At 39.6% G+C, this 71,570-nt stretch overlaps 5 protein-coding genes across 7 annotated transcripts in view; 1 reads left to right on the top strand and 4 right to left on the bottom strand.

Annotated features, from left to right (window-relative positions):
• Positions 1 to 3,308, bottom strand: part of LOC120287310 (G-type lectin S-receptor-like serine/threonine-protein kinase At4g03230) — a 4,079-nt gene extending 771 nt beyond the window's left edge. The window contains exons 1-3 of the mRNA XM_039300074.1: positions 3,135 to 3,308; positions 171 to 376; positions 1 to 6 (exon numbers count right to left, since the gene is read on the bottom strand). The exon at positions 1 to 6 is cut by the window's left edge and continues 145 nt beyond it. Coding sequence (XP_039156008.1) covers positions 1 to 6; positions 171 to 376; positions 3,135 to 3,308 — 386 coding nt within the window. The remainder of the gene's footprint in view (positions 7 to 170; positions 377 to 3,134) is intronic.
• Positions 3,309 to 20,267: 16,959 nt separating this feature from the next.
• On the bottom strand, positions 20,268 to 22,264 carry LOC120287784 (G-type lectin S-receptor-like serine/threonine-protein kinase At4g03230). The gene is made up of 2 exons (XM_039301156.1): positions 20,899 to 22,264; positions 20,268 to 20,566 (listed from the first exon to the last, which is right to left on the bottom strand). The coding sequence occupies exon 1, from the start codon at positions 22,099 to 22,101 to the stop codon at positions 21,007 to 21,009; it is 1,095 nt and encodes a 364-aa protein (XP_039157090.1). The 5' UTR covers positions 22,102 to 22,264; the 3' UTR covers positions 20,268 to 20,566; positions 20,899 to 21,006.
• Positions 22,265 to 30,433: 8,169 nt separating this feature from the next.
• LOC104440044 (G-type lectin S-receptor-like serine/threonine-protein kinase At4g03230) lies at positions 30,434 to 35,515 on the bottom strand. Of its 3 annotated transcripts, none has more exons than XM_039301154.1 (8): positions 34,104 to 35,514; positions 33,280 to 33,780; positions 32,565 to 32,693; positions 32,257 to 32,468; positions 31,959 to 32,169; positions 31,552 to 31,789; positions 31,199 to 31,349; positions 30,434 to 31,107 (listed from the first exon to the last, which is right to left on the bottom strand). In XM_039301154.1, exons 1-8 carry the CDS (start codon positions 35,332 to 35,334, stop codon positions 30,805 to 30,807), a joined length of 2,976 nt encoding a protein of 991 aa, XP_039157088.1. In that variant the 5' UTR covers positions 35,335 to 35,514; the 3' UTR covers positions 30,434 to 30,804. The 3 variants fall into 3 exon arrangements, with proteins under 3 accessions (XP_039157088.1, XP_018730893.2, XP_039157089.1); XM_018875348.2 differs by having other exon boundaries at positions 32,565 to 32,696; positions 34,104 to 35,513; XM_039301155.1 differs by having other exon boundaries at positions 30,924 to 31,079; positions 32,565 to 32,696; positions 34,104 to 35,515.
• A 9,683-nt stretch (positions 35,516 to 45,198) lies between these two features.
• Positions 45,199 to 47,137, bottom strand: LOC104440073 (G-type lectin S-receptor-like serine/threonine-protein kinase At4g03230). Its single transcript, XM_010053061.3, has 4 exons — positions 46,892 to 47,137; positions 46,271 to 46,795; positions 45,963 to 46,113; positions 45,199 to 45,879 (listed from the first exon to the last, which is right to left on the bottom strand). Exons 2-4 carry the CDS (start codon positions 46,438 to 46,440, stop codon positions 45,577 to 45,579), a joined length of 624 nt encoding a protein of 207 aa, XP_010051363.2. The 5' UTR covers positions 46,441 to 46,795; positions 46,892 to 47,137; the 3' UTR covers positions 45,199 to 45,576.
• A 5,296-nt stretch (positions 47,138 to 52,433) lies between these two features.
• Positions 52,434 to 55,225, top strand: LOC104440090 (G-type lectin S-receptor-like serine/threonine-protein kinase At2g19130). The gene has a single exon (XM_039299397.1). It carries the CDS (start codon positions 52,450 to 52,452, stop codon positions 54,937 to 54,939), a length of 2,490 nt encoding a protein of 829 aa, XP_039155331.1. The 5' UTR covers positions 52,434 to 52,449; the 3' UTR covers positions 54,940 to 55,225.
• Positions 55,226 to 71,570: the final 16,345 nt, after the last annotated feature.

Here is a 71,570-nt window from a genome sequence, read left to right as displayed (position 1 = left end):
TATCCACTGCATTGGAGCATGAGAACAATAAGTTAAGTAAGCTGCAGTCGGAATAACGAAGTTTCACTACAGGTATTAAAACGTGATAATGTGGTGAGTGCCTTGTGTAGTGTCCAACAAATTCTTTATCTAGACGAAAATAAATGGCATGTGCATCTACAAAAACTTACTAAGTTCCAATCACCCTTTGCGTGCTTGCTTTAGTTTGTTTTGCCTCAAATATACGAGCTAGACAAAAGTCGGAAATTTTAGGAGTCATCTCCTCATCAAGCAAAACATTGCTAGTCATGAGATCCCTGTGAATGATTCGTAGCCTAGAATCTTGGTGAAGATAGAGCATTCCTCGTGCAATTCCCAAGATGATCTCAAAGTGTATCTGTCACACCCCAAATCCTACATGGATGGGGTAACATGGCCGTCCTTCCACTCGAAGGATGCAGCCTCAAACCATACCCAAAGTCTACTTCCAAAGGTCCCTATCGATAGCACTCTAACCTATTAACTGCTAACCAAAGGACCTGAAAAAGTTTGGAAATAGAGGGGTGAGCAACCACAAGCTCAATGAGTAGTACATATCTTCTAAGCAGATCGAGCAACCACTATGCATATATATATATATAAGTATAGAACACTATCAAAAATCATAATCCAACTCATTAATTGTACATATCAAATCAAGAATGAATCGTTCATTTCAACAAAACTTTATAAAAGTTGGAAATACACATTTAAATCCACCATCATGATTCAAATATCAATGGTCAAGTCCATTGATTAATCTCTATCAAAAACTATATCAATGGTCTATCCATTGGTTCATCTCATATCAAAACACGTCGATGGTCCATCTATCGACCAATCTTTTGCTCAACACCTAACCATGGTCACGACACAACGTCTTGTGACAAGCCGGCCAAGATTCCCCCCTTGGCAAGGTCTCCACCTACAAAGCCGATGGCTTGGCCCAGAAGGATATCTTAAACCCAGTATGCATACCCACTAGCCCCACCATGGGCTCACAGCGATATTGAGCACCAAATCCACATCTTCTAATATCCAGAAATTTAATCCATAAATAATCTCATAATCCACAATGCATTTCATAAACCAACCATATAACCTTTCATAACTCAATTCATCCAATAGAAATTTCTCATATCATTTCATAAATCAAATTCACAAATCGATATATAATATATATATATATATATATATATATATATATATATTTTTTTTAACATCCTTCATAAAACGTTTCTCAAATCATCATATAACTCATTCCATAAACCAATTCGTAAAGTGATGTATCGTTTCACAATACCTTTCGTAAAACCATTCTCAAATATTAACAAGTAATAATTGTCTGATCCCAACTTGACTATCCCAAAATCAAGCCGAAAAATGACAAAATACGAGCCCAAAGCTGCTGGATACGTACTGTTCACTGCGCACGGGAAACTTTGGAATTTTGTTTCGGACAAACCATAAGCTCAAATCACGATCCGTAAAAATCCCCCGGCTCCACAACACCCTAAACTACCAATCCTACAAAAATGCGTGGCTCAACGACTCCAAATTGGACTTCGCCACTCGATTTTCCAAAAATTCCGAATTTGAGCCCTAAACCCATAAATTACTTCAATTGGACGAACGAGGTGCCTAAACTCTTACCGGGTACTGCGTTATGGAGTTCGAGTTGGCTTGGCGAGGCATCCGTGGCGTGCACGTGCCAAAATCCCTTTCCTTTCTTCTTCTTCTTCTTCTTCTTTATGGTCGAGGGACCTCTCAGCTTCTATTTAGCCGAGCCCTCTCCCCTCTCCTTTTTGCTTTATTGACTTTTCAACTTCTTTTATTTTTCTTCTTTTGGGGCCCACTAGCCTAATATTACATTCTACCCTCCTTAAAAAAAAATTTCATCCTTGAATTTAGTAATACGTCAATCAACAAACTTATGAGATTATCCGTGTCTTTCCTTTTTAAACTCCCAAATAGCTTCCCTATTTGGTTTTGCTATTAGATCTTCACATATATTCTCGTTATCTTTTCATTGAGGATGTGTCTCATCACCAACCAGAAATTCCTGAATTACTCCATGCTTCGATCCTGCTACAACTTGGGCCTTTTCTTTTTTCTTTTTCACTTCATGCTACTCCATAATTCCTCTAATCTCAAGCATATTATCTGAATTTCCTTTGGAAGCATACAGGGTTGATAATAACACGTGGAAACCATCATGATCTAGCTGATGCTCACATTTCTTCCTATCCTCTCCCCATTTTCCATGTCATCGTGCTTTCTACAAAAATCGAGAAGGGTTCACGAAGTAGTAATATCGGGTGCCATAGGTATGCTCTCAAAGGTGCCATCCAAAGGTAGGGACCACCCAATAGAGAACTTGGTTAGCTCTGGGATCATGATAAAGTCTAGAATCCGTGAGAAGTGAAGAAAACTATACATAGTGTACTTCATGAGCCATTCTATCCTCACACTTTTCGCTCCATGAATGTATGGTCCCTTGGTATAAAATAGTTTGTTGTCCACTAAAAACTCAGATGCCGAGTTAGAAAAAGAAAATCAACGATGTAGAAATATAGTTTCTTTAACCATGCTAGATTGATACCCGAACTGCATAAGCTCTTTCATCCCCTTGTAATTCCCCCCCTTTTTCTAGCTTCTGAACCCAGCCCACTTAACAAGGCTATGCAAGGTAGAGTGTTTGGTTTGCAGCCATACCTTTCCATCTACATAATCAGCTTTCTAGCGTGATCTACTCTACTTACTCGACAAAACCCGACAATAACAATGGTATATGTCACACATTTGGGATACAACCCTTCAAGGACATCTCGTCCACTATTTCCTTTGCCTTACTAGATTCCCCTCCTTACAAAATGAATGAACTATGGCACTATGTTCCACTTTGCCAATTGGAAACCTCTATGTTTTGCTTCCCTCAAAATTCAAGAGCCTTATCTCCATGACCATGCTTGGCAAGCACACTGACAAGATTTTCATAAGTAATCTTGGTCTGGTATTAAATTACTGCCTCTACCATTTTTTTTTTTGGCAACATCTCCCTCACTTCTTCATCCCTTCTCCTTACATAGAAAATCCATGATAGGGTAGCAACTGACCTTATCTATAGGCATGCCATTAAGCAACTCAATGGCATCCTTGACACGATGCAAATCACAGTAACCCTTGATCAAACTATTATAAGTAGTCACATTTGGCATAATTCCAACGAGTTGCGTTCTCTCCAGGAACGTATATGTTTGTTCAAGCCTATTAGCCATGAGGACATTCATCACCACGTTGCATATTGATAAATTAGGTTCAACACTTGCCTTTAGCATCAAGCTCAAAACCCGCAAGGCACACCTTACTTACCTACTCTACTGTAGGACAACATGAATATCCAAAAGCTTTAGGCTCACACCCAATCCACCTTTGGCGCATGAGCTAGATAATTCTCCTAGTGCCTCGATACAATTTGGTCTTGCTCAAGATCACTAACAAAATATAATACACGATAGGATTAGATCAGTACCGCCATTGGTGATTGGCCCAATAGAAATTTAAGGTTTAGGTTCCAAACTGACTGAAATTGATCCAGAAGGCAAACTTCCCTCACTAAAGGGTGTCTCATTTCTATCTTCACATTCTTCTTCAAATTGAGCGATTTCACCATTGGAAAACAATCATCCTTGTCTAAACCAGCACTTCTGTAGCTTCGACACTGCTTGACTCTTTGCCTACCTGAAAATTCATATCTACAGTTGCCTAGCATGCGCACAAATGTTCTTACTATGACTTCTTTGCTTCTACCCACTAGACAATTGAGTCCCATGTTCCTCAACCATAGCATTCAAGCCGTGTGGCAACTTATCTATGAACTTGGCAGCTATTTGCAAGTTCTACAGTAGCTTTGATCTCAAGTATGGTGCCTCCCTTTCCATAATATCCTTGATGCTGCACACGAATAACATAGCTTATTATTAACAAGCCTGAGTTTGCTCTTGATCCTTGTAAGTTGAAACTTTTTAAAGTTAATACGATTGATAAGTACTTCAGGCTTGTGGGTCGTAGAATCTCTCTTAACAAACTGATCACTATGGACTTCCTACTTCCGCTTTGTCTCACTAGAGTGGCAGTTGTACCACTTGGGATGCTAAGAGAGAACCCATTGAATGTTTGCTCATTGGGCTTGGTTGCGTAACCGAAACAAACATCCGCCAACTCAATATCTCATTGAATTCATCTAGTTTCTTTCCCCTAATGTCAAAAGAATCGATCTCCAGCTTCCCACAAATGGTCTCGGACATCTTCTATGCAGCAGCTCAACCAATAGCAAATGCACTAATGCATGAAAAAGCCTGCCTAAGAGACATGGAACCAATCAATATTGCCATGATCACATTAGTCACTACATCCCTGTTATATCTCTATCCTAACATCAACTTCACGTTGTACCATATTGCTAAAGCAAAAGCACTACAAATGATGAGCATGACTCCTCCAAGATTTAGTAGGCTTCGGTGGACACTTCGTTTGTATGCATTCACAAGGAATTTGTTGTAATCTGCAATTGCTCGTTTCTCTCTAGTAAATGATGTAATCATCTTAGTTGAACCACTTGTTTGTTCAACAACATTTGCTGCCTTTACATAAGCCTTTGCTCGCGGGATGCCATCTTGAGATGACGAGGGACATGACTCCAGTCACAGTCACTAGCAGAGGAATCATGAAAAGCATAACCTAGGTCAATAGCCACCCCTTGATAAATGCCATCACAAAGCCTCTAACAAATGTCGACCTGAGCTATATGAACTTTCCCATCTTTTCACCCGAGGCGTCCTGGATGAGAACTGTGTTGCCAACATTCTCTTGGCTAATTCTCTAGTGTTAGTCTCTTTGTCAAAGAATGTGACATCTTGTCTCAATATAATTAGAACTCTTATTCTCGCAACTGGTTGCTTCTTGGTGACCATCTAGCAAGACACCTAAAGAAATGCTGCTGCACCACACCTAAGCACAAGATAAACTTCAGAGGTATTTGAAGATTTCACAAACAATCTCAACACAAGCACTCCAAAAGAAATTTCCCTTTCGAGAAACAAGTTTCTCTGTAACAATCCATAAAGTTCATATTTGCAAAGCTTTAACCTTAGACACAAGAGCAACAATATCACTGTTAGCCTAGCTCTAGCCGAACGTATTGATCAGTTGTCCGAACAAGATGATCATAAGGGATAGAGAAAGGCCATTTCCCATAGCACCTATCAACCCAGACAACTATCAATAGCATATCAGTAGAATCTGCAAATGAGAATAGCTTGCGGAATGGAATAGAGTTCCCTTTCTCATCTCTTTTGCTCTTGTTGGAGTCTTGTTCATTCTCATTCACAGCAGAGCTCTTTGCCAATGCCACCGCCATCCTTGATATGGCAGTTTCATTGGTTCCCGAATCTTAGGTTTCTTCATTTTCGATAGCCATGCCATTGTACATAGGACACATATCTATTATGCAACTTCATTATTTTGTATATATATAGAATTGCCTGGGGCGTTTCAAAAGAAGTTAGCTCACAAGTGCTATCTTCAGGGATCCCGATTATATGTAATCCTAATATGAAGTTTCCACCAACAACTCTTCTATTATATGCACACTCAAAAATTGGTTGTCCAACAAACAAAGCATGGTACCACGAGTCGCTCTCCCTCAGTTGAAGACTCGTAGCCCAATATTTCTTATCCTCAAACTCATCCTCCTTTATCACACTTGGCACATCAAGGGTTTACTCAATCTCTACAATATGACCCTTCAAGTCACAGTGATCTTTATAGTACCCGCAAGGTGTTCCACAACTTTAAGCATTGTTGCACAAGCTTCGACCCCAAAAAGAAAAGACCTACATCCTAATACATAACAAAAACTAACACGCTAAAAACTAACACACTCTCACAACGTCCCATAAAATCTACACCCAACAGATTATAACCTAAGCTCTTATACCATTAGATGTCACACCCCAAATCCTACAAAAATGGGGGTAACATGGCCGTCCTTCCACCCGAAGGACGCAGCCTCAAACCATAACCAAAGTCTACTTCCAAAGGTCCCCATCGATAGCACTCTTTGACCTATTAGCTGCTAACCAAAGGACCTAAAAAGGTTTGGAAATAGAGGGGTGAGCAAGCACAAGCTCAGTGAGCAGTACACATCTTCTAAGCATATCGAGTAACCACTATGCATATATATAAGTATAGAGCACTATCAAAAATCATAATCCAACTCATTAATTGTACATATCAAATCAAGAACGAATCATTCATTTCAACAAAACTTTATACAAGTCGGAAATACACATTTAAATCCACCATCACGATTCAAATATCAATAGTTAAGTCCATTGATTAATCTCTATAAAAAACTACATCAATGGTATATCCATTGGTTCATCTCATATCAAAACATGTCGATGGTCCATCCATCGACCAATCTTTTGCTCAATACCTAACCATGGTCACGACACAATGTCTTGTGACAAGCCGACCAAGATTCCCCCCTTGGCAAGGTTTCCACCTACAAAGCCGGTGGCTTGGCCCAGAATGATATCTTAAACCTGGTATGCAAACCCACTAGCCCCACCACAGGCTCACAACGATATTGAGCACCAAATCCACATCTTCCAATATCTAGAAATTCAATCCATAAATAATCTCATAATCCACAATGCATTTTATAAACCAACCATATAACCTTTCGTAACTCAATTCATCCAATAGAAATATTTTTTTGTAAAGCATTTCTCATATCATTTCATAAATCAAATTCACAAATCGATATATATATATATATTCTTTTGTAACATCCTTCATAAAACGTTTCTCAAATCATCATATAATTCATTCCATAAACCAATTCGTAAAGTGATGTATCATTTCACAATACCTTTCGTTAAACCATTCTCAAATATTAACAGGTAGTAATTGTCCGATCCAGACTTTTACACGATAAAAATGCTATTCTCAATTCAATATTTATACATATATACTCCAAGACATGATTTTTACAAAACCAAAGAAGATATAGTACCACTCACCTCGTCGTCTACGATCAAACAACAAACGATACTCATATCGTCGAAGTCAGAGCCCTATCAAATAACCGAGGAATAGTGTTAAAATCAAAATAAAACTCTATTTCAACTACGAAAAGACTAAACTATGCCTTAACTCTAACAAAAGGACTCCTTGTGGCATCCTGAAATTCCTTACCGGTCATTAGGGGTGCTCAAATTAATGTCTTGTATTAAGGACTATGGCCAAATTTAATGGATAAATTTTGGAAAAGGATGATCTATCTTTGGCCATATGTATTGTGGGTTAGAATCTATGGATTTGTGATTTCAAGTGTATAATTATTTAATTTATACACTATAGTACTTTGGTTCAATAAGGGTTTAATTAGTGTTTAAAAGGGGTTGAAATTTGATTTAATTAGGCTTGGGCCTTAGGCCCAAGAGTGTGGACCTTTGATGGGCCAAAAGGCCGGCCCATGAAGCCCATGGATAGAGCTGCCGTCGACCAAGGAGAGGGGGAGTGGCCGGCCCACTTCCAAGCCCATTATGCATGGGTCTTGCCAAGTGGCAAAAAGGAGACTTCATTCATTGGCCATTGTGGGTGGCTTCTCATGATGGCTAATGATTGTGATTAAGGGGGAATAAAAGGGAGAGAGTGGCCGGTTTAAGGGGCTGTCACCCAAGCCAAGTGAGAGAGAGAGAGGGTTGCGAGAGAGTGAGGAACCGAGAGAGAGAGAGAGAGAGAGAGAGAGAGAGAGAGAGGGAGAAGCCGCGGGAAGGGGAGGTCCGCTCGTCCGTCGCCCATCCGTCCGCTCGTCCGTCGCCGTCCGTGTGCCGTTGTTTGCTCGATTTGAAAGCAAGTTGGGATCTATATTCTGCTCTTGCATGTTGTGTCTTGCTTGTGTGTTTGAGTGATGGTGAATCTCGGACGTTTAGGGTGTGAGAAACCGAAGCTTGAGTGTGTTGTTCTTGAAAATGTGTTCTGTTTTCGAGTGTGCCGCCAGACCCAGAATTTTGTAGAGGCTTGAATGTGGGTTTTGAGTCGGATTTTGGCTTCGACTTCTTCACAAAAGTTGTATACAACATCTCAAAGTATAACATACTAAAATTTGAGACAAAATGGCTGAGTTTTAAGGGGTGAAACCCTTCCTCTACGAAAACGCCAGATCTGAAACTGTTTTGTTGACCTCTTGGTGGTTTTGTGTGCTGCATGTCACTTTTTACCGAGAATCTCACTTCGACTTCTTCACTAAAGTTGTAGAGAAAATTCTGAATATTAACATACTCAAATTTGAAGTAAAACGAGCACGTTTAGCCTAGTGAAACGATTTTCTTTTGAAGACGGTAGATCTGGAAGTATGGTACTGGACTCCCGAGACTTCGTGGACTATATGGTGACTATCCTTTGAGAATATCACCTAGATCCCTTAATGAAAGTTGTAGGGGACCTCTTGAGACAAAACATATCAAAATTTCAGAGGAAATGAAGGAAGATAAGTAGGCAAAACCTCGATTTTTCGGAGACAGCTAAACTGGACTGTTCGGTACTAGGAACAGAAGCTTCGGCCGTCTATAGTTAATTATCTAGAGCGAATCTGACCTAGATGTCTCTATGAAAAATCTACCATAGGGTCTCGAATATAACCTGGTAAAATTTCATAATTTTTGGAGGTCATTCGGGTATTTTAATCGAAATATTTCAAGAACTGCGCAATCTGATTTTATCCGAATTTTGCATACTGTATTGTGTGAGCTATATCTTCTTGTGTGAAGCTCTTTTGGGCATATGTTCTTCATGGAATTGCTACCTTTATGTCTTGCCTATTACATGCTCTGATTGTATGATTTTTGAAGATCATATGGATATTTAATTTATATGTTTTCCAAAATTGTGCAAGCTGGAATTTGGTAAATTTCAAAAAGACATGATGTATGGATTATTCTAAGTTGTATGGACCCCATGGATTGTATTTTCGTAAGTGATTGTATCTTGCTGCATGTATAATGATGATTAGAAATGCATATAAGAATCAAATGATGAAAATGATCTTGTTTGCCATCACATCATATGCCATGTTGAAATTGAGCTATAATTGAAAATGTGAACTAAGATAAGTGAGAAGGCCGTCGGAGGTGTGAGCCGACGATGCCCCAGGAGTGTCGGGATGCCTGGTGGCCTTAAATGGCTGAATGCCAGAGGGTCCTCGGGAGTTTCGAGATGCTCGGAGCATGGGGAGCCGGAAGCCCGGAGGTTTGTGCCGGGGGATACCTCGTGATGCCAGTTGGGGTACGAGATGCCCGGCGGGTGTGTGCCCGATGCCCGGAGGTTTGTGCTGGAGGTTCCTCGCGATGCCAGGTGGGGTGCGAGCAATAAATGTGGGATGCAAATACTGGTCCCAGGAAAAAGAGAAATGTGGCGGTTCAAAATGAAAAGATAAAATTTGGAAATTGAAATTGAATCATGCATGGTATGGCAATATGTATGCATGGATGCATGATGATGAGTGCATGGATGTATGTGCACCTATGGCATGATGGTACATGTGACATGATGATGATGAGTGCATGGATGTATGTGCACCTATGGCATGATGGTACATGTGACATGAGGATGGTAAGTGCATGGATGTATGTGCACCTATGGCATGATGGTACATGTATGTTATGATGGTGATGATTACATGAGGATGTGTGTATATGTGGTATGATGACATATGCATGGCTCCAAGGTAAATTATGCATGGATGTTTGAATGACATGTCTTATGCTATGATTGTTATGATTGTATTGTGTGATGCATTGAGTGGTTTATTGGGTCCTTTACCTGCTGAGTGGCTGTACTCATCCCTTCGGGGACCAACATTTCAGATTAGAAAGATGCCGCTCCCTGCCTTCACGCGGGGCGTCTTTTATGGCCTTCATTCGGATGTGGAGGTCGAGTGTGTGGAGATCGACTGTCCCACCATCCCTGGTCTGACGTTCATTCGAGTTCGCACATTAGTGATGTATGACATGGGCCTGGCTGAGGGCCCTGTCATTCAGGAGTTTATATCTGTTCACGTTCGTCGAGATGGAGTGATGCGGGGGATGTTGCCGCCGCCACCGCTTGACGCACCGGGGTGGGTGTGACTGCACACACTCGTGAAGAGTAGGAGCTGCAACTTTTTGGACAATAGCCGACACTAGTGGATGGAGGATTTTGCATGATCGACATAGAGGGTCGAGTTGTCTCTTTTTGAGGTTGTGGCCGAGTGTAGTCAAAAGTCTTGGCCCTTCTTTTGTTATACCGACCCAAGAAAATCCATCATGAAAATATGTAAATAAAAGTGGCTCGGCTTTATCTTTTCCTATGGAGTTTAGTGGTGTGCAATTGTATCATGATAGATGGAGGGAGAGATGATGATATTTCAATTATGCTTCCGCTAATAAGTTACGCTGGAACCGAATATATATGCCTATGAGCTGCTCATTAGGTATAGTACCAAATACCTGTGGCGACCTTAGGTGTTTCGGGGTGCCACACTCCTACGCGCTAATAAATCGCATAACCAAAGCGATTGTTCAAGCCGTTCGCAACACGGAGTTTAAGCGCAAAACTTGATCGTGCCTTAACTTTCTCCTCTGAACCCTGATCCGAACATACTTATAGTCAATACAAATCCCTTCAAACATATTACAGGAATCCTAACTTGACCATCCCAAAATCAAGCCAAAAAAAGACAAAATACGAGCCCAAAGCTGCTGGATGCGTACTATTAACTGCGCGCGGGAAACTTTGAAATTTTGTTTCGGACAAACCATAAGCTCAAATCACGATCTGTAAAATCCCACGGCTCCACAACACCCTAAACTACCATTCCTACAAAAATACGCAGCTCAACGACTCCAAAATCAGACTTTGCCGCTCGATTTTCCAGAAATTCCGAATTTGAGCCATAAACTCATAAATTACTTCAATTGGACGAACGAGGGGCCTAAACTCTTACCGGGTGCTGCATTATGGAATCTAGTAGGCTTGGTGAGGCATCCGTGGCATGCACGTGCCAAAACCCCTTTCCTTTCTTCCCTTTCCTCTTCTTCTTCTTCTTCTTCTTCTTTCTTTTCTTTCTGGTCGAGGGACCTCTCAGCTTCTATTTAGCCGAGCCCTCTCCCATCTCCTTTTTGCTTTATTGGCTTTTCAACTTCTTTTTCTTTTTCTTCTTTTGGGGCCCACTAGCCTAATATTACAGTATCTCCTAGGTTAGCAAGGAACACCTTGTTCGATCTAGCAAGGTTTTCATTTTAATCAATGAAGGTAGCAAGTCTTTTAATCTTACTTCGTCAAACTGACTTAAAATCTTTATGAATAGAAAGAAACTTGGAGTGCTACTACTTATTACAGCTATGTCTTGAAGCATACAAGGGAACAAGAACATGAAATGAGGTGCTTACCAAATATGAAAGAATCTAAGCTTCTGTTGGGCCTGTATTCATATAGCAACATTTTTTCATCTCCTTTGATGCAATATCCTACTAATCTTACAAGATTTCGATGCTACAATTTGGCAATCAAGATGACTTCATTCTTAAATTCCTCCAAACCCTGTCCTGATCCACTCCATAGCCCCTTTATTGCAATTTCTTGTCCTCCTGGAAAAGTAGCCTAAAACAAAGTTAAGGAACATATTACTTAATCACAGTGACCTTGTCAACAGCCCCAAATGGTAAAAGAAGCAACCATTTTATTTACCTTATAAATAGGGCCAAAGTCGCCTCTTCCAAGTTTGTTCTCGTCCAAGAAGTTATTGGTCACTTGTAAAATAATTTCCATATCAAAAAATGGCACTTCTATGCCTTTCTTATCTTCCTCTCCGAACTGGCATGAGTCCATCCACATTTTGATCCATCTCTCAATGTCGTGTAGACGAAAGTTGAGATTTTCCTAAGTGCTTTCCCTACTTCTTGAAGTGCAACTCTAGTCACTAAGGCTCTATTTGGCAACTTGCCAAACAATAACAATTTCTATTCTTTTATTCTCGAGAGTAAATTTGGAATATAAATTTGTTTGGTAAAATTTTTATTCCTAGAAACAAATTTCTATTTGTTCCTTGAAGTAGATTTGGAATAGACTCGAGAAGTAAAAAAAAGTTGATTCTTTGTTCCCTGGAACAATTTCATAATCAAGCCAATCCATTTTTTTCTCTTTTCTCTTCTTTCTTCTTCCCTCTCTTCTCTTCTTCAACTACTGCCGCCGCCGCCGTCGGCGACTAGTCTGATGATGTCTAGCGAGCTCGCCAGAGGCTCGCTAGTGGCCAAGTCAACCTCGCCTAGGCCTCCCCCGGCCACAGACTCGCCTGACCAGGTAAGGCTCACCAGTGGCCGAGTGAGGCCGAGCTCGCCCAACCGCCAACAAGGCTTGACCTCGCCAGGCCACCGCGTGGTTAGCATCGCTCAGCCAAGGTGAGGCCGACCTCACAGTGGCCCGGCGCAGTTGAGCCCCGCCGGTGACTGGGCGAGCTCAGCCTCACCAAACTGGGCTCGGCCACTCGCCCAACCAAGGCTCGGTCGATGACGCTCCAGCGAGGTTGCTGGCCCTCGTGTATATGATAGCCGAAGCGGCAGTGCGTAAGGAGGAGAGATGGCGGTGCGTCCACACCTCAATCCCCGGACGCATGCAGGGAAGGGGTCCTCTCTTGTCCCACATTGCTTAGGGGAGGAGTCCTGGGCTAGCTTATAAGGCTTGGGTGTCTCTAACTATACATATGCGTTATGAGGGAAAAGACCATTGCTAGGATGGAGGTGCGCCCTCGCCAGTGCAAGTGACCCATAGGGAACAAAACCTTGAGGAAAGTTGCGCAACTCTGATGAGGAGGCGTATGTACCCATAGAGAACAATATATTGGCTTAGGACAATATATTGGCTTAGGAGAGGGATGGCGATGCATTCGCACCTCTGCCCCTGCAATACGCGTTTTCTTGGGGTAGTATAGGCTGCCCCGAGAAGAACAAAACCGTGGGGACTTAGTGTCCAAAGTGGACAATATTACACAGTGGAGCCCAGGTCCTTACAAGTGATATTAGAGCTGACTCCTGACCGTGTGTGGGGCCACAGTGAGGACGCTGTACTCCTAAGAGGTAGAGAGTGTGACAGCCCAAGCGGTGGTGCGCAGGGAGGAGGGATGGCGGTGCGTCCACACCTCGGTCCCTGGACATGCGCAGGGAAGGGGTCCCTCTCTTATCCCACATTGCTTTGGGGGGGGGGGGGAGTCTTAGGCTAGCTTATAAGGCTTCGGTGTCTCTAATTGTACATACGCGTTTTAAGGGAAAAAACTGTTGTTGAGATGGAGGTGCACCCTCGCTGGTGTAGCTGACCCATAGGGAACAAAACCTTGAGGAAAGCTACGCGACTCTGATGAGGAGGCGTATGTACCCATAGAGGACAATATATTGGCTTGGGAGAAGGGATGGCGATGCGTTCGTGCCTCTGCCCTTGCAATACGCGTTTTCTTAGGGTAGTATGGGCTGCCCTGAGAAGAACAAAATCGTGAGAACTTAGTGTCCAAAACAGACAATATTACACAATGGAGCCTAGGTCCTTACAGTCTGGCCGGTACCTTAAATGGCTTAAAATGCTTAAAAGTTATTCCCGGAAACAGAAACGTTACCAAAACGCACCCTGATTGTTTGCTATCTTATTATCGTAAATCTGATAATGATAGATAAACAGTAGTATGTGTTTGATTTGCGATTACCTTGCGTACTACCAAGCTGCCTTCTCATGTAAAACAAGGGCGTGAATGATAACCATTTTGGCCAAAAATTGATTTCTGGAAAATAAATATATTTTTCTATTTCTATTTCTAGATGAGTTTCTAAACAAAAATACCCGTTTAATAACGACACAAAATTTCTACTATAAAAATAGAAATTCTTTTGATAACGACACAAAATTTCTTCCTTTCGGACAGTGGCGGCCGACGACCCGTGGCGGCTGGCGACCAGCGACCCATGGTGGCCGGCGACTGGCGAATAGTGGTCAGCGGCAACAGATGGAGGACCGGTTGACAAACAATGAGAAGAATTTTTATTTCTCATTTATGTTCTAAAAATAGAGAAGTAGAAAATTTTTACTTCGATTTCTATTTCAAACCAATTCTGAAATAAAAATCTATTTCATAAATAGAAAAATTGAATAATTTTATCAAATGGATTTTTATTCCAGAATCAAGTCTGAATAGAAAAAATGTTTCGGAACAGAAATTGTTGGTTGTCATGCACCTCCTAAGCCATCGAATACAAGGATGAAAATTGCAACAACAAAGGAGCAACTATATACACAAGGTTTCACTTTCTGACTTCTCTACGATTGTTAAAGCTCATAAAACAACAATCAAAATAGAAAACATCTCTGTTGTTTGAGGGAGAGAAATGATAAATAAAAAAAAAAAAAAAAAAAAAAAAACAGAGCATAGCATTTCATATGTCTTGTACAAAAGAAAAAACTGTCAAGTATCACAACTAAATACAAAGCAAAAACTGCTCACATACGTGCAACACATAACTGCACACAAATGTGCTATTAACTTCCTAGAAAATAATAAAAACACAAAATGCATAACTAAATGAACTTGGCTGTTTTTTAATAATAAAAAAAACAGAGGAAAACATGACCGAAAACAGCAGCACTGAGATAATTCCAACAAACTCCTCCTTGGATCAGTTGCTGCTGCAAATTCCTATTTTCTCTCTTAACAGCTCAAATCTTCCAACCTGAAGTGGTTTTGTGAACATATCTACAGGCTGATCTTTAGATCTGCAATAGACCAACTTAACTTCGCCACTTTGTTGCACCTCATGCAGAAAGAAAAATTTGACTTTGAAATGCTTGGTTTTGTCATGGAAAACTGGATTCTGTGATATTGCTAGAGCAGCTTGATTGTCCACATTGACTTCGATACAATCACTGGAATTCAACCACAAATCCTTCATTATCTTCTTCAGCCACAAAGCTTGATTTGCAACTGCAGTAGCTGTTATAAACTCAGCCTCTGCAGTAGATTGAGCTACAATCTCTTACTTTTTAGAACACCAGGAGAAACAAGCAGAACCAAAATTGAAACAATATCCATACGTACTTTTCATGTCATCTACTGAACCAGCTCAGTCACTATCAGAAAATCATTGCAAATTAAACTTCTGACATTTCTTAAACTTCACACCAACGAACAATGTTCCTTTAAGATATCTCAAGACCCTTTTTGCTGCAACCAAATGTAACTGACTAGGACTACTCATAAACCTGGATAAAATACTCACAGCAAATAGAATATCTGGTCTGGTTGTTGTAAGATACATGAGACACCCAATCAGACTTCTATACATAGAAGCATCTACTGCATTTGTTCTATCATTCTTCTGCAGCTTCTTTTTAGCAGCCATAGGAGTGTTTACACTTCGACAATCTTCCATCTGAAACTTCTTTAGAATTTTCTCCATGTATTTTTTTTGGACAGATGAAGATCTCATATGAAGCCTGTTTGACTTCCAGACCCAAAAAATAAGCCATATTTCCCAAGTCTGACATCTCAAAACCTGCAAATAGATCTTGCTTCACCTTCTCTATCAATTCCATATCATTCCCTGTCACTAATAGATCATCTACATAAAGTGACAGAATTACAACATTGCGATTCACCTTCTTGACATAAAGAGTGAACTCACTTAAGCTTTTTACAAAGCCAAAATCCTGCAAATATCGATCTATCTTCCCATACCAAGCTCTTGGAGCCTGCTTCAGTCCATATAGAGCTTTCCTCAACCTGTATACACTCTCTTCTTGCCCTTTTGATACTGAAGCCTTCAAGTTGTTCAACAAAAATCTCCTCCTCAACCTCTCTATTCAGAAATGCAAACTTGACATCTAACTGAAATATAGGCCGCCCCTTCTCTGTTGCAATAGCTAACAGTAACCTTATTGTATCAAGTCGTGCAACAGGAGCAAATGTTTCATAATAGTCTACTCCCCATATTTGTGCATAGCCTTTCACCACTAGTCTAGCTTTGTGTTTATTGACAGAACCATCAAGATTAAGTTTTTTTCTAAACACCCACTTAACCCCAATCACATTCTTATCAGATGGTCTGTCAACAAGCTCCCATGTGTGGTTTTCTAGATCATTGCAATCTCCTCCTGCATTGCTGCAATCCACTTCTGATCCTCCTTAGCTTCCATAAAGTTAGATGGTTCGAGCATTGCCACATTGCTTCTTTCATAGATTTCAGCAAGTGACCTTGTGCCTCTCACTGGTAAATCATCCATACTGTCTTCCAATCCATCTATAACTTCATCAACCTCTACATCTATTGCAGGTTGTTTTTCGAACTACTGTTATTCTGCACTCTCTCCTTCCATCCAATTCCACTCATCTTCCTCTAGAAAAATAACATCTCTGCTCACAGTCACCTTCCCTGTCATAGGGTGAAAAATCCTGTAAGCCTTTGATTGGAGATTGTACCCAATGAAGATTCCAAGCTCAGCTCTTTTATCCAACTTGTCCCTCTTGACCTGAGGAACATGAGTATAACACAAACACCTAAAAACCTTCAAATTCTTCATAGAAGGTTTAACACCATACCCGACTTCAAAAGGTGTTGACCTCTCTAAGGCCTTTGTGGGCAATATGTTCAATAGGAACACTGCAGTATTAGCTGCCTCAGCCCAGAACTTCTTAAGTAACATCTTCTCCTGCATCATACATTTGGCCATCTCCATAATGCTTCTGTTTTTCCTCTCACTGACCCCATTCTGTTGAGGTGAATAGGGAGTAGTGAACTGCTACACAATTCCTGCTTGCTCACAATTCAACTTAAACTTGTGAGCAAGATACTCAACCATTATCGACCCGAGTATATTAATTTTCTTCCCACTCGATTCTCAACTAAGGCTTTAAACTTCACAAACACATCAGCAACTTCAGACTTGGCTTGCAGAAAATAAATCCAACTCATTCTAGTCATATCATTAGTGAAAGTAATAAAATACCTGCTACCATTGAGAGATGACTCAGACATAGTCCACATAGATCTGTGTGGACTAATTGCAGCTTCTCACATGCTCTCCAGCCTCCTCATTTGAAAGGAAATCTGGCTTGCTTGCCAAGAAGACAAGTTTTGCACTGTGGAAATTCCTCCTCCAAACTTGGCAAGTCATCTGCCAAGCTATTTCTCTGCATAAATGACATGCTCTTCCTTTGAACATGCCCAAGTCTTTTATGCCATAGCTCTGCATTTTCTTCTTTGCACTTTAAAGCCATTTGTTGCATCTCTTGTGGCTTGAACGTGAAACTCTTGTCCTTCATTGGGATTCTTAGCACTTCTTTGCTATATGCATTATTAATAAGACATTCATTCCCTTCGAACTTCACTTTATAGCCCTTCTCAACTAATTGACCAACACTTAACAGATTATGGTCAATATTTGGCACAAAAAGAACATCAATGATCAGCTTCACCTCCCGATTTCCTTCAATAGCCACTGTACCCTTCCCTTGCACTTCGATATACTGTCCGTTGCCAATTCGACTCGGACTGACCGACTGTCTAGACTCCTAAACAGCTTCGAATTGCCAGTCATATGATTGGTACAACCACTATCCACCAGCCATGCATCATTCCCAACAGAAGATTCAGAAAAAGAAGCTACAAACAAGTGCTCTTTCTCAGTTTCATTCACTGCTACTTGTGCTTCTCCTGCTTGCTAGTAATTTTTCTCTTTGCAGATGGCTTCCATGTGACCCAACTTGTGACATCTTCTGCACCTAGCATCAGGCTTTCTCCAACATCTAAAAAACTGATGATTAGTTCCACCGCAGTATTGACAAGGCTTTTTGTTCTTCTTCCATTTGCTAGACCCACAAGAATTTCCTTCTTTTGCTACAAACTTGAAATCACCAGCATTTTCTCTAGACTGAATCCATTTCTTCCCTTTGCCTCCATCATTTGATTTCACTCTAGCTTGCAGTGCACCCTTTACAAACTCTTCTCTTCTCATCAGTCTTCTGTGCTCCTGTGCCTGTAGAGCATTTAACAATTCTGCAAGCTTTATATCAGGTAAGTCTCTTGTATTTTCCAGAGACGCTATGGTGGCTTCGAACTACTCTGGAAGAGACACCAGGATCTTCTGAACAAGTCTTTCATCCTTCAAGTCAATCCCTAAAACTCTGGTTTTTTCAGCTATCCCTACCAGCCTATCAGAGTACTCCTTCACTGACTCTGAATCCTTCATCTGTTGTCTCTCAAACTCCCTCAAGAGATTCAGCACCTTCATGCCTCTTATCTTCTCATCTCCCTCGTATTCATCCTTCAAGAAATCTCATATTGCCTTTGCAGAATCACATATCATGATCCTTGTGAAGATAGTGGGTGAAACAGCAGCATACAGGCAAGACTTTGCCTTGGCCTTCCTTGTGATTCTCTCTTTATGGTACTTTATCTGATTCAAGGTCGGATTGTCTGGAAGTGGAGCAACCTCATAATCATTCTCCACAGCCTCCCATAAATCATGACCCTCCAAGAATGCCGTCATCTTGGCAGCCCAAGCATGATAATTTTCCCCAGTAAAGACTGGAGCATCCATTGTAGAGAATCCACTCGACCCTGCCTCCATTAGCTTTTTCTTTGCAGATTGGAAGCAATCTTCACTCACTTACCCTCACTTCACAGTCCCTTAAGATCCTGCAAATGCTCTGATACCATTGTTAAAGCTCATAAAACAACAATCAAAACAGAAAACATCTCTGTTGTTTGAGGGAGAGAAAGGATAAAAAAACATAGCATAGCACTTCATATGTCTTGTACAAAAGAAAAAACTGTCAAGTATCACAACTAAATACAAAGCTAAAACTGCTCACATACGTGCAACACATAACTACACATAAACGTGCTATTAACTTCCTAGAAAATAGCAAAAACACTAAATGCATAACTAAATAAACTTGGCTGTTTTTTAATATAAAAAAAAAAAAACAGAGGAAAATAGAGGAAAACATGACCGAAAACAGCAGCACTAAGATAATTCCAACAGTGATGATCCTCCTCCTTCAGAGTTACTATTTACTACTGCTAGGGAAGAAAACAAAGTGTTCTTTACCAAAAAAAAAAAAGAAAGAAAGTGTAAGTACTGTATTTTGGACACAAGTGAACGAAAAATTGTAGACACGGGGAGTCGCTAAGGGCAGATGTGACGAATTCATAGTGCATGGTCACACTCCCTCTTATAGTCGATGAAAAAGAGCAAGTCTAGTTGGTGCAAGTCCGGGACTCTGTCATTACATTGCGTGCATAGACCATACAAGTAACCGTAAAAGCAGATGCTATATGACTCCTTGACAGAGTCGACATATCTCGGGAATCTTGGGCAAGAGACAAACTATAGCTGTGTCTGTGCTGGTTTCAAGCTCTTCTGGCGTACCTATTATAAATTCCAGAACGCTGAAAATATAGACATTCACTGTATGGAATTTGTCAGTTTGCTTCTAGGAGGAGCAAATCATCGAAGGAGCACTCTAAATCATAGACCATGGAGATAGAAAATATTGATTTGGGGGCACAACAGAATCTACTACTACGGGGACCTTTAAAACCTAATGGCTACATTTCCTTCTAATCCGTTATTCATGAATACAGTAGCTAAAGTTGCGGGTCCATTTTCAAGATCAACATTCTTACCCAGAGAACAATTGACGCTGAAATAATTCCAAGTGAATCCTGAGTCGCAGGGGCACCTTGTTGTCATTACACCTAATGCATCCCTGCAAGTCGCAGTTGGCCAAGTGCAGTCTTTGATCGTATTGCAGAGTGGCTCTTTGTTGGAGATGTGTCTTAGTGCTGCTGTTGATGTTCTGTCGTTTTTTTTATTCAGTCAAGTTTATTTGTTATGTGGTTGGTTTATTAGCTATTTTCTAGGAAGTGGAACAAGACGTTTGTGTGCGGTTATGTTTTGCACGTTTGTGTGCGGTTTCAAAACAGGTTCTTATTTAGCTTGTACTTGACAGTTTTTTTATTAACGCTGTATGAAGTTCAATGTTCTGCTTCATTCTTTCTCTCTCAGTGTAACAGAGAAGTTTTTGCTTTTAGTTGATTATATCAGCTATAACACTCTTTTGGAGCGATCCACTCAATTTTCACTTCACTCAACAACCCAGTGCTGAAGTCTTAACACCTGCTACTCACACTAAATGGCAAGGACTGGTTAGGCTGCTGATTGATTTCCATCAGACCGCCACTTGTGCAATTGGTTGAATTGACTTGGATGGTAAATGTTCAATCTTCTGGACTGATGTTAGTGACTCTGTAGTCACTTTTGTGCCATTCAAAGTAAAGCTGGTCAGTTGCGCTGTTGCAGTGAAATGCAGAGTATAACGGATCGCCACAGTTTTGTCTAGTGCTTAAAGGGTAGGGGACTAAATTAGTGCCACAAGTACCACAGCTCCTGCTACTACATCCTATAGAAGTCAACATTGAACAAATATCAGCGTCAACGCTATACACATTCACTTGCAACTGAACTTTAATCGTACATATTATTCATGGCTGAAATTGGGATAGCATCATTCGCTTGCCATATGCAGGGGACTAGAATACTTGGTTAGAAGACGCTTGCAATAAAATGACATTCAAGAGCACAAAATATGAGCAAAGTTCCTAAGTTCATCAAAGAAGGCATACAAGAAACCACCAAAGATTGTTAAAATAAACAAGTAACAGCACAAGTCAGAAGGTCACAAGCACAAATGATCTTGGAAAGGAAAAAATGTCAGGTCAAAAGGAAATTAACCTATGTTTGAAAGCGGGACTCGAACATAGAGGCTGTGACCATCTTGCGCAAGCTCCTGCATATTGTCTAGATCTTTTGACCAAGCATAGCATGTCAACTTGCCGCCCTCTACGCTGATGCTCCTCGAACGAGTAAGAGTAAGCCTGGCATTTTCCATCGTCGATGCACTTTTGCCTGCATCGCTCCTTGCGGTCTGCCGACTGTCTGGATTCCTGGATTCCCAGTCTTCATCATCTTCAGACTCAAGAAATCACTGGTCCGCTCAAACATCTGTGATTTCCCAAGGCACCCCCCAGAACGCAGCTTGAACCCCGGCAAGCACTTGCACATGGTCTTATTGCCATTCTTATCGTTGCAGCTCTGGAACTTGGGGCACGCATTGAACACGCTACACCGGCTCGCCGGCTGGAACCAAAACGGCTTCGATTCGTTTACCTGCTTGAAGTACTGAATCTGGCCGTCATTGTTCATGACCAACCAGTAGTTTTCGGCCAAACTCTGATTATCCGTTGTGCTTTTAGAGAGCAAGGAAGAGATGACTTGAAACATCCGATCGGGTGGTATGAAGTTCCCATAGACCCCACTTTTCCAGTAAGGAGTCACGCCCCGAATCACGTCGTAGTCTCTGGTGTCGCCTTCTTGATCCCGCCGGAAGGTGAAGTTGCCCTCTTTCGGGTCATCCTGGCTTGCCCAAGAAGTCAACTTGAAGTCGTCGGTCATCCGCATCCCAGGAAGGAACGTATTGGTCGGCAGATCAAAGCTCTGCCACAGAGGGCTATTGCTTCCGTCATCTTCCGTCAGCACTAGATTCCCTGTATCAAGAAGCTTTGCAAACCGGGTCGAAGAGTTTGAACTCGTGGCATTGGTCGACCAGATCAGTTGTCCGTCGTTCCACAGCTGCAGGTCGCCGTTCAGGAGGCCAAATGATGCTGTGCCGCCAACAACCGGGGCACTACGGTTGGCCACCCAGGCGACGATCAGAGTGTCCGACCTGTAACACCATATTCCGACGTAACTCCTCGAGTTGGAGATCCTGTTCGGAGAGAAGAAGCCGAGCTCGAACCACTTGCCGGCGGACACGAGTGTGTTTGTTCCTGGGTACGTGATCCTGCTTACTGTGCTTCCTAGGGTGTCGCTGCTGGAGCAAAACGGAAGGACTATCATAAACAAGAGCAAGCGCTTGAAGTTATTGGAGCATCGCATGGTAAATTAATGGAGTTCTGGGAATGGCGATGAGGTTTAATGTCTCTTTGATGCCGGGTCACCATTGTCAGACCATTCACAGCAACACCTCCTCCTCCTCGTCCTCATTCACTGGAAGGATGTCTGCAAGCGCGTGAAGTTAACGAAATCGTTCAATTGGGGGAAAAAATTCCCCCCCCCCCCTCATCTTCTAGGTTGCTAGAAATAGGCGTTGGCATCCAACTGGCCGCCACTTTTACTGCTGCTGCTCCACTCTCTTTAGTTCAATATTAGGAAACCATCATTTGAAGGCCAGTTGGATGCCACTTTTGCTGCTGCTTCTCGTCCACCACCATCATTTTGGAGTGGACCGGACGCGGTAGCTGAAGGTATGCAGACCCATAAATAGAAAAAATTATTCAAAATACCCTAAAATTATTACATTTATTTCAATCTAATTCTAAATCTTTTGATTTTAATCGGAAATCATCAATGCAGACGTCAACTGTCTTACATGGCATGATCGATAGTAACATTAACAACTTTTAATAATATATTTTTCTTCAATTTTTTTATTTTCTTTTCCTTCTCTACTATTTTCTTTTTTTCTTTCTTTTTTTTTTTTTTTTTTTTTCTTTTCCCCCTTTTTCTCTTTGGCATACAAGGCTTGCCCTCTTCGGCCTTGAGCGAGGGACACCCAACCGTAGGCTAATGAGGGCAACCCTCTCTGAAAACCCTTGCCCATTGCTGCAAGGCGTGGCTATGGTTGGTGGAGAGAAAAATGAAGGAAAAGAGAATAAAAGATAAAAGGAAAATAAAAATAAATTCAAAAATATTAAAATATAATTGAAAATTGTTCATATTAGCACTATAATTTCACATAAGACAACCAACATCTATGTCGGCAATTTCAGGCTAAAATTAACCGGATGAAATGAATTGGCAAAACTTGAAAGAGTTTAGGACTTCAATGGTAAAATAGAAAGTTTAGAACTGAATTGACGAAAGTGGAATAAATTAGAGTCTCGTTTGTTTTACTTAAAAATATAATGTTTCCAAAAATATTTTTAGAAAGCCATTTTCTATTAATATGACTATATCTTTTGGTGTTCTCGTAAACTTGGAAATAAAGTGAAAAATATTTTTCATTATTCATTATTTGATTTGATTTTTGGGAAAAATTACCAACAAATTGAATTTTAATTTTTTAATTGACCAAAATTTTTTAATTTAAATTATATATATATTAAACATTGAAATTTAACGATATTTATTTTTAAAAAATCGAATTTTTATTATTTTTAATTTCTCTTTTTCCTTTTTCTTTTCCTTCCTCCTTCCTTTGCCACCACATGCCTCAACGATGGCCAACTTCCCGATGATCAACCAAGACGTAGATCACTGATGAGTTTGAGCCTCGCCCTCGCTAAATCTAGCCTCGGCTGAGGTTGGAGTTGGCCTATGGCCGGTTGCTAATCACGCAATGGCTGGCAACACTAGCGACCACTCAAGGAAAAAAAGGAAAAAGGGAAGAAAAAGAAAAAGAATTAAAAACTCAATTTAAAAAAAAAAGAAAAGGAAAGGAAAACATAAAATAAAAGGAAAATGTGTTTGGTGAAAGAATGTGAGGTGTAAGAAATTATGAAAAATATTTTCCATTTTTCGGAAATGGAAAACATTTTCTCCGTCTTTAAAAGGTGTTTTTTTCAATAGCGAAAAACATTTTTCTTAATTAGTTCATTTTGCCAAAAAATTTGGAAATTATTTTTTCGAAAATTATTTTTCGTAAATCGAATGGAGCCTGAGAATTTTTTTAATAATTTTTTCCTGTAGATCAAATCGACGACTCGGAGTGAGTACTCTTGCAAAAACGTTCTTTGCTCGTACATTTATTTATTGACTTATTTTCATGATACGCGTACATTCTCCACCGAGATTGGATACCACGGAACAACGAACGTGAAGACGATAGTGTGAAGCCTCTAGATGTTTTGGACATGAATGGAGTGAACGACTGAAACATTTCCACGGGAAAAAAAAAATGCCGCCCACAATCACCATTCATCATGCTCCCCTCGAATCGAGTGCGTCAAAGGTTCCAATAACAGAGGAGTTGTGTGCCCCTCGCCTTGTCCTTCATAATCCACTTAAACCCCAATTTATTCCAGAACGAAAGGCGGCTGGCTTCAAAGGTACTTGATATGGGGATGTTATTCATACTCCTCATCGACAGGATGATAGGGTGTCTAGCGACTGCCCAATGAGATCATAGAGAGTAGTGTCAGAGGACTATTACAATTTGAGTCCATATTTTATTGATACTTTAAGCTATTGTGTGTTTTTATATATATTATTTCTCTTGTAAATTGTGGAAAGTAAAAGAGAGGTGCAATAGCCTTAGTTTAATGGTGAATCGAGATAGAATGTTCTGTCTCAAATTCTCTTTCTTGCTTGTATACTCTATTTATTTTGTGATTGTGTAGTGAATCCTAACACTTGAAAACTTATGCCTGATCCCGATGTGTTTAATTTCAATTTTTTTCGAAAAGGAAAATTTCCAAGACGCCTGTGAGGGGTGTCAACAATTCGGTTCGATTTGGTTTTCTTGAAAAGCTGAACCAAACATAACCAAACTAAACCGCGTACAAATCGAATTGAAAACCAGGTTCACCTCGGTTCTTCAATTATCCTATTTTTGCCTTGCTTATTGGAACCAAAGTGAATAAATGGTGAGAAAGAAAAGAGATTTTAAGTTTGACGATTAAGTTTTGTTGAGAATTTTAGTTTGAATTGGTTAACCAAACCAAACCCGAAAACTAAACCATCGAGAAAAGAACAGTTATGTTTTGGTTATTCGAAGCAAAAACTAAACCAAACTAAAAATGGATGAAATTTTGATGTGGTTCGGTTTTAGTTCGGTTCGGTTTTGGTTCGGTTCGGACACACTTACCTGTATGAGGGCACTCATTAATAGCAATACAATGTTTTATTTTTTTGACAGTAAAGGGGGCAAAGAGATTAAAAAAATATTTAAAACGAATTTTCACAAAATCAAGACACACAGTCGATCACAAAAAGTAACTGCTCAGTCAGGCCCAACCTGACTCCAAAGTGGGCTTCACATTGAAACAAAAAAGCCCGCGATGATTTCACGAAGCCTGGAAGCACCATCCTTTCAATTCAATTCCCCCCGCCAAAACGAAAATATAATCTCTCTCTCTCTCTCTCTCTCTCTCTCTGCGGCCTCGATGCTTGGGCGTTGATGCCATGGAGAGAGGTCTGATCTCGGTGGATCGGTAGGCGGAAGGGAGCCAAGCGTACTTCCTGGCCCACCTGCGTGCCGACCACACGAAGGGCCTCACCTCCGCCTGGTCCGGGAGCCCTCTCGTCTTGACAATTTACTTTAGAATACTATATTTTCAAGTGACAGGAAACATATGAATCAACGAAGCATAGCGATGAAGAAAATTGCAGTTGTCTATGCACTCTTTTTCGGCAATTAAAACCAAATGCCATCGGGTCTATAGCTCATCTTGCAACGGAAAGTCATAGCCACACTTTCCTGTTAAAGCTTCATAATCTTCTTATGGAAAGTTATGGCGAGGTCCCAGTGCTAGTCTTTTGCCTGAATTGAGTCTGATTCGTAGTCTTATCAGGCAGCAGCCCTTTGCCTACCGCTTCATTTAGAACCACCAGGTGCTCCATGTTAGTGCATAAAAAGATTAATCTGACCCGGGAAAAAGGAAAGAAAATCATTCACAAGATTTTGCATTCATGCAGAATTGTCTCCATACTTGGGTCCCTGCCGGCAGCTTTCAACGAGAACAGCGATAGGAGCTTTCGATCTACTTCTAATTCCTAAGCGTGCGAGAGAGAGAGAGAGAGAGAGAGAGCTTACCTTGATAGCTATCGACGTATCTGATCATTGTCTTCATTTCGAAGTGTCATCTGCTTTGCTTGCTCTGTAATCAGAGCACAGCTGAAGCACTCTAATTCAATAACTACAACGAACATTCAATATTTCCAATTAATTTGTGTGTTGAAACAAATATGTCATTGATATTTTTATTGTTAATACCATTTTACTACATAAGGATCATGAACCCAATTTTTAATGAAGTTGATTTATACATTGTTGAACCTTACGGAAACGTGGTACAAATATAGCTCACTAAATAGGAATTTATCTATTACAATATTTCCTTACATCACATACAACACTCTTACAACTCTACACAATTCATCTCACACTTACAAGCATACATAGCACACTCTACTCAACACCCCTGCACACACACCCACACACCTCACACACACACTCCACACCACTACACACACATACACATGAGGAGCAAGTTGCTCCTATTTATAGGATGGAAAGTCGGTGACTTTGCTGGCTTTCTACACTATTCTACAAGCATTATTTTATTATAGCCCGACAACTAGATTTCTTTGGAGAAGTCTAGAAGTGGCGCAGCTTTTCTTGATGGATTTTTTGCTAGAGAATTCTGGAGAGAAGGAGAGAGAGTGGCGGTGCTCTCTTCATACATTGCCTAAATGAACTACTTTTCTCCTAGTTAATTTGTTATTTGGATGACTCAACTTGGCTACCACTTACATTTAACGAGGATAATGTTTAATAGCAAATGAATTGTAATTTATCTTCAAGTAAGTCATTATTATTCGAATCTTTTGCTGTGCTATTATGAAATAGTTCAAATAATAAGAAATAACACCATACCGTTAAATAAAACACAATGTAACATTTTAGTGTTTGCTAATTTTATTTTGCTATGTTGATTAACTGAGTGCAAGGTATTACACAATTATCTATTGTCGTGAGGAGGACATTCACAAACATGTGTCATGCAGTAGATTCTTAAGGCAGCCGTATATACACTACCATGAAATATGCAGTTCTTTAACACATAATAGTAACATCTCAGTGATAACTAAGGGGGAAATCTCAATCAATTCATAATCAGAAATTTTGCGGAGTATGCTAGTGTCACAGTCCATGAATCCTCCCATACTCGTGACATTTGTGAGTGGTGCTTGGGGTTATCGAGTGAAGAGTGAGGAGGCAGAAGGGACGAACATAACTGATCTGTGGGAGTGGCATCAAAACGGTTGGTACTAGGAGTTCTAACATAGAAAGATTATATCACTTAGGAGCTCTGAATTGGGGGGGGGTTGGCCTCCCGTGCACAAACTGGTTTTTTGGGGAGCTAATGCCGCTCTCCTGACGAGGCCATGGCAAGCCGAAACCAATTGTTGAGCCTAAAGAGATCTGTTGTATTACTCGATGGACTAGACGCCCGAGTAAAGCTGGGCGTGGTAGGATCTCGCACGAAGAAGCATTCACCATATTGTTCGTGGAACAGCTACAGAAAAAAAGCTGGTCTGGCGAATTCCGCTCGTTAGGCGCCACACAGGCTCTTCCGTGGCCAAGGAAACTGTCAGCCCGTGACAAGTGGTATTAGAGCAAGAATCCCTACAGTAAGTGAGTGAGTCGGAGAATTGAACTTCTCGCTTTAGTGCAGCTTAAACTGATAAGTACTAGTGGTACCGGTCCTAGTGGGCGAAAAGTGGATTTTTGACTTTATATTGCGCAAAATCGGAATGTATTTTTGTATTTATAACATTCGGAATGTGATTCTATCAGGATTAAATCATCAAGCATTGGTATATAAATTGATTTTATGGAGTCATGGTGAATCACGTACCACAATAGTGATTATTATTAGGGATTGTTATATTTTGAGTACGCATATTGGAGGATTTTCATGTTAACAGTTTATTTAGTTGAGATTCTCCTAAAGTCTATTCCCTTTCACCAAATATTTTCTAGATTTATTCGTTTTTAGAATGTACGCTAATTTTCTTGGTCATTTATTGAAATAAAAAATATATTGGTAACTTATAAAATATCTTCATTAAGCAACCCAAATGTGGCCATGTGTAGTGTTTTTACTTGACCACATCTCCTTCATTATATATATATATATATATATAGAGAGAGAGAGAGAGAGAGAGAGAGAGAGAGAGAGAGAGAGAGAGAGAGAGAGAGAGAGAGAGAGAGAGAGAGAGAGAGAGAGAGAGAGAGAGAGAGAGAGAGAGAGAGAGAGAGAGGACATTATTGGCCAAGCACAATGCATGAATGAGGATGCGTTATTTGAGTTACAATCATTTTAAGTATTAATAGGAGATAGAAAATACTTGACTTGTGTTTCTCATGAGTTAAAAACAATACATTTTAGTTAACTTTGTTTAAAAATCATGATGACATTTGGGTTTAAAAACTCTTGGTGGAGAATGAGAGAGAAGTATACAAATTAAATGGGAAAATGACACTAGAAGTGTCATAAGTTGCGTACGACACTTACTTTAGTATCATTCTCTTCAAATTAAAAGGTTACAAGTGGCATAAAATTTGAGTAGCTAAATGAATATAATGAGTAGAGAGAGCATATGATTTCCTAAGTAGATGCATAAATAAGAATCAATATTTGATTTATAATCGTTGAAGCAAAAGGGTGGTCATGCATGATGTAAATATATGTGATCAAGTAAAAATACTAAATATGGCCACATTTTGGTTGCTTGATGAAGATATTTCATAAGTTATCAATTTATTTTGTATTTCAGTAAATGACCAAGGAATGTCCATTCTAAATACCAGTAAATCCAAAAAATATTTTGAACTCACTAAAATTATCAATGTAAGATAATTGATGTTTGAAGAATCTCAACTCAGTAAATTTCTAACGTGAAAATCCTTTGATATGCATATTTGGAGTATAACAGTCCCTGATAACAATCATTATTATTATAGTGATTCACCATCACTCCATTAAATGAACCTATGTGCAAATGCTCGATAATTACATCCTAATAGAATCACATTCCAAAAGTCAAAGATACGGAAATACATTATGGATCTTTCACACAATATAAAGTAAATAATCCACTTGGAATATTTACTTTTGACATTTATCGTCTCAATTTCCTACATATTAATAACTGATGTAGGAATTTTTGAATCACACATTGCAAGCCCCTTATTGAGAAGATGACTAATAAAACCATTGCTGGCAGAGTTGAGTTGATCGAGTCTGTTCTATTCTTCCGAAAAGGTTTTTCAAACGGGGGAGTAGAAATAATGTTGGTTTTTATAGAAAGAGAGATGCGAAGAATTGTGGAACTAAGGGTGAGTTGGCCCGCGATCGGCTTACTGAATAATAGAGGAGGTTTAGGCAATCGAAGACTTGATGAATGGAATAAGGCTACTGTTTTGCATTCTTTGTGGAACTTATCTTTGAAGGATTGTAGAGCGTGGGTTGCAATAATGGTGGAGTTGAGGGATTGGATTGGTAATGTTTACAGAGCTTTATTATGGCCGGATCACCGGTGTCCTTTTGAAATCCTTAAATGGAGAATTTCCCAAGAAGGGTGAATTATGATTCCTCTCCTCGTCCAAAGTTGCCAATATCACAGGATTCTTAGTGGATTTGGCCTTCGGCCGGGTTAGTCTTGTTTCCATTCGAGCCTCTTTATGGACTCTTGTTTTCTAACACGAATTGACAAGATTTATTATTGTATTAGAATACTGCGCAGGAATTATGAGCATTCCTATTTATTTTTGTGAAGGTCTCCTTTTACGTTGATGTGATGGTAGACCTTTGCCACCGAAAACCTTTAATTTTTATTTTTTGTTAATTTTGTGTGTAAAAGGATCTTAACATTTTAGAATAAACAGGTAAAGTGGGAAGGATTCAAGATTTCGACTTTTCAGAAGTTTCAAATTATCATAAAAATCTCAATGGAAATGCGGAAAATGATTACATTTGTTGATCTTCCTACCATTAGCTAACAAATTTTCATGAGATATACTCAGTGAGTCGATTTTCTTCTAAAGAAAAGTAAAACTTTTTAGCATGAACAAAAAAAGACATTGTTTTACATGGCATCGATCATATAAAGATGGTAGTACTAGTTCGGGTCTAGTTTTAAATTTTTAATTTTTCGGTCTTGATCAAGTTTCTTTTGAAGTAAGAAAAAGCCAACTTTCTCATGTCAAGATCAGAACCCACGACCCAAGAAGGAAACCGTCGGAAATGTAGACCCATAGATCCAACCGGCAACTCGGCATGAGTTTTACCGAGCGCAAAGGTATTAGGTAATTCTCTATTGTTTGTAAAGCAGGCTTTCTTTTCCTTGAGGTGAATATTGACTAACCTCTGCTATGCAGCGGATGTTTAAGGTGACTGACCATGCATCGCTATGAAATATACAGATCTTTAATACATAGCAGTAACATCTCGGTGATAATTGAGAGGGATTTTTCAGTCAATTCAAAAAGTGAGATATTTTTGGATCATGCTATAATGGGGTGGATTGCGAGTTTGATAGGAGACTACAGCCCCAAAAGGGAATTGATTTTACAACTCAATTGCAGCACAAGAAACTTATTCTTAAGAAGGAGCAGTGCTACAACTGACAAGAAGAATCTCCTAAGGTGATCAAGGAGTCGATTCGCTATTTTAGTACGGTACAGTCTTAGGCCAAGGAGAAGCATCGGCTATCAACAGAGTAAACTTTATTTTGCCGGAGGAGAAAGGAATATCATGGGGTAAAGATCGAGGCATTCCTAGTTAAACAAATGCCTGATGGCTAAAGCTGTTGAATACTAAGATGTGGAATAGATTCGAGGAAGATCCGACATTACCGTCCTTGTTGCAGAGTAGTCGATAACACCGTGCTCGACTCTGGTTTGCTGGAAGAAGAAGCTGTTGTAGAAACGCCTATCCTAACTGCAAAAGCCGGTTTTTTGGGAACCGGAAGAGTCGCACTTTCACTACCAAGCATGAAAACTGCATCTGACATCGTGGGACGATCACTCGGGTCTTCTTGCACACATAAAAATGCCACGTTTATGCACTTCAAAACTTGATCTCTGTTGTAAGTTTCGTGGAGCACTTGATCCATCAAGTCCAGTGCTTTATTGTCATTCCATAATTTCCACGCCTGCACAATTGAAGCTTCAGTACATTCAAAGAAAAGGGCGACAGGAAGCGGATAAAGCAGAAGAAAGGGACAGCAAGTGGACTGTATTCACATGAGTAAGAAGGCTCATTGTTCCTTCAGACTGATAGAAGCCCGTGTTACGTTTCCCACTAACAATCTCCAGTGCAACGACACCAAAGCTAAAGACATCGGACTTGAATGAGAAAAATCCATCCAAAGCGTACTCTGGAGACATATATCCACTGCATTGGAGCATAAGCATAATAAGTTAATCAAGCCGCAGTCGAATCATTAAAGTTTCACCGCAGATATTTTTTTTTTTTTTTTTTTTTTTGGTCAGTTCACCGCAGATATTAAAAAGGTGATAATGTGGTGAGTGCCTTGTGTAGTGTCCAACAAATTCTTTATTCAGACGAAGATAAATGGTCATCTACAAAAACTTACTATGTTCCGATCACCCTTTGCGTGCTTGCTTCAGTTTGTTTCGCCTCAAATATACGTGCCAGACCAAAGTCGGAAATTTTAGGAGTCATCTCCTCATCGAGCAAAATGTTGCTTGTCTTGAGATCTCTGTGAATGATTCTCAGCCTAGAATCCTGGTGAAGATAGAGCATTCCTCGTGCAATTCCCAAGATAATCTCAAAACGTATCTCCCAGGTCAACAACGAACACCTTGTTCGATCTAGCAAGGTTTTTATTTTAATTTGTGAAGGTAGCAAAGTATTTAAATCTTACTCCGTCAGACTGACTTAAAATCTTTATGAAGAGATAGAGATTGTGGAGTGCTACTACCTATTGCAGCTATGCTCTGAAGCATACAAGGAAAAGAGGAACAGAAATAAGGTGCTTACCAAATATGAAAGAATCTAAGCTTTTGTTGGGCATGTATTCATACAGTAACATTTTTTCATCTCTTTTGACGCAATATCCTACTAATCTGACGAGATTTCGATGCTGTAATTTGGCAATCAAGACGACTTCATTCTTAAATTCCTCTAAGCCCTGTCCTGATCCACTCGATAGCCTCTTTACTGCAATTTCCTGTCCTCCTGGAAAAGTAGCCTGAAACAAAGTTAAGAAACGGATTACTTCATCACAGTGACCTCGTCAAAAGCCCCAGATAATAGAAGAAGAAGCCATTTTATTTACCTTGTAAACAGGCCCGAACCCACCTCTTCCAAGTTTGTTCTCATCTGAGAAGTTATTTGTCGCTTGTAAAATAATTTCAAAGTCAAAAAATGGCACTTCTATGCCTTTCTTATCTTCCTCCTCGAACTGGCGCGAATCCATCCACATTTTGATCCGTTTCTCGCTGTCGTATAGACGAAAGTCAAGATTTTCCTGAGCGCTTTCCCTGCTCCCTGAAGTGCAACTCAAGTTACTAATCGTTTGCTATCTTATTATCGTATATCTAATAAAGACAGATACAAAGTAGTTCGTGTTTGATTTGTGATCACCTTGCGTACTACCATGCTGCCTTCTCATGTAAAATAAGCCACCGAGTACAAGGATGAAAATTGCAGCGATGGCTGGAGCAATTATATATACAGGTTTCGCTTTCTGTCTTTTCTGCGACGATCCTCCTCCTTCTACGTTATTTAATAAGAAAAGAAAGTGTAAGTACTGTATTTTGGACAAAAGTGAACGAATAATTGTAGACACATGGAGTCACCAAGGACAGATATGAGGACTTCATAGTGCAGGTCACAATCCCTCTTATAGTGGATGAAAAAGAGCTAGTGGGTGCAAGTCCAGCACTCTGTCATCACATTGCGTGTATGGACCATACTTGTGATTGTAACCGTGAAGGCAGATGCTATTGACTCCTTGACAGGGCAAACATATCTCAGGAATCTTGGGCAGGAGACAAACTATAGCTTTAGCAGTTCTGGTTTCGAGCTCTTCTGGCATAACTATTGTAAATTCCAGAACGCTGAAAATATAGACTTTTAACTGATTGGAATTTGTCAGTTTGCTTCTAGGAGGAACAAAATCATCCTAGGAGTACTCTAAATGATAGACCATGGAGATAGAAAATATTGATTTGGGGGCACGGCAGAATTAACTTTTATGGTGACCATCAAAACCTAATGGCTATGTTTCCTTCTAATCTGTTATTCATGAATACAGTAGCTAAGGTTGAGGGTCAATTCGCAAGATCAACATTCTTACCTAGAGAACAATTGGCGCTGAAAGCATTCCAACTGAATCCTGAGTTGCATAGGCACCTTGTCATTCCATCTAATGCATTCTGGCAAGTTGCTTGTGACCAATTGCAGTCTTTGGACGAATTGCAGAGAGGCTCTTTCGGAGTGCTCCACTCAATTTTCACTTCGACACTTCCAGAAGAAACTCCTGTGCTGAAGTCATTCTTTCCTCCGATACACCCATCGCGCACACTAAATGGCGAGGACTGGTTAAGTTGCGGCTTAATTTCCATCAGATCACTATCTATGCAGTTGAACGTTTTGTTGACTTGGATGGTAAATGTTCTATTTTCTGGAGTGATGCTAGTGACTCTGTAGTCATTTTTGCCCCGTTCAAAGTAAAGCTGGGCAGTTTTATTGTCGCAGCGAAATGCAAAGTATAGCGGATCACCACAGCTCTGTCCCATGCTTAAAGGGTAGGGGACTAAATTAGTGCCACAAGTTCCACAGCTCCTGTCAATAGATTCTACAGAAGTCAACATTGAACAAATATCAGCATCAATGCTATACATATTCACCTGCAATTGAACTTTATATTCATGGCTGAAATTGGGATAGCATCATTTGCTTGCCATATGCAGGTGGACTAGAACACTTGGTTGGAAGACGTTAGCAATCAAGATAACATGTAAGTGCACAAAATATGAGCTAAATTCTTAAGTTCATCAAAGAAGGCATACAAGAAGCCATAAAAGATTGTTAAAATAAAGAAGTCATGGCGCAAGTCAGAAGGTCACAAACACAAATGATCTTGGAAAGGAAAAAAGGTCAGGCCAAAAGGTAATTAACCTATGTCTGAAAGCTGCACTCGGACATAGAGGTTACGACCGTCCGGGGCAAACTCCTGCATATGGTCAAGATCTTCCGACCAAGTATAGCATGTCGAGATGCTGCTCTCTCTCCCTTGGTGCTGATCCTCCTCGAACGAGTAAGCCTGGCAATAGCAGTCTTTGAGGCACTCTTGCCTACATTGCTCGCTATCTGCCTGAATCTGATTGTCCGGATTCCCAGCCTTCATCATCTTAAGAATCAAGAAAGTACTGTTCTTCCCGCATAACGGCGACTTCCTCTGGCACCCCCCAGGATGCAGTTCGAACCCCGGCAAGCACCTGCACATGGTCTCATTGCTATTCATACCGTTGCAGCTCTGGAACTTATTGCACGCAATGAACTCACTACATCGGCCCATCGGCTGGGACCAGACCGGCGTCGACCCGTTTCCCCGCCTGAAGTATTGAATCTGGCCATCATAGTTCATGACCAACCGGGCTTTGCTGGATTCATTGACTATTCTTTGGTAAGCCCCGCTCGGAATAGTGGTCGTGGTGAAATTGGAGAGCAAGACAGAGATGGAATCGAACACCTCATCGGCTTGTATGAACTTGCCATAGACCCCACTTTTCCAGTAAGGAGACAGGTTCCGGATCACTTCATACTTGCTGGGGTCGCCTTCTTGATCCCTCCGGAACATGAAGTTGCCCGGTTCCGGGTCATCCTGGCTTGCCCAAGAAGTCAACTTGAAGTCTTCGGTCATCCGCATCCCAGGAAGGAACGTGTCGGTCGGGTTATCGAAGCTCCGCCATGAAATGCTCTCGCTTCCATCGTCTTCCATCAGCACCAGATTCCCTGTATCAAGAAGCTTCGCAAACCGGGTCAAAGAGCTTGAACTCGTGACATTGGTCCACCAGATCGGTCGTCCTTCATCCCACAACTGCAGGTTGCCGTCCATGAGGCCGAACGACCCCGTGCGGCCCACAAGCGGGCCATCACGGTTGGCGACCCAAACGATGATCCGAGGGTTTGACCTGTAATACCAAATTCCAACGTACGTCCTTGAGTCGGAGCTCCCGTTCGGCTTGAAGAAGCCGAGCTCGAACTGCTTGCCGGCGGACACGAGAGTGTCATTTCCCTGGTACGTGATCCTGCTCACTGTGCTTGCTGTTATAGTGTCGCTGCTTGAGCAGAATGGAAGGACTATCACAGACAAGAGCAAGCACGTGAACTTGTTGGAGCGTCGCATGGTAAATAACTGGAGTTCTTGCAATGGCCGCGAGGTTTAATGACTCTCTCACGCCTGGTCACCATTCATTGCAATAATATCTCATCCTCATCACACCATTCACCGGAAGGTTGTCTGCAAGCACGCGAACATATCGAGATCGTCATCGTCTTTTTGCCAATCGGGAAAAGTTAATCCCCACACAGAACGTTGACTAAGTCAGATACCCCATAGCAGCCCGCCCCCCCCCAAAAAAAAAAACTGTTTGGAAAATTATTGTTTTTGGGTTTGCGTTCAACTTTATCTCTTTAGTTAGTGGAAAGAAAATTTAAAGAAAATCACGCTAAAAATTATGTGGATGGATGGCGTGGCCGGGAATCTTCTCACATGTTAATCTTAAGCTAGAAAATCATGTCATGTCCACATTCAATGTAAACTAGGCGGATGGTCAAGTAGGTCCGGACCTACCAAATTTTGCGTCCATCCTCGGTTAAAAAATTATCACATAATGATTTATGTGAAAAATTTCCTGAAATAGAATATTGCAATTAGCCTCCACGAATTCTGAATCTACGCTCTACCTCTCTCCCTCTATCCTATGAGCAACCACCACATTACCACCATTGGGTCCGTCTCGCGTCATTGTTGCCGAACTAATCGGCACCACCATGTCGCCGTTCATTCGCCGTCAGTCGCCGTCGTCATCTTGACCTTCATCTCCGCATCTTCTCATGCTATGGTCGGCGAAATGGCGACTCTCTCTTTCTCCCCTCCCCCCGTCCTTCCAAGCATGAGCCACTCACCGTGGACGGGGTGAAACCTCGTCGACAATTACGACAGCACCCCCACACAAGCGAAAGTGGAGATTGTTGTTAGTGGTGGCGACCCGTAAGGTGGTCGTGGGCATGGGCGATGGTGAGCTTTTCTATTTGGGTAGCAAATGAGAGGGAGAGAGATGTTCATTTTTTTTCAGGTTTGTTTCATGATCATAGGTAGATTAACACACATGGCATAATTAATTTCGATCGAGAACCTACCTATAGTTAGGCAGATCAAGATCGGAGGCCTGAAAGTCCTTTTAGGGTGTATATATTTTCAAAAATATAAACGATTTGTAAAACATTTTTCATCAAGTGTTTCTAAAGCCATTTAACGAAACGTTAGTTTGCTCTTTACACGATTCTAGGCCTGGGCTGTGCATAATAAAAGGGGGATGGTGGAAGAAATTGCAAGTTCACAACAATTGAATTTGTAAGGGCACGACGCTAAATCATTGCAAGCTGGCGTGAGCACATGTTTGTCGCTATTAGCTAGAGTAAAGTATACTTTGTTCATTTTATCTCTCTCTCCCCTCCCAAAAGAAAATTCTCTCTCTAGACTAATTAGTCTTTTTTTGTATGAAATTATATTGCAGGCTTCTAATTTTCTAATTTTCTGTCTTCTTCTTCGGAAAAAAAAAAAAGAGATTTATTGGCTCCTTTTCTCGGTACAGTCCCCTGTTCTTGCGTAGTCCTTTGAATAAGACTCTTCAAGTACAATGACCGGATTAGCGGTGTAATGAGACGGCCTTGAAGAGGACCCGTTGGCCTACCGAGTTCCTGCCAAAATCTTCAGAATCTTGAGGAAAGGCGAAGTGCTTTGTGACACATGTCACCTACATCACCTTTTCAGATTGTGACACTCACATTATCATTGAAAATTCGCTTGACTAATTACGCGGAATACTATATGCACGTCGGCAAAGTCGAAGTCCTCCGGCAACTATCGGTGAGAGACTATTATGAAAGGAAAAAGCTCAATATATTTGGACAGTGTCACTGTAACTAAGTTTGTTGAGCTAATTGAAGTCCCAATCTCCTCGATTTAGAGATGAGGAAAACTAACTCAATACACCCGCCTTGATCAACATACAACCCTAAATTTAATGAAGCATGTGACATGATTTAATTAATTGCGATTGTGGAACGAAAGTGACGGTGAATTGATGGCAGGAAAGTATTTCGTCTCAAGCAAACCTCTTTTCTTTTTTTTGAATGTTTATTCAAGGTAGACTTTTCAAAGGAAATAAAAAAGGTACTGTTATCTGGATATATCAGGACGTTCAAGCGTTGCACATGGTAGTGCGAGAGGAGTCAATGGCCGTCGTTATCCTAGTTTGCCTCGCTAAAGCAACAACTGGTGGGGGACCGTCAAAACCCAAAATGATTTTAGAAAGACTGTAAATAGAGTTGCTTAAAAAGTCTTTTTGGGCAGAAAATTTGTGGGTAGAAATAAAGTAAAAAAAGGCCAGTTGGCTGCCACTTTTGCTTGTGATTCCTCTTCCCCCGCGACTTAGTTCGAGCATTCTTCACACGTACATTTAGTTGTTAACTTGATGATGCGTAACATTGTCCGCCGAGATCGGTCCCCGCGGAACAGGAAGGAGATGCAAAACAACGTAGGTGACGACGACAAGAGGGTCGGCCTCTATATGTTTTGGACATGTCAGGAACGAAATGCAGAAACATTCCCACGGGAAGAAAAAAAAAAGCCACCCAAAATCACTGTTCGTCCTGCTCTCCTGGAATTTGAGCCCGTCCAAGGTTCCATCTTGAGAAAAGGTCCTCACAACATTGCCGAGGGGAAGCATGGTTCCAGAGTAAAATAAAAAATCTAAAAATCAGATTGGTGGTCCAAGTTCTAAGTGTTAGCTATATACCCTAAAGTAACCTTGTAATATCTTGTAATGGATACATGTTAGGGATTATTTAGTGGCAAATAAATATTCATTTATGTCTTATTTATATGAATAAGTCTATAAAATCAGTTGCAACTGAACCTATTCTTAAATTGTTAAGAACATGAGTGATAGATTTATATTATGCTGAATTTTAAAAGAATTTCCGGTTAATAGATCATTGAGATGATATTGATGATCTTGTTGAGACCAGTGCATTTTCAAATTTCACTATTTAGTATTGGAAACCTGAGGAGATGATGAGTCACAAGTCATTAAGTATTATGATATCTAAGGTAAAACACATGTGCTTATCTCGAACAAGTTTATTGAATGTGACATGCATATAACGATTGACAACATGGAAGCTTTTAATGAAGTCAATTTCTGATCGTTCACACTTTGGTCTGGTGTAAGATCCTCAGACCTAAGGCATGATGCTAACTCGTATGTTTGATGGTTGTGATTCACAAGTGTGCATATTGACGCTTCGTTGATCCATTTCTATACTTAATGGTTAAAGTTTGTTCACATACGAAGGCACATGCGTGTGTAATATGAAATCTATCTTCTTGTTAAAATTGATGTCCTATGCAATCTAATTGTGACATTGTATTAAAATCTTCGGCCGATGTTATAACCGATAATGAATTGTTCATGTCTCAAAGATGTACATGTCAATTAGATTTGGGCATATTATCGAATTGGTGGCTTGACTAATATAATCCCATGGTCTTTAATCAATCGGGATATGGTGAGACAAAATGATTGAATTACAAAGTCGCCAAAGTTGACAGGTTCCTTATATTTTTGAAACATTTAGCCATAATATATTAGTAGATGTTACTTATGGTTTGTGGGAACTGGAAATTGATATGGACAATCAGTTTTATTGGTCGTGTTAATATGTTAGTACAAGTTCTACTGCTGGCTTAGTGTTGACACTTAAATTTTGGCGACCAGTCATTTATTCATTGAAAAAATTATGGATTAATATTTAAGCTCTAAAAAAAATTGCATAGCATATATTTTTAGACGCATCATTATTTTCTGATAAGGAATGATGATTTGATATATTCAGTAAATCTTTCGTATATATACCGAGAGATATATTTCATAGAAAATTGGAAGATTTCAAGGGAATATTTCAGGTGGGGATATATATTTGGTGTTAATCTTTGGGCAATAAAAAATACTAGATCTTGCAATTGTCGATGGGCATGAATAGAGAAAATAAAATATAATAAAATCGTGGAGATTGTGCCTTGACTGTGCGAGATGCGATCGAAAAGAAGTAGGAAATTTTGCTTCTTCCATATACGGGGCTCTATTTCGTTGCATATAAAAGGGGTTGACCCGCACAGACGAAGGGGGCGACAATTCGTGAAAAGGAGAGGAAAGCGTGAGAGACAGAGTGAAAAAAGAGGGAAAAAGGAACCTCTCTCTTGTCCATACTAAAGTCAATAAAAGGTATTCACTTTTTCTTCTTCTCTCTTCTCTAATAAAGTGCAGAGAAAAAGAGAGAGTGGATGTGAGAGGTAGAGAAAAAGAAACACAAAAATAAAAAATAAAGAAAAGAAGAAGAGAGGAGAAGTCGTCTTCTTCAGGTGGCTCCTCGCAGCTGCTGATTCGCCGCCGCGTCCTCCTACCGGCGAGCTCCGTTGCCGACGCCACAGCAGCCCGCCCGTTCGTCGCCCGACGCCTGCGCCTCTGCTCGCCCACCGCCCGCCTCTGCCCGACGCCTGCAGCTTGCGCCGCCGCCCCTCCGTTCGTCGCAGCGCCTCCGCCCACCCGTCGCTGCACCTCCGCTCGCCCGTTACCGCACCTCCGCCGTCGCTGAGCCTCCGTCTTCGCTTGACCCGAGCTGCGCGCTGCTACTCCTTCCCTGCAGGTGCACCAGCGACGACGGGCTGTGCCAAGCACCACTAGCTACGATTTCCCCTGTCGTCTTGAGCTCATCGACCTGACACCGGCCTGCTGCTAGTCCGCTCGCCACAGCCCGACCCCGACGCAAATCGTCCTTCGCGAATCCCAGGCGCCAATCCCGTTTAGAAAATAAAAATCCAGTCAAGATATTTTTCTTAAATCAAGTTTTGTTATTATGGCTTAAATTGGAACATTGGATGTCAATGTTGATTATATGAATATTTTAGGCATTGTGTGTAGATTATTGTTGCCAAAAATCAATTTAATTACTAATTTGATCCGTAAGACGTTGGATCATTTTTTAATTATATTGATTTTTTTTTTTTGCTTTTTGATAGTATTTTAACTCTTAAATCATTATAATTATTAATTTGATCCGTAAGATTTTAGATCAATTTTTTAATTATTTTGAACTTTCTTACATGTTGTGATGTTTATGATTAAAATAATTGTTAATTTAATTCGTGAGACAAAAGATTATTATTTTTTAATTATTTTAATTATTCATTTGATGAATATTTTGAGTGGTTTAGATATAATGCTTATTTGGAGATTGCTTGTCTTGAAAAATACCCAAAAAAAAATTGCTTGCTTTGTGTGTTTATTTTTTTTTTTTTGGTGCAATTTATTTGATTGTTTAATAATGAATGAACATCCATGTGATCACTCAATTGCATGATAATGATTTAGATTAAAATCAATTCAAACTGTCTGTAAAAATATTTTTTCAGATTTTACGTGGGTTAACATCGGGGGTCCATTCGGCCCAACCCATGGGATTCACAATCCCACCTATGTCTAATTGCATTAAGATGGCTGTGGAGTAATCCTCCCACGACCTGCCAAGGAACGTCTAGGTCGTCAAGTTGTCAAAGGGCTCGGTCTTGCAATTTTTTTGTCAAAGGGCTCAATCTTGCAATTTTGGATCATGACGCCCATGTCTAATTTTGGTCTGATTTTCCTTGGCTGTGATGATGTTGAACTTGTTAGAATATTTAAATAATAAACAAAGTTTTCATCTAACAGTTTAAATTTTTAGAATAATTGACAGTGATTTTACTAAAATCTCACTTGGTATCAAAGCTGGAAGTTTTGAATTCAAATCTTTTAAGGCTCTATTTGCCTCATCAATTAAATTTTCATGTCTTAGTATTAGACAAAAAGACTAAATTAAGCGTGAGGGGGAGTGTAAGAATATTTAAATTATAAACTATACATTTATTTAACAACTTTTAGAATAGTTGATAGTGTTTTCACCAAAATCTCATTGAACTGACCTGCCATGGAGCTATCTCTGTCGAATGCCGCAAGTCTGGAGCAAGTTTGGAGCATGGCCATAGCCTTTTTGAAGATGAAATCTATGGTCCCCATGATGAGGTAGTCACAATAGAACCGTTGGCCCAAATATGCATAGAGAGTGTTCTGATACACGTCAACGTAGCAACAACACTTAATGATGAACCTAGGGATGTAACATACCATAACCAATGAGAATAACGTTTGAACAAGAGAAATAATGTTGTAAATGTGTTTGCAGTTGAGTCAATCAGATTGAGTCGAGCTAAAAATAAAAGATCTGAAAGGGGCTTCAAACTTTACAAAGTCTAAAGCTGGTTTTAGATTTTACAGTCGAATCAAAGATTTGAAGCGCGTTTAAATTCAATGACCGAATTAATAATCTAAAATGAGTTCAGAATTAACAACCATATTAATGATTTGAAGTGAGTTCAAAATCAATGGTATCTTTAATGATTTGAAGTGAATTTAGAATCAATAGCCAAATTAATAATTTGAAATGGTTTCAGATTTAACAATCACATCAATGATCTAAAACGATTTCAGACTTAACCGTCACATCAATGATCTAAATCAGTTTTAGATTTAACGACCACATCAATGATCTAAAACAATTTCAGAATCAATGGGCTCTAAAACGGTTTCAGATTCAAATAACAAATTAATATTCTGAAATGGTTTCAGATGTAATGGTAAAAAATTAAATATATGTAATGGTTACAAAGTTAATACTCATAATAAAGACTTGGAACGGTTGCAAACTAATTTCTGGAATAATGTTCCATAATGGTTATAGAGGTGATACCCGAATTACTTTCTAAAAAGGTATTAGAACTTATGTCCATTAGGCTTCTCTAAAACGGTTTTAGAGTTAATGAGCCAATTAAAATGTGATATGAACTAATTATAAAAAGGCCATTGTGAGAGCATATCATAGGATGATTGAAAATCAACAATTGAGAATGTTGATAGTGATCAATCAAGTCATTCCCACACGAGAATAATTACTAGCATAATTGTAGTTGTGAGATCTCTCAATTTTTCTCTTCTGTTCAACGTGAGAAAGGTGATATCGACACTTGTGAGTTGGATTAGAAGAACGTTAGAACCTATGTTACAAAGAAATCAGGCATTCTAGGTCTGAAGAATATCATAACCAGTATTACTAGAAGATATCAGACGTTTGTGGTCAAAATTTCAAGGACATTAGAACCGGTGTTGTCATAAGGTCAAATGTTTGTGATCAGAATCTAAAGAACGTCAAAACTAAAAAAAATTAGCAAGGACCAAGGGTAATGTGATTAGCCTACTTCTCGTTTTTATGTGTTTTTGCTAAAATGCATGAACAATGCTTTGGAAATACATAAATGAGCATTTTTACTTCTGCTGCAATCAAACTTTGATATTAATTTACATATACAAGCATTCTCGTTTATTGAAACAAGCACCAACACCAAGATATGTAGGGTATAGATTTTAGGTTCCAAAAATTGGGGAACTTATTTTGAAGGGCATTAGGAACCTTGAACAAAAATTTGTGTTTTTCTTGTTATATGTTTTTGCGCGATCCTACAACATTCTATGGCATATGTAATATGAATATACTTTCAGCACTATTTCATAATTGAGACTTTTTTTTTTGTTAATATTTCATAATTTTCATGTGTTTAAATATAAATTGTGACCAATAGATTATGGTGACTATTAGAGGTAAGATTCGCTGCAATCGTTCCATTAAGAGTATATGTGAAACCTAAGCAAATCCTAAAATCTACTATGGAATCAGTGACAAGGTAAGTTCCAAGTTTCTAAGGGTATGCGTGATAAAATTTTTAGAACAGAAATTGATTTCTTAATTTCTGTTTCATTCTGATTTATTCTTCAAATATATTTATGGAATAAAAATTTGTTCAAGAAATAGAAAAATCAAATTGCGTTACCAAACAGATTTCTATTCCAAACCTGTTCCGAGAAACAGAGAAATAGATAAATAGAGAAATATAAATTTTATCATGCGCACCCTAAATATGTAGGGTAGGTTTGAGATTTCAAAAATTAGGGAACCTCTTTGGATAGTAGATTTCAGGCAAAACCTGAATGGAACCTAGAACTACTCACTTCTATATGTGCTACCCTGGCCTTCATTTTCTCTGGTGAATTAGTTGAACCCCAATCTAATCCTTCTCAAAAGGCCAATGGCTTACCACACGTCCCTTTGGAAGCCACCTGGAAACTCGTAGTCGATCCCGATGTGTTTAATTTTGCTATCTCTTTACTCACTTTCAATATTTTCGAAAAGGAAAATGTGCAAGATGCCAGTGAGGGCACTCGATAATAAAATATTTTATTTTCTGATAGCAAAGCGCGCAAAATAGAGAAAATTTTTAAAAGTAGTTTCATAAATTAAGACGCGTTTGATCTCAAAAAAGGAATGGCACGCACAGTCAGGGCCAAACCTAACTCCGAAGTGGGCTTCACATTGAAACACAAAAGTCCGCGATGATTCCACGAAGCCTTAAAAGCACCATTCTTTCAATCCAATTCCCCCCGCCAAAACGAAAATATAATCTCTCTCTCTCTCTCTCTCTGCCCGCTCGGTGCTTGGGCGTTGATGCCATGGAGAGAGGTCTGATCTCGAGGGATCGGTAGGCGGAAGGGAGCCAAGCGTACTTCCTCACCCACCCGCACGCCGACCCCACGCAGGGCCTCACCCCCGCCTGGTCCAGGGGCCCTCTCTTCCTGAAAATTCACTTTAGCACGCTACATTTTCGAGTGGCAGGAGAATATATGAATTAATAGAACATAGCCATCAAGAAAATTGCAGTTGAGACCCTCTATGCACTCTTTTTCGGCAATAAAAACCAAGTGCTATCAGGTCTATACCTCATCTTGCAAGGGAAAGTCATGGCCATACTTTCCTGGTAAAACTTCATAATCTTCTTGAGATAAATCAGACATTTGGCTTGGAAAGTTACGGTGAGGTCCCAATGCAAGTCTTTTTCCTGAATTGAGTCTAATTCGTAGTCTTATCAAGCAGTAGCCGTTCGCCTCCGGCTTCATTTAGAACCACCAGGTGCACCATGTTATTGCATATACAAATTAATCTGATCCGGGAAAAGGGAAAGCAAATGTTTCACAAGATTTTGCCATTTATGCATAATTGTCTCCATATCAGGCCCCTGCCGGCGGTCTTCAACAAGAACAGCGGTAGGAGCTTTCAATCCACTTCTAATTTCTAAGCGTGCACGAGAGAGAGAGAGAGAGAGAGAGAGAGAGAGAGAGAGAGCTACCTTGGTAGCTATTGATGTATCCTATTATTATCTTTATTTCAAAGTGTCATCTGTTCTACTTCCTCTGTAATTAGAGCAAAGCTGAAGCAGTCTAATTCAATAACTACAACAAACATTCAATATTTCCCGTTAATTTGTGTGTTGAAACAAATACGTCATTGACATTTTTATTGTTAATACCATTTTACTATACAAGTAACATGAACCCAATTTTTAATGAAGTTGATTTATACATTGCCTAAATAAATAACTTTTCTCCTAGTTAATTTGTTATCTGGATGACTCAACTTGGCTAGCATTTACATATAACGAGGATGATGTTTAACAGAAAATGAATTGTAATTTATCTTTAAGTAAGTCATTATTATTCGAATTTTTTCCTGCACTATTATAAAATAGTTCAAATAATAAGAAATAACACCATACTGTTAAAAAAAACACGATGTATCATTTTAGTGTTAGCTAATTTTATTTTGCTATGTTGATTAACAGAGTGCAAAGGTATTATGCAATTATCTATTGTCATGAGGAGGATATTCACAAGCATGTGCCATGCAGCGGATTCTTAACGCAACCGAACATACTGTACTATGAAATATGCAGATCTTTAACACATAACAATAACATCTCAGAGATAACTAAGGGGGAAATCTCAGCCAATTCATAAACAGATTTTCTCCGGAGTATGCTAGAGTGTGGTAGATTGTGAGTTTGATAGGATGACAATAACCCAGTAGGAAATTGATTTTACAACTCAATTGCATCAGAAAAAACTTATTACCAATGAAAAGTACGGGAAACGACAGGAAAATAATCTGCTCTGGTGATCAAGACGCGGATTCGGGGATGTTAGTATTGTACAGTCTTTAGGCTGAGGAGGAGCATCAACAGTCAATAGAGAGTCAACTGTATTTTCTTGGAGGAGCAAGGAGTATTATAAAGCAAATATTTGAGGCACTCCTAGTTAAACAAAATGCCTGATGGCCAACGCTTTCGACTATTCGGATGTGGAATGGATTCGAGGAAGATTTAAAATTACCGTCCTTGTCCCAGAGTAGTCGATAACATCGCACACGACTCTGGTTTGCTGGAAGAAGAAGACGTTGTAGAAACGCCTATCCTAACTGCAAAAGCCTGTTTCTTCGGAGCTGGAAGAGTCATTGTTTCACTACCGAGCATGAAAACTGCATCTGACATTGTGGGACGATCGCCTGGGTCTTTTTGCACGCATAAAAGCTCCACGTTTATGCACTTCAAAACTTGATCTCTGATGTGAGTTTCGTGCAACACTCGATCCATCAAGTGCAATGCTTTATTGTCATTCCATAATTTCCATGTCTGCGCGATTGAAGGCTCAGTACGTTCAGAGAAAAGGGCGACAGGAAGTGGATAAAAGAAAAGTAAAGGATAGCAAATGTCACATGATTGAGAAGGTTCATTGTTCCTTTGGACTGATAAAAGCTCGTGTTATGTTTCCCGCTAATAATCTCCAACACGATGACACCAAAACTAAAAACATCAGACTTGAATGAGATAAATCTGTCCAAAGCATACTCTGGAGACATATATCCACTGCATTGGAGTATAGCAAATCAATTTAGTCGGAATCAGATTATTGAAGTTTCACTGTCGATATTAAAATATGATAATATGGTAAATGCCTTGGGTAGTGTCCAAAATAGTCTCTATCCAGATGAAAATAAATGGTATGCATGTCTACAAAACTTACTATGTTCCCATCACTCTTTGCGTGATTGCTTCAATTTGTTTTGCCTCAAATATCCGTGCCAAACCAAAGTCGGAAATTTTGGGAGTCATCTCCTCATCAAGCAAAATGTTGCTCGTCTTGAGATCTCTGTGAATGATTGTCAGCCTAGAATCTTGGTGAAGATAGAGCATTCCCTGTGCAATTCCCAAGATAATCTCAAAGTGTATTTCCCAGGTCAGACACCTTGTTCGATCTACAAGGTTTTTATTTTAATTTGTGTAGTAGCAAAGTCATTTGATAAAACTCTTTTGGACTAACTTAAAATCTTTACGAAGAAAAAGAGATTGTTGAGTGCTACTATCTACTATAGCTATGCCCTGAAGTAAAAGGGAATAGGGACACGAATAATTTCAAAATCAAAAAATGGCACGTCTATGCCTTTCTTATCTTCCTTCTCGAATTGGCGAGAATCCATCCACATTTTGATCTGTTTCTTGTTGTCGTATAGACGAAAGTCGGGATTTTCTTGAGTGCTTTCCCTGCTCCCTGAAGTGTTAACTCTAGTTACTACTTGTTTGCTATCTTATCATCGTGTATCTAAAATGACAGATATGAAGTAATATGAGTTTGATTCGCGATTACCTTGTGTACTACCAAGCTGCCTTCTCATGTAAAATAAGCCACCGAATATAAGGATGAACATTGCAGCAACGGTCGGAGCAACTAAGTATAAAAGTTTCACTTTATGTCTTTTCTGCAATGATCCTTTTCCATCAACACATTAATAAAAAGAGTCAAAAAATTTGCAAATAGAGATGGTAAAACTCTCTCACGACACTTTCAACTACTTTATCTTTATTTTTTTAATTTAATTTTTCTCTTTTTTTAAATTAATGTCTTCTTTTTTAAAAAAATTTCTTTCTTCCCCTTCCATCATTCTATAATAAATTTTTTATTAAATAGTAAACTATACTAATGTACCTAAAATACTAAAATAACTAAAATATGTAATAAATATGAATTTATATTGATATTTATATATTGAATATATATTATAAAGGAGAATTAAATTTGAATATATAAATAAAAATAAGATTAAATTAATATAACTAAGATTTTACTTTTTTTAATTTCTTATATTAGAATTCAAAATTATTTATATTGAAATATAATTTCAATTTTATTAATTTAATAAGCTTGTTATTTGAGAAAAATAACTTTCTTGTTATAAATATTAGAAATCATATTCATCTTTATTCCACCTCTACTATAGAATAATTTTATCTTGTTTATATCCCATTTATATTCGACTTTGTCTTGTCTTGAATAGACACCAAATGTAAGATAAGATAAATTTTATCATATCCTGAATTTTATCCAAATTATCAAACATAGCCTAAAAGACTATAATGGACACTATGCCAAGTAACAATCGCTTCGAGTCTAACCGGAGAGGTCTCTTCACTCCATCATCTATGGCCAGGGCACAATCTATAAGGTTTTTCCGATAAAGGCATGCGACCATGATGTTACATATAAATGAATAGGGGGAATAAATCAATGCATTAATCTAGAGTTTAGTCCCTTGACGAATAGGTCAGCTCTATGCGTGGAACAAGCACATTTTGTTGAAGATACTTACCTTGAGACAAGCTTAGACAAGAGTCGGGACCATAAGAATATTGGACCATGCTTCATGAAAATCAAATCTTGTTGGTCTAGCTTTTCAATGTATCAATGATTTTGACACTTGGTTTTCTTTCTTTCTTGTCGACTAGAGCTGGTAAAACTGTGCTCCTGCTTCATCAATGTCCTGGTCCACCTATGTTTTAAGTCTTGCTTGATCACATGTCCAAGTTGCACCACTAGAGTCTTCTTCTCTTTGGCATATGCCCATACTCGTTCACTGGTATGATGCCTGCTTAAATGCTTCTACCTACTCACTCAATAATAATGCACTAGTCTCGGTTGAAGTTTCCACACAATATTGGGTTTTCTTCCTTTCTTGTTGACTGGAGCTGGTAAAACTATGCTCTTGCTTCATCAATGTCCTGGTCCGCCTATGTTTTAAGTCTTGCTCGATTGCATGTCCAGGTTGCACCACTGTCGCGACCCGATCTCGCCGCCCCCTCGAAATGGTATCCAAGGATGGGAAAGGTCGGGTTTAGGGGTACTTGATCACGAAAGTTCCCTCATAGCTTGCATTTCCAAAAGACGTCATCACCTCGCCTTTTGGATCAAGCCTCTCATGAGTTCACTCCACGAGATCGCGAGCTCTCCCAAGCTCGTACCCGCGTGACAGCGGAATGTCACGATCCATACCCACATAAGCGACATACCTAAAAAAGGAGTCGAATGTGGATATTGAATTTAAGGGTACTTTTACCATGGTAGCCCTCTTGATAGTTAGCTTCACCCATTAGGATGGCATCACTTCATCCTTTGGATTATTCCCACATCAAGTATGCTAAACCATAGTGAGTTTTATCAAAACTCATACCCCGCGTGACAACAGATTTATTTATACGATCTACTTATTTATAACAACCTAAAAATAGACAGGAGTCGCCACTAGCCTCAACTTTGGGGGTCGGCTAGAAACCCAATCGAGGGTCGGGAGTGTCCCCTAGATTCCTACGCAACCGAGATATCCGAGTTCGGGAACTTGGGTTACGCTAATATTGCTATTAACGCCATTTCGGTACCTAAACAAGTATGTTGTGTTTTTCCTAACATGTCCATGCGTTTTTTTTACATTTTTAGGATCATCAATTCCTAGACTAAGTGATCATGCGTAGCAGACACTTTCATTCTATTCTATTTCTAAAAAAAAAAAGAATAGAAAACAATCAATGAAATTGAAAGCACAAGACATGAAGTAAACAATCAATAGAAAACAAGAAACCTAATTATGCAATTCTAAAGAATATAAAAGAGAAAACAATCGAGAAAGAAAGGAAACCCGCAACTCGTCGGGCTTTATACAATGCATAAAACCCGAGACATATGTCGGGAAAACAAAAAGTACATGACAATGGTCGGAATGGACATCGACCTTCACCATCTTCACGCCTTACACATTTTCCGTCTTCGGGGTCCTAATCTAGACCTTGCTTAGGAAACCTCTAGCTAAATGCATACAATGGAGACGAGCAAACGCATCAAAATAATCAAAAGCAAGACATTTTTTATATTAAAAAAAGAGTGACTAAAGTCACAAGGTCTCTGGATCAAATTCTATGTGATATCCCAAGATTCATCATTATTATATGTCACATCTAAATTCTTCATCACAGAAACTAGACACTCAACATAGGCTCAATAAAAACGCAATCAATGGCTATCTCATTCTAAAATTTCTATGGCAAGTGAATTTATAACATCCTGGAAGAAATCAAGGTCAATCAAAAGTAGAACAGAGTGGCAAGGCAAACATACAACCATTTTTTTAGTTTTTATGTGAAGGACAACTTTTCATGAAGGACCTAATCCCAAACTCCTCACACAAAAAATTTGTATTAAATTCACAAGTATTCGAGGTTATAGAAACAAAGCATGCTTTCTAAACCAAGACAAATTCCAAATTTCAATATTAGCAAATTTACGCATGAACATCAAACATCAATTACACGTGATCTCCATTTAACCCACTAAAAGCACACATGATTGCATTCTAGTAAACTTTATACGGGAAATGCGGTAAGACACAAGCATTGCAACTTTAATGGGACATCGGAACGTAGGTAAACATAATGCAATGGGGATTAGCTATTTATGACTGAGCCAAAAATCACAAAGCACGGCATGTAGATTGAAGATAAGGGGAGAAAATAAGCATAGGAAATCAGCCAAAATGGATTACTAAAACCACACATTTTCATCATAATCCTAAGCTTCTGCTCTTTCTCATAAACCAGATTTATCAAGAGAACGGGTAAGTACTTGAATGATAACCCATGTGTTTAAAGCGAGCGTCTATATAGATGAGGAAAATTCAAGACTTTTTTTGGACTAAGACGCTAAAAGCTTAGGTAACATCAAAATATGGCACCAGCATTGACATATTAAAAGAGGTAAAAACAGCAATCTACCTTTCTTATATTTATAAAAGTGGGAGTTAAGCTAGCCACCTTTCTTACATTTCTGAACAAGGCCAAACAGGAAAATCAAATGCAGGCACCTTTCTTACATTTCTAAACAAGGCCAAACAGGAAAATCAAATGCAGGGATACATCTATCGGTCCTATGGAACTTGAAAATGACCACCGAATGAAGTGAACAAGCAAGATGACATGCTTCCTGTTTCAAGACATTTAAATTTCTTTATTGCTGTGGCTAAAGATATATCCCTACCCATCTAAATTCTAATATCCAATCATACCGAAGGTAACAACTAGAAAACAAAATTTTGATTCAATACATCATCAAATTTGAAAGAAATATGTTGGAGATAAAACTCATAATCCCAACAATGTTCCTCCACAGGTCAGCATCTGATATAGGTAAACTCGTGACTATTACAACTACAAAAATGCTAAGAACAATCAAGAGCAATTCCAACATCATCATATTTTCTATTTATCTGCATATACCACACAGAGAACTATTTAAGAGAGGGAGTGCGTCAATTCGTGCATGAGACAGAGCAATTAAGAGGGAGAGAGATAAAAAAAAAAAACCTGATCAAGCTAGGGACAGAAATCCGTTGTCACTGATCAATTTTGGAGCTGTGCCGAGACTTCCTACTCAGCGCGAATCTGAACCCCGATATCTCGAGCTCCGGAAGGGTGTGATCCGCGACGAACGCGTCGGATTGATAAGCGAGTGAGCGTCGCTCGAGCAAAAAATCCAGCGAGAAGAAATCGGTCAAGAGTCGCTGTAGTTACTGCTAATACGCTTCAGATCTGAAGCTCCTCCGATCAAGTTTTCAGAGAGCAAGCGTCGCCGGTCTTCAATTTCAGATCCTTGCTAACGAGAGAAAAAAAAACCCTAGCCTTCGACTTGAACTCAACGGAGAAGTATTGGAGACGGATGCGGAAACTCCCTCCGATGGACCGCGAGCGAAGTCGAGACTTGGGATCCGAGATCTGAGTCCTAGCGGCCGCGTCTTTGAAATGAGCTTCGAGCGCTCAGTCGGCCGAGAGAAGACGAGGTCCGCGAGAGGAAGATCGCCAGTCCACGAGCTCAAGAGATGGTATGAAGATGATCCGAGGAGAAACGCAAGAAAGATGCCGCCATTGACGTCGTGGGAGGGCTAGGGTTCCGCTGCAACTGCCTCCAACTCCATTGATGACCCCGCAAAAAAAAAAAAAAAAAAAAATACGAACGCCCAGAGAGAGAGAGAGCTCGTGTAAGGAGAGAGAGAAACCGTGTGAGGAGAGAGAAAGTCTGTGCGAAGTCCTCGTTCACCGTCCGCGATTCCCCCTTTTTATGCTCCCTCTTTTTCTTTTTTTTTGTTGTTTTCTTTTTATTCTAACTTTTCTTTTGCTTTTCATTTCATTTCATTTTTTTTTTGTTTTGTTTTCATTTTCACTTTCATTTCATTTTTTTTATGCTTTCCTTCATCCATTTTTTTTTTATCTTTTGGGCTCTTTGTTCTTTTTCTCTCCTCTTCTTTTTTTTTTTCTTTTATTTCTAATTTTTTTTTTTTTGTCTTTTCATTTCAGAATTTTTTTAACTTTTGCGAATTGAATGTTTAAAACGTCGACAAAAATTTCGGGTGTCAACAACCACTAGAGTCTTCTTCACTTTGGCATATGCCCGTACTTGTTCACTAGTATGATGCTTGCTTAAATGCTTCTACCTACTCACTCGATGATAATGCACTAGTCTTGATTGAAGTTTCCACACAATATTGGGTTTTCTTCCTTTCTTGTTGATTGGAGCTGGTAAAATTGTGCTCCTACTTCATTAATGTCCCGGTCTGCCTATGTTTTAAGTCTTGCTCAATCACATGTCCAAGTTGCATCGCTAGCGTCTTCTTCACTCTGGCATATGCCCGTCCTTGTTCATTGGTATGATGCCTGCTTAAATGCTTCTACCTACTCACTTGATGATAATGCACTAATCTCGGATGAAGTTTCCACACAATACTTTGCACGTTTCTTGACCAGTTCTTCTTTGAGATCACTTACCTCACCCTCGCTACAAGCACAAATGGGTATATATACTTCCCCTTTTGAACCCTGTATGGTACAGCCATGGATAGCAAAAACAGTAGTCCATGGTCGTTCATACTCCCAATTTTCTTGCTTTGCTTATCTCACTGCACCCACCTCTGTCATAGCTTAGACAAGCTCGATGAAAATCAATCTCTATCTGGTAATCAAACCTTAACCTCCTCGGGTGGCGACTTTGTGCTTGGCTTCTTCACACCAGGCAAGTCGTCTTACTCCTACATAGGCATCTGGTACAACAACGTTCGCGAGCCGGCCTTCGTCTGGGTCGCGAACAGAGACAACCCTGTCACCGACAGGTACTCCACTGAATTGAAGATCTCTGATGGCAATCTTATCATTGTCAACGGCTCCCAAGTCCCTGTTTGGTCCACGAATCTGCGTACTTCTTCATCTGGGTCGAGTTCCATGGTGGCAGTTCTTGAGGACGACGGCAACTTCGCTCTCAAAGACGCGCCGAATTCTTCTGTGACTCTGTGGCAGAGCTTTGATCACCCGACGAACACGTGGCTTCCCGGTGCCAAATTAGGGATCGACAAGCGCAAAAACACGAGTCAGCTCTTGACATCATGGAAGAACGCCGAGGATCCTTCGAGAGGTTTGTTCTCTCTCCAGCTCCAGCCATACAGTGACGGCGTGTACTACATATGGTGGAATGGGTCTGAGCATTACTGGACTAGTGGGACGTGGGACAATCAGTCGAAAATTTTCTCTTTGATCCCTGAAATGAGATCGGACTATATTTACGATTTCAAATATGTGGACAATGAGAACGAGAACTACTTCACCTATTCAATCAAAATCTCCTTCAACGCCAAATCAACGTTAATGATGGATCTTTCTGGGCAGCTCAAGCAGTCTTCGTGGTTGCCTTCTTCCCAGGCGTGGAGCTTGATCTGCTCTCTGCCCCGGGAACAATGCGAGGTGTATAGACTTTGCGGGCCTTTCAGTGTTTGCAGCGAGAATACCGACAATTTCTGCAGTTGCTTGCCTGGGTTTAGCATCAGCTCTCTGAGGGATTGGAATCTGAGCGATTGGTCTGGCGGTTGCAAGAGGAATTCGGACTTGAATTGTGCAGCAAATGCTTCTAATGTGGAGAGAGACCATTTCTCGCTTAGTTCTAACATGATATTGCCTGAAGATCCCCGATCTTTAGATGTCGGGAGCGATACGGAATGCCGAGCTGCTTGTTTGAGCAATTGCTCTTGCACAGCTTATGCTTTCGAGGATGATGCCTGCTCAATCTGGATTAAGGATCTCTTCAATGCACAACAGCTCTCACAAAGTGATACCAATGGAAAAAGCTTCTATCTCAGGCGTGCCGCTTCTGACGTTCAGGATACGAGCAAAAAGAGCAATGTAATTGCGATAGTTGCAGGGTCTGTTAGCTCCGCAGTAGTGATATTAGTCATTGTCTTTTTTGGCATTTGGAGATGGAGGAGAAGGGCAACTGTAACAACAAAGACAATGGAGGGTTCACTGATAGCCTTTGCATACCGGGACTTGCAAGTAGCAGCCAAAAATTTCTCAGAGAAGTTGGGTGGGGGCGGGTTCGGTTCAGTTTTCAAAGGAACATTACCTGATTCAAGTCACATAGCGGTCAAGAAGCTTGAAAGCGTAAGCCAAGGAGAGAAGCAATTCCGAACAGAAGTACGCACAATCGGCAACATCCAGCATGTGAATCTTGTCTGGCTTCGTGGGTTCTGCTCTGAAGGTGACAAAAGGCTGTTGGTCTACGATTTCATGCCAAACGGTTCCTTAGACTATCATCTCTTTCATAAAAAGGACTCGAAGACCTTGGATTGGAAAATGAGATACCAAATTGCTTTGGGAATAGCTCGAGGTCTGGCTTATCTCCATGAGGAGTGTAGAGACTGCATCATACATTGTGACATCAAGCCAGAGAACATCCTTCTAGATGCTGAATTCTGTCCAAAAGTGGCAGATTTTGGCTTGGCAAAGCTTGTCGGCCGAGATTTTAGCAGGGTGTTGACAACCATGAGAGGCACAAGAGGGTATCTAGCGCCGGAGTGGATCTCTGGAGTGGCTATAACAGCAAAAGCTGATGTTTATAGCTATGGAATGATGCTCTTTGAGTTTGTTTCAGGAAGGAGGAACTCAGAGCTTTCAGAAGATGGGACCATTAAGTTCTTCCCAACATGGGTTGCTAGCAAGATAGCTGAAGGAGGTGACCTGCTTGATCTTTTGGACCGAGACTTGGAGAACAACGCTGATACTGAAGAGCTAACTCGGATATGCAGAGTTGCTTGCTGGTGTGTCCAAGATGAGGAAACTCACAGGCCATCGATGGGGCAGGTTGTTCAAATACTGGAGGGGTTGTTGGATGTGAACCTTCCCAGGATACCGAGAGACCTTCAACTGCTTCTTGATAATCAGGAGCATGTAGTTTTCTTCACTGAGTCGTCATCGTTGAACCAGAGGGCCCAGACGAAAAATAATACCTCAACTGCTTCCTTGCAGAAGCAAAATAGTTCATCTTCAACAAAGTCTTGAGTCCTGAGGATGATAAGATAAATGCTTAGTACAAGAAGTGCTTCAGTTAGTTAGTGCGTATTCCCTTCTGCTTTTTCTGTAGTCAAGAAAGAATCTCGTTATTTGGGGATTGGCTTTCTTGGGCTTTTCCCCTAGCTTTTTTGGTTACATATAGCTACAAGCAAGCTTCGAATAATTGCCAGGCCAGCCCAGTTGTAAAGACCCTTCATTCTATATAATGATCTGTTGTCTGCCTTTTTAGATCCCAATTGACATCGGTAATTAGTATGGAAAATTGTCTTCTTCATTTTCTGATAATTTTGGCACTGGAATTGGGAGTATTGGTATCTCCTAGCTTGGATTCCAGCTGGTGTCTCACATGGTTCTCGAATCTGCCCTCGTTGCATGCAAAGCAGGCTATAAGGCTCAGCGTTTGTCTTGCTACTTCGTTTATTTAATAAGTCACGCGAGCAATGTGAACCAGAAGATCTTCTTTGCTTAACATGTCTATCCCAATGATCACATGGTGCTTAGGATGAGAAGCAATGATATCAACAACCTGCCACTTGGGTCGCTATGCAGTTCTGTCTGGGCATATTTCATCTTTCACATGCTAAGAAGGGGTGGCTTCTGCTTAGTTCCTGGGACATTTTTCCGAGTCTTTTAACTCTAGTATAGCTTTAAGAGATGGAAAATGTGGCTAGTAATATTTTATGCTCTCAAAAGCCTTTAGATGTGCATCTTTATGTGGTCCATGGAAAGCTTCTAGATTCTGAAGGCTCATTCAAAGTACAGAAACCGGAGCTATAGAAACAGAAGAGTGCGCTTCAAATTCGCTACACCAGTTTTTTCTCTATCAATTGTTTCATAAACTGCAATTAGCCAGTGAGAACAGGGTCAATGTCGCTGGTCCGGATGGAGTAGCATCATAGTCAATGTCGCTGGTCCAGTTTTCCAGCATGTGAAGGACCGGATGCTCGGTTTTCGTCCTCCACTGTTTGACTAAAGACCAAAAGTATCTTCTTCGTTTCATGAATGGCCGAAGTCTTGCCTATGTTCCCAGTCGTGCTTGACCTTGACCTGAGGAAAGGATTCCATTGTCGAGACTGAGCGAAGCAAAAGCCCGCATGATCGTGAGACTGTGTCGTGACGGCTTTTCGACGTTTCAGTGACAGAGATAGCTAGGCTGGCACCTTAAATAAGCCTGCCTGTTTTGGGACCCAAAAATTGGTACTTTGTACCGCTCAACCGATTCTTTCAATTTCTCATTTCGCGGTACAAAATTTAGGGATGCGCAAGTTCAGCATACGTTCTTCTAGTGCGGTCTCGGAGTTTGTAAATCGCACAATCAAACACTTGGGTCTCTCCTTTCCTAATTTTAGCAAATTGAGCTGGTTGTGTCGATCGTTGCCGATCAGAAAGGCTAATGTCAGAAGTAATTATGTCTAGCTATCGAGATTTTGCTTAATTTATGTCTTGAATCCTCGTTTCTACAGATGGGTCCGCGATGAATCTGAACGATTCTCTCTCCGTTTGCTTAACATGAGGGGCATTGTTTTATCGTCATCCTGCTACATTGATCCCTCGCACTATTTTGGCCACTGCAATGGAGTATGCCAAACATTCCAGAGAGTACAGCATAAACGCAAAGAAAGTGGGAAGGAACATGTAAGGGTTGTTCGGGCAGAATCCTATGTCAAAGTCAATGATTCTAAGAGAAAAGGACGAAAATGTGGTACTGTTGGAGTTTCTGGTGTTTATATGAGTAGAGCGAGTGCATCGAGACGAAGACGGCGTGGTGCAAAAATTATGGAGTATAACCATGCTGACTGATCTTGAGGCACTTTCTGTGAACATGCTTATTTATCGGATGCTGCTTTAGCAAGTTGGACTTGAAAATTTACTTGTGAAGTTGTATATCCAAATCTAAATTGTAGTCAAAAGCAATCCTTCCAACTTGGATCATTCTCACTACCATTAAGATCGAAATGGCTCAGCCCCTCAGATATGCATTCACATTCACGGAAGAGATCATTCATCTTGTCTGAATCCATCATTTGGAAGCCGCATCCCAGTAGTAACTGACTGCCACTTGGGTCACTATGCAATTTGAAAGGGTTAATAAGAACACCTAGAGGGTTGAATAGGTGTTAAATGAAATTTTCGCAATACTTGATGAAAGTAAATTGCCTTTAGAAGATAATAAACTGAAGATTTAATCAATTATAAACATATATATATATATAAAGCTACGAATTAATGTAAAGAGTTCAGGGAAAAATAATAGAAACACAAAGTTTATAATAGTTCGGCTTAATTCAATCCTACATTCACTCTCCCACACTGACAGCTCATTGGCTGAACTTCACTAAGAATCAAAAGAGATTTTACAATCTGACGTCCTTGACTTCACAGTGTAAAAACTTTACTACAATCTTGCAAAGTCTCACAATTGTTTGCTATGGCATCCAGATTTTTGCCAGACCTCGAATATGAGACTGTCCGTGACAAATAGACGGAAGTATCGTCGAAATGCGTCATTGGTACCATTTATGGACACTATTTCATCATCATCGTCAGTATAGCATCAGGCTATCATTTCATCGCCACTCGACGTCCCAAAACATTAACTTTCGGAGAAAAATTCTCCTTGAATGGCCATGCGAACAATTCCATCAATGGCCACAAATTCTTGTCATATAATAATAGAAGAGATTGGCCACCATGCAGCCCATGCCCACGTCTCTTTTGTAGTCAACAGAAGAAAGGAAATGTTGACTGAGAAGCACCGCACCGCAGCCACGTCCACGCCTTGGATGGTCAACAATTGAGAGAATTGTTGACCGAAGGAAGCAGCCGTGAGTTGCTTCGAGCGGCCAGCAAAGGCCACGTTCGCATGTAGCATGCGAGGTGGCGTGCGGCAGCAGCATCTGGGTCAACTAAATGGAGAAGTTGACCGAAAAGAAGAGTCACGTTCGCTGCATGGGGATGGGTTGGCCAGCGTACCGAGCGCAGGAGCAAGGAACCGGACACGTATCTTGCATGGAGAAGCAAGGTGGCAGCAAGTCAAGTGGGGCTCTCACGCATGGACACGAGTGGATGGGCTGTCCGTTCTTTCGGCAGCCACCGAGGATGGCTCTTTTGTTGACCCATAAGGTCAATCAACGAAGGAACAAAAAGGGCGGATAAGCTGAGAGAGAACGAGCGAGCGAAAGAGAGAGCGCAGCGAGGAGTTCGTGAGCGAGTGAGAGAGAAGTGAACGTGCGAGTGGGAGCAGCGAGGAAAGGGGAGAGAGAGGACTGCTCTCCGCCCGTGCTTGTGCATCGTCACCGTTGAACCGCACCACCGCACCGAACTTTTCACCGATAGCACCGTAGGACTTGAGGCAAGTTGATGTCTACTAATCTATGTTGTTTAGTGCTGTTGCTGTCTTAGAAAGTGCATTGATAGGCTGGATTGTTGGATTTTTATGCTGAATGATGATTTATTGAGTGACTGAGACTGTTTTGAGGCTAAAGGGTTGAGGAAATGTTCGGATTTTTCATATATGGTTTCGATTTCTTTGGACTTCATCCAAAACAGATTTTATGACTGAAATCTTGAAGAATTCAGCCATTGATATGATTTGAGAAAGTAAAACCTCCCAATCCGTATTTGAAGTTTTACTTACTAAGGCACCGGCCTCATTTGTTTTAAGAAAATGTACGGTGCTTTCATATTTGAAATTCTGCATCAATTCTTTTAAAACCATTAGAGATCGGGTTGACATTTTGCACTTGCTCTACAGGTTTTAAATTTTTTTGAACAAAAAACTTGGCCGTAGTCCAATTTGGAAAACCTCCCGACTCTTGCTGAAATTTTACTTACCAAGGCACCATTCATCAATGATTCAAAAAGGAAAAGAAAATATTTTTGGTACCTTCGAAATTACAAATCTTTGCACAAACCAATCTTTGAAAATCTTGAAGTTGGGAGTGTAGCTTCGAATTACCAATGCGCTGAATTCAATCTATTTGTGTTTGATAACTCTTTTGGAATTTGGCCGTGAGGCACAAGTACAACTCGAAATTTTACACATGAATTTTTGAATTGCTTTGAAGGTGAAACATGGAAATGGATTTATGAACTGATATTATGTTGCTGAAATTTTGTGAATGGATTTCTTTGACATAGAAATGGCATATGATTTCAAAGCTTGCCGTTGTTGCATTGAAAGTGTTTTGGTATTGGAATAAATTAAGATGTTAATGTTGCCATTGGACCCTCGGGTCAACGATGCCCCGAGAGTTAGGATGCCTAGAGGTTCGAATGAGTCGCTGCCCTTTGGATGCTTGGTTTTATTATGCATACATGCCCAGAGGTTTTCCTCGGGAGCATTGAGATGTTCGGTGGTATTGTTGGTACGTAATTCCGGATGGCAGGGGTAACCATGTCTATGGTGCCTCGGAGGTTCCTCGTGATGTCAAGTGGGGTGCGAGATGCCTAGAGGTGTGACGTAAACACACTCTGGATGCTCGGTGGCCTAGTGACGTAATTCTGGAGGCTTTTGTGACCCCAGGGTGGGTGTGAAATCCCACAAGGATGCAAAAATTGGTCCTCTGGGGGGTGAAACCTTTTGAATATTAAAACTGATAGCTCTACTAAGTGTGTGTGTGTGGTCTGGTTATAGGACTGAATTGTATGGCATGGAATGTGACGTGTTATAACAGTTTAGCCCTATAATCGGGACTTGTGTGACTAAAATGATACATTCTGGTTTTGAAACTGCATTGCCATTGCTTTTCAAAAGTTTTATCGATCTGATGCACACTCATTATTTGATTACCTGTTTTATCTATCTTGCATGGACTTGGATTGTGATTGCTTGCATAGTACAGTTTGGTAGATCTTCAATTGCTGGGTGGTTGTACTCACCCCTTTTGGCGACTAACATTTCAAGACTAAAAAAGATACCTCTGCTGCCACTGCCACCAGCAGATGGACCGAGTGGTTGGATATGACTGTGAGGAGGAGGACAGCAAAGGAAGGAACTTTTGGATGCCGACATTGATCGATGGACTTTAAGTATACAACTGTTGGAAAAGATGTCAGTCATCTTTTGAAGTATAGCCGAGTATAGAAAACCTTGGCATTTTGATGTACCGACTAATGATGTCCATCAAGTTATGTAAATAAAAGTGTTCAGCTTTAACCTATAAATGTTTAGTTGGTGTGCATCGTTTTAATTTCAGGACGGGGAGTAGTTGGTTATCCTTCCACTATACTTTCTGTGCAAGGACCGATTTAAAAGATACAAACCCCCTGGATTTTATGAAGTATTATGAAATTCTTTGGTATCAAAGTAATATACTTTCAGGATAAAGTGAGAGGTACTTGTGGTGACCTTACGGATTGGGGGCCATCGGGGGTGCTACATTTGCTCTCTCTTTTGAGTACAAGTTAAGCTCAACAATTGAAATAGCAAAGAACTATAAGCTTTAGAATTTGAAAATTTTCTTTTACGCACACACTCGAACAACTTGAGAGTTTTCCTTATATACTCATCTATGCCTCTACAACCGTTGGCACTTTCCAAAGGAGTTCTTTCAATCTACCTGTTGGACAAAATCAATCAAGGAGATCTTGAGTCATTTTAGGAATGTGATAAAAGCCCATCAATCATGCTCACCCATACAATCAGAATCTTGATTTCCATAAGTAGAACATTCCAAGTATACTTTGCCTTTCAAGAGATTTGATTATCCAAATTGATTTCAATAAAATAATTGATCATATGATGTTATATCCAACCATAAGATCTTCCACAAACCATACGAACCGAACCCTTGAAGATAAACTCACATCTGGATAAGTCTTCATTCTTCGGTCTAGAACCTGTCAGTGATGTCAGACTTGAGATTAAAGTCTAGCAGTCTTTAGACTTTGACAGTAGCGTTTATGCAAAACAACGCTTAAACAAAACGTGACGTCTTATAAAAATAAATTAATTAGGGTCTGAATAGTATCGATTCTGCAATCACAGAACACATGTTAATCTTGCAAGATGAATAATTATCCAGCCATAATCAATATCAAAACATTCAAAATCAAATATCCAAAGTATAACGGTCCAAAGTCATCAAAATCAAACCAAAGTCAAACCAAGCAAAAAGTCATCAAAATCAAATCTGCACAAACTCTCTCCTCCTTTTTGTCAACCACAAAAAGTAGAGAAAAACTATAAAAAGAGTGGGGTAAAAATCATGGCTGTTTGGGGATGGAAATCCCCCATAGACTTGATAGTCTCCTCTAGCTTCTTCAGGTTCTCTTTCAGTTGCTCAATATTATCACCCTTTGCAGTGGCTTGAACTTGAAGCTTAAAGGCTTGTACTTGATTGTGTAGAGAGACTGAAATGGCTTGATGAGCTGACTGCATGTTCTGAAATTCACACTCCAATCCATAAAATTGAGCTTTGATCTCCACAAGAAGCTCGAGCAGTCTCTTAAAGTCTGCTGTATTATCTGTTTGAGTACTCGCTTAAGCACGATCAGTGTGAGGAGTGTTAACTGATGATGGAACCTTAGCTAGAACATCCAGACTTGGAGATGATGCCTCAATACGAGCTTCAAGAAATTGAAAGGCGTACACATCCTTTGGATTGACAGGAGAACGACTAACATCATCACTAGTAAAAACAAGTGAAGAAGTACATCTTTTGTTAGCAACTCCCCCTGTTTCTGTGACTTCAGGTGGAGAAAAATATTATTCTTCCTATTCTTACTCTTCTTCAGCACCAAGTTGATGCTTATCTCTTCCTTCTCCAGCAATTTCACTTCTTGACTTCTCCGAGTCGTCAGCAAATGTGGGCTCAAGAGAATCATCTTGACTCTCTTCTTCTTCTTGTTCTCTTCCTCTCTTTTCTTGCTTTGTTTGCATCGCTTCTCTTTCTTCATCTCTCTTCTTTGTCTTTTCTTTTTCTATGTTCTCTATGTCCTCTAGCTCTTGAAAGCTAACAAAACTCTGTAAATTCCTTAAGGCAAAAGCAGAGAGAGTAATGTTATCCTCATCTTCTTCATCCTGTAAGATGAGTGCTCTCCTCTTCTTGATTGGTGCGCTCATAGGCTCTTTGCCTTTTCTTTTTCTTGCTGCAGAGTTTTGTCTTGCCTTGATAAGAGACTTCTCCTTAATGCTCTTCAAAACCTTGTTTAGCTCTTTCAGACGCATCTTGGAAACCATCTTTAGTCCCACTACCATTGGAGCAATGGTTCAAACACACAGAATTTTAGGAGGCTGAATGTTGAAGTGTCTGAATAATCGAGTAACAAAAGCAGAATAAGGGAGTTGCCTCTTGTCCTTTATAACTGTCCTATACATGTGCATTAAGATAGTGTGAGGCAGTGAGAACTTGAATCTAATGTTGATCGCATACATCAGCTTCATTTCAGAGTTTGAGACATCGGTTTTTGAGGTAGATTTGGGTCTGAGACAGTTGATCATAATCTTGTGAAGCAACATATTGGAGGCATTCATTCTAGAGTAAGAAATCATGCCTTTAGCAATTCTATCTTGAACAAGCGCCAAAGTAGCATGAGCAATAGATACACTGATTAGTTGGAAACTTCCTCTTTCCACCCCTATCACATCAGCCAGAGTGTCCACGTCGACCACAAATTCTTTGTCCCTAACTATAAAAGAAAATTTATTCGCATCTAATAGGGATAGATTTGAATAGAAGTAAACCGTAAGTTCTGGGTGAGCAACAGTTATCTTAGAATAAAAACGTCAGAGTTGAAGGAGTGCAAACTTTTCCCTCAGTTTCACTTTCAACGAATTAAGAAAATCAAATTCCACACTTCTAGGGTTCATCACCCCTTGCTTCAGTAATTTTGAATAAGTTCTTTTGTGGTCCTTAGACCGAAAAAAGTCCGTCTTTTCACCACGAACATTTGCAGCGACGCCCATTCTAGGTTGAAAATTTGTGAATATTCTTTTATCGTCATCTTTCCCTTTAGGTTGATTAAAGGATCTAAACCGTGGATCACTTGGAAAATTTGGAAAAGTCCTTGCTATCAAACCAACAAGCGCAATACCCATACTGTCCATAGACCTCAAAAAGTGAGTTTCATTCTTGTACCATTTCTCGCTCAAAAACTCATCAATGAAGGTCATTGCAGTACCACCCTCCTTTAACTTAGAGTAGAGTTTAATGATAAATTAAGGCTTAAAGAGTCTTTATAGGTTTAGCGTCTACAATGATCTCTTCTTCAGCATCTTGCTGTGGAGGAACTTGAGTCCTAGATTGAGAAGAGTGACGCGGTTGAGAATATTGTTGTTGACTTTGTTGTTGTTGCGTAGAGTCTTCTTCCTTGATTAGATCAAAGTGCGTAGGACCCTCACACATATGATGTAGTCCCCTACTTGCGATTCTAGAAGACTTTCTCTGAGAAGACATTGTCACGTTTTTTGGGAGATTTCTTGAACTTGATCGTGAAAAAGGTGAAATCTTTTCGTATTAAACTAGAAAGTGTGAGAAAATGGAGTTCTGTATTTTAGGGTTTGAGTGAGTGTAAACGAAGAAGAAGAATCTCGACAGTATATAAAGCATATGAAACGGGGTATACGGATCGTCATAAAGGAAAAAGTAAAAACTGTCCTTTTGAAAATAAAAAACTGCCATAAATTCAAAAACAGAAAAAGATAATTTCTAAAAACAAAACAATCAAGTAACGATTCAAAAAATAAACGTACCTTTTCAAAATTTCTTCATAAAATTAAATTACTTGCAAAAAGAAATTAACTTACAGTCATGACCTTTGGGTGTTCTGATTCTAACTATCTTCAGACTTTAACTGATAAAGGATGTGATGTCCAGTCTAGTGTGAATAGACTCAAATAAACTTTTCTCTAGTGGCTTTGTAAATATGTCTGTCAACTGATTCTTTGAATCAATGAACTGTATCATAACTTCTCATGATCTCTAATGAAATGATGTTGGATTTCTATGTGCTTTGCTCTTGAATGAAGAATTGAATTCTTTGTAAGATTAATCACACTAGTGTTGTCGCATTTGATCTCGGTGCATGAATCTTTGATTCCAAAGTCTCTTAGTTGTTACTTTATCCACAAGATTTGAGAACAACTTTCAATAGCTACATACTCTACTTTTGTTGTTGAAAAAGCTACAGTACTCTGCTTCCTTGAGACACCAGCTTGTTGCTCAGCAGTTGACAAGTACCAAAAGTGCTCTTTCTATCAACTCTGCAACCTGCTAAATCTGTGTCTGAATATCCAAGGATAGTAAAGTCTCATTCTTTGGGATACCACAGACCTAGCTTTGAAATAGTTGCAACATATTTGATAATGCGTTTTACAGTACTTAGATGAGATTCTTTGGGATCTAATTGGAATTCAGCACAAATGCAAACGCTAAACAAAATATTAGGTCTAGAAGCAGTAAGATAAAGAAGTGAACCAATAATACTCCTATAGAGCTTCTGGTCAACTTTCTTTCCTCCTTCGTCTTTATCTAGCTTCGAAGAACTTGACATTTGTATCTCAGTGTTTTTGCAATTCTCCAATTCGAACTTCTTGATGAGATATTTTGTATATTTTTCTTGGTGAATGAAAGTTCATTTCTTTAATTGTTTTATCTTTAATCCGATAAAGAAGGTTAATTCACCAATCATGCTAATTTCAAATTCATCATGCATAGACTTAGAAAACTTCTTGCACAGATTTTCATTAGGTGATCCAAAAATAATGCAATCAATATAGATTTGAATGAGTATAAAATCTTTACATTCTCTTTTAATGAACAAAGTAGTATCCACATTTCCTTTAACAAAATCATTTTGAATTAGAAACTTACTTAACCTGTCATACCAGGCTCGAGGTGTTTGCTTTAATCCATACATGGCTTTTTTTGGTCTGAAGACTGAGTTTGGCCTTTTTGGATCTTCAAATCCAGGCAGTTGTTCCACATAGATTTCTTCTTGGATAAATCCATTGATGAATGCACTTTTGACATCCATTTGGATAACTTGAAATTTTTATAGCAAGTAAAAGCAAGTAATAATCTAATTATTTCTAACATTACCACTTGTGCATAGGTCTCATCATGGTCTGTTCATTCTTCTTGCATATATCCTTTGGCCACAAGTCTTGCTTTGTTTCTAACCACTTTTCCTTTCTCGTCCATTTTGTTCCTGAAAACCCATTTAATTCCAATAATAGATTTACCTTTTAGTTTAGGAATTAGCTCCCAATCATCGTTGATGTTGAACTATCTGAGCTCTTCTTGCATAGCTTCAATCCAGCTTTCATTAGCTAAGGTTTCTTCTATGTTTTTGGGTTCTATCTTAGAAATGAGTGCCAGAGTACTAGACTCTTCTCACCTTTTGGATCTGGTACGAATTCCTTTATCAATGTTGCTAATGATGAGTTCCTTAGAATGACTAAACTTATGCTTCCAGTTACTAGTTAGTCTAAAGGTTTGCCAATCCTCTACTTCAATTGAATTTACTGGTTCTTGTTGTTGTTGTTATTCAGAAGTCTAAACCACTTCAGGGGAAGTAGACTTTGTAAGATCTGGAGCAAGTTCAGATTTTTCAAGTTGAGTCTGATTCAGTTGATTCTACACAGTCTTGGAATTTGACATTCATAAATTCTTCCACAGATTGAGTCTTCCTGTTGAATATTCTGTAGGCTTTGCTTGAGGTTGAGTAGCCAAAGAAAATTCATTCATCTAATTTTTCCTCAAACTTACCAGTTCGGTCATTTGCATTTTTCAAAATAAAACATTTATAATCAAACATATGAAAATAAATAAATAAATAACATTTGGCTTTTTCCCTTTAAAAATTTCATAAGGAGTTTTCTCTAAAATATGCCTTAAAAATATTCTGTTAATAATATAACAAGTTGTGAAAACTGTTTCAACCAAAAATCGAGAAGAAATATTGCTTTCAATTAAAAGGGTTTTTGCCATCTCCGGTAAAGATCTATTCTTTCTTTCCACAACTTCATTCTGTTATGGTATATATGGAGAAGAAAAAACATGTTGAAAACCAAATTCATCACAAAATTTAGCAAAGTTTTGGTTTTTAAACTCACCTCCATGGTTTGTTCGTATTCTTGAAATAACATATCATTTTTCAATCTGAACTTTCTTGGCAAACTTTGAAAAGTGAGAAAAAGTTTCAGATTTACTTGCTAGAAAGTAAGCCCAAGTAAAATGAGAATAATCATTCACGATTACTAAGCAATATCTCTTTCCACTAATACTTTGAGTTCTAATTGGTCCAAAGAGATTTATATGCAGAAGTTGCAAAACTCGATTAGTAGAAACTTGATTTATAGGTTTAAAAGAACTTCTAACATGTTTTCTCAAAACACATGGCATGCATAGATCAGATTTTTGATAAGTCAGATTGGGGAGTCTACGAACAAGTTTCTTAGAAGAGATTTTGGCAATCTGCTTCATATTAACATAGTTAAGCTTTTGATGCCAAAAATTTGCCTCGTCTTGAATGGATATTAGACACCAAGAATTTTATGGTTTTATATCCAAAAGATAAATATTTCCATGTCTTCGTCAAGTGAAAGATTGGAAAAAAAAAAAAATCTTTACTAGTTCCTAAACAAATTCCCTCTTGGAACTTGATTTTGAATCCAGCGTCGCACAGTTGACTTATACTGAGTAGACTGTAATTTAATCATTCCACCAAGGAAATATTGTTGATTGTGAGACTTCCAATTTTCACAGTTCTACATCCAACAATTCTTCCTTTGCTGTTTCCACCAAAAGAGATTTTTCCACCATTTATTTGCACAAGTTTAATGAAACAACTTGAATCTCCAGTCATGTGTCTAGAACAGTCACTATCCAAATACCACTTGATATTTCTCTTGATAGTGATCAGCAATTATAAAAAGAACTCGAGCTTTCTTTGGTACCCACATCTTCTTGGATCTAGGAGAGTTAGTACTAAATACAGTTTTTTCCAAATTCCTCTTAACAAGTCTCCAAACCTTGAGACATTCTTTCTCAAAATGTTCTAAACTGTTACACTTTGAACATTTGAGAGCACTTCGGCCAACAGGTTTTACAAAAACTCTTTGAAAATGATTTATGTAAAATATTTTTGTAAGTCTTTGTTTGATTCTTTCATTTACTTTTAGAAAATTAATTAGATGAATGGTTCATGGAGTCATACCCAAACCAGATTTGTTGAAATAAGGTCTTTGTACTGAAAAAATCTTCTCAAGTTTCCCAGATCATTTGGAAAACCTTTTTGTGATATTTGAAATATCATCTTTTAAAAAAGCATTTTCATTTGAAAGAGACTCTGCATTTTCTTTTAAATTAACAAAAATTTTGTCTATATTTTCAAACTTTTCTTTACAAGAAGTTTCTTGTTGCTTCAGATTTAGAATTTTCCTTCTTCAACTTGGAAATCATTTTAAGAGATATTTTGAGGCTTAAACGAAGTTTATCTATATATTTTGAAAATTTAGCATGAATTTTTAGATTACTAACATTGATTTCGTTGACTGAGTTTGAATCCGTTTCAAAGTCTAATTCTGATTCCGAATTTCCCATTAGACATATATTGGCATATTCTTCATCACTTTCTTCGCATTTAGTATCGCTCCATGTCTCTGCTTTGAGAGCATTTATGTGTTTCTCAATACTTCTAATCTTTTTCTTTAATAGAGGGTAGTTGGATTTGATATGCCCTTCATCATCCTCAGTTGATTTTTTTTGAAATCTTTGAGTGCATTGCTTCTTCCAGTTAAATCTTCTTCCATTTCTATTCAACTTTCTGAATTTCCTTATCAAGAGTGCTAGTTCTTCATCGTCCATATCATCTTCTGAATTTGTATCATTAGAATCATCATTAGATTTTAAAGCAATTGACTTCTTAGCTTTAGGATCTTCTTCCTCATTAATTTGCTTCACTTCATATGATTAAAGTGTGCCAACTAGTTCATCTACAGAAAGCGACATCTGTCATGCCCCGATCCTCGGGCACGCACCCATCCCTCACCTTGGTCGATTAAATAACGACGTCCTAAGACGCATCGCCGACCCTTTCATTTTAATATGCATGCGGAAGCATATAAAATCCCTAGAAAATAAAGCAATTGGATAGGAAAGTAGGATTTCAAATTTCAACTCTAAAAACAATCACACTTATATACATTGCAAATCACGGTGCAAATATATACAAGTCAATTTGTTAAGTCAAGTTCTAAACCACAAGTTCCTAAAATGAAGTATGTAGAAAGGAATGAACTTCCATCAAAAGAGGTTTGTCCTATGACTAACTAGTCTAATAGGATCATCAGTTCTTCAGGTTTCGCCTCCTACACTTCGGGCCTCCGGTTATTCACCAATGCCATCTAAGGACGTGAAAATAATTATCAAATAACCAGTGAGACAATGTCTCAATAAGTTCTACCCCCTAAAACCTAATTAGGGGGCCAATACATTCTAGAGGCTGTCTAAGCACAACACGAGTTAGAGGACTTACATTAGCCTTAGTTCCTTCCTGCAAGTCAGTATATATATCAAATATACATGATCACATCACATCACATCAATCAGATCGAATCATCGATCAATCGACTCGGTTGATTACATGTCATCTCAACCATTTCTTGGTCAGCTCATCTCATACTATCTATAAGTCCGTTCATATCAAGACTACTCACTGCTAAGCTGATAAATAAATAGTATAACTCGCTTCTAAGATGATCAGTTATACTGCTCTCTACTAAGCTGCTATATCGTCTGTAGGCTGATATAGTATACCGATAGTGCTTAATCTAAGCTGATAAGATATACTACTCTTTACTAAGCTGCCATATCGCCCATAGGCTGATATAGTATACTAACATTGCTCTCTGCAAAGCTGTCATATTAGAGCCCGTAGGTTGATATAGTATACCGGTATTGTAACAACTTGAGTCCCATTGTGTAATATTATCCACTTTGGATACTGAGTCCTTACGGCTTTAAAACGTATTACACAAATTAGAGGGACCTAAGTCTTATAAACTAGCCCGATGACTCCCCCTGAGCGATATGGGACAAGAGACACGCCCCCACGCTTGAGCTGTCACACTCTCCCCCCTTGGGAGCACAGCGTCCTCGTTATGGCCCCACACACGATCGGGAGTCAACTCTAATACCATTTGTAACAACCTAGGCCCCACTGTGTAATATTGTTCACTTTGGACACTGAGTCTTCACGGCTTTAGAACGCGTCACACATATTAGAGGGACCTAAACCTTATAAACTAGCCCAGGATTCCCTCTAAGTGATGTGGGACAAGAGATATGGCCCCGCACTTGGGCCGTCACAGGTATACTACTCTCTATCTAAGCTGACATATCGTCTGTAGGCTGATATAGTATATCATCCCAATCATACAATCGATTCCATATTTTTATTATTCCCGATAAAAATAGTTGTGTATGGATATACGGTCGGCTTTAGCCAAAATATCATAATTTCATTTTTTTGAACATTCCATTAGTTTCATCAGCCCGTTACATATTTTTGGCATTCTAAACAGACGCTTGGTAATTTTCCCATTAATTACCAAAATTAATTAATTTAGGAATAAAATCTTAAAATCATAATTAATTTAATTTAACACAAATCAATGCTCAAATAAATAAATGGACTACACCACAATAATCAGTATAAAATTTTGGTCATTGACTATCCCAGCCTAATTTTCAGAAAATAAATAAATAATTAAATACTTACGGAAATTATTAAATAAATACAATAAATCCAACTTAGGCTCATTATAGCTTAATTGGAAGCCAAGACGAGCTCGGAAAATTATTGAGACTCGTTCAATAAATAATAGCATGAGTCTACTTGCTAATGTCACTAACCATTTGCCTAACATGTATTAATAAGGCTCTAAACTAATTGCTCTACTCTAATCTATCCACCTAATTGTACTTAATTAAATCTAATCAACCCCTAAACATCATTAACCAACTAATAAGGGATTAGTGAGCAAAACTCACTTGTGCAAAGTGAAGGCCGGAACACCGCGACAGTGGCCAAACTTGAGCTCGCGATGACACCAATGGGCTTGGACCAGGCTTAGAAGCCTTGCAAGCCCACAGAAATTTATATGCTTAGCTTCGGGCTTAGGCTGCTTTGCGGGCCTCAAGACTGGGCTGATCTCACTTAGGCTTCAAGTGGGCTGACTTCTTGGGCCGAAGACAGACTGGATGGATTGCAGCTTTGCTGGGCTTCGCTGGAATTGCTGGGCTAGAAAAGAAGGTTGCTGGTCTGGACTTGTTGCGGCTGATCCACGAGCTGAAGAAGACGCGAGCGTCTTCGAGCTGGCCGAAATCCACGACCTACGCTGGGGGCTGCTGAAGACAAAACGTGTGGAGAGGTAGCTGGATTTCGTGGCTTCGGTGGGGGTAGCTGCAACGGAGAAGCTACGCGGAGAGGGAAGAATTGAGGGGAGTCAACGGCGTGGATGCACTTGCAGGTTTGTTGACCGAGAGAGAGCCCTTCATGGACGTGTGGCATGCAGCTTCGGTGGATGATGGCTTCGTGGAAATTTGTGGTCAAAGATGAGGGGTTTTGGTGATGAGTGTTGACTAGTGGGAGCGTGGCCTGCAGAGGAGAGTTCAGAGGGGGGCGTGTGTGAGTGGAGGAATTGGTGTGCATGAGTGCTGGTGTGAGAGAAATGAAAAGAAAATGAGGGGTGGCTTGGCGAGAAGGAAACAAAGGAAAAATGAAAAGCAGGGTAGGAGCTAATGATGATGGAGTCGACGAAGGCATCCAACGGATTGAGCAACTGGTGGTGTGTTGAAGAAGATTGAGAAATAGGCACAAAAGTCAAGCAATAATTCAATCTAAATCATGAATTGGTCCCCCCAAAGGCTCACAAGATTATCCTCTTGTCCCAATTACTTTCTTGCTCTAATTTTCCACAAAAAAAATCCAAATTAAAGCCAAAAATTCCAGCCCCTTGCCAAAATCCGAATCTTCTTATTTTTGGACTTCAATTTCCCAAATCGACGTCCAAATTTTCCAAAGAAAAAGCCCATGAAAATTTCTGCAAGCCCCCTTCGTCATATAGCTTGGTCTAGAAGTTAGAATTCCCTTCAATTGAGCCTATCCGAATTTATGTTATTTTTTCGCGATGTCTGAATCGATTTTCCATAAAAATTTTGAAATCTCATAAAATTCTTCAGAGGATGAGTCGACATTCCTAAAATAAGTCGTGACATGACAGAACTTTCAATTTCTGAAATTGGGTTCGAATTTACAGTTAATTTCCATTCGGCGCGTTTTAGTATGACCCAGTCTACTAGGTAGCTTTTAAGAATTTTTTGTGCAATTAATCCATGATCGATTTATCTTGAGTCACAAAGTATATCTTCGACACATTGGCGACTCTCGGTTGTCGTGAAAATTTTGAGATTTCAAATATAGACACAGGGTACCAAAACGATAGAAGAATCAATCTAGGGTCGGTCGATGAGAATTTTCCAATTTAGTGGTGTCACCTATGATTAGCCACACATCTCAGTCAAACAGACATATCTTTGATCTCAAATCGATTTTATACTGTGGCATCCCAAAAATTCAAAGTCAAGTTATAAAGTGTGTTAAAGCCTCTA

Source organism: Eucalyptus grandis, chromosome 8 (assembly GCF_016545825.1).
Source record: "Eucalyptus grandis isolate ANBG69807.140 chromosome 8, ASM1654582v1, whole genome shotgun sequence".
Taxonomy (NCBI): domain Eukaryota; kingdom Viridiplantae; phylum Streptophyta; class Magnoliopsida; order Myrtales; family Myrtaceae; genus Eucalyptus; species Eucalyptus grandis.
This window is presented reverse-complemented; position numbering and strand designations above follow the sequence as displayed.

What these genes read in the sequence shown, in the direction of transcription:
- LOC120287784 (XM_039301156.1), bottom strand. Translation starts at nt 22,101, where the DNA reads ATGCGATGCTCCAATAACTTCAAGCGCTTGCTCTTGTTTATGATAGTC.
- LOC104440044 (XM_018875348.2), bottom strand. Translation starts at nt 35,334, where the DNA reads ATGCGACGCTCCAACAAGTTCACGTGCTTGCTCTTGTCTGTGATAGTC. An exon ending in CAGCGCCAATTGTTCTCTAG is followed by an intron (nt 32,697 to 33,279) that starts GTAAGAATGTTG and finishes TAAATAACGTAG; the next exon opens with AAGGAGGAGGATCGTCGCAG. An exon ending in GCAGCATGGTAGTACGCAAG is followed by an intron (nt 32,469 to 32,564) that starts GTGATCACAAAT and finishes GTTGCACTTCAG; the next exon opens with GGAGCAGGGAAAGCGCTCAG.
- LOC104440073 (XM_010053061.3), bottom strand. Translation starts at nt 46,440, where the DNA reads ATGCTCTATCTTCACCAAGATTCTAGGCTGACAATCATTCACAGAGAT. An exon ending in CAAAGAGTGATGGGAACATA is followed by an intron (nt 46,114 to 46,270) that starts GTAAGTTTTGTA and finishes ACTCCAATGCAG; the next exon opens with TGGATATATGTCTCCAGAGT. An exon ending in CAATGAACCTTCTCAATCAT is followed by an intron (nt 45,880 to 45,962) that starts GTGACATTTGCT and finishes TCAATCGCGCAG; the next exon opens with ACATGGAAATTATGGAATGA.
- LOC104440090 (XM_039299397.1), top strand. Translation starts at nt 52,450, where the DNA reads ATGGATAGCAAAAACAGTAGTCCATGGTCGTTCATACTCCCAATTTTC.